Source organism: Saccopteryx bilineata, chromosome 1 (assembly GCF_036850765.1).
Source record: "Saccopteryx bilineata isolate mSacBil1 chromosome 1, mSacBil1_pri_phased_curated, whole genome shotgun sequence".
In the NCBI taxonomy this organism is placed as follows: Eukaryota; Metazoa; Chordata; class Mammalia; order Chiroptera; family Emballonuridae; genus Saccopteryx; species Saccopteryx bilineata.
In genome coordinates this window covers 95617535-95689623 of record NC_089490.1, presented here as the reverse complement: position 1 = coordinate 95689623, position 72089 = coordinate 95617535, and the positions used below count along the sequence as shown (strand labels likewise).

General features: G+C 37.3%; 1 protein-coding gene across 2 annotated transcripts; it reads left to right on the top strand.

Moving 5' to 3' along the window:
* Positions 1-38473: 38473 nt before the first annotated feature.
* On the top strand, positions 38474-71574 carry CD163 (CD163 molecule). Of its 2 annotated transcripts, none has more exons than XM_066261347.1 (17): positions 38474-38607; positions 39742-39828; positions 40835-41155; positions 44127-44441; positions 48989-49309; positions 49817-50140; positions 52491-52805; positions 52917-53231; positions 53613-53705; positions 53787-54101; positions 54663-54983; positions 62926-63234; positions 63694-63726; positions 65523-65630; positions 67189-67284; positions 68173-68225; positions 71368-71574. In XM_066261347.1, the coding sequence occupies exons 1-16, from the start codon at positions 38577-38579 to the stop codon at positions 68193-68195; spliced, it is 3327 nt and encodes a 1108-aa protein (XP_066117444.1). In that variant the 5' UTR covers positions 38474-38576; the 3' UTR covers positions 68196-68225; positions 71368-71574. The 2 variants fall into 2 exon arrangements, with proteins under 2 accessions (XP_066117444.1, XP_066117436.1); XM_066261339.1 differs by having other exon boundaries at positions 67174-67284.
* The last annotated feature ends 515 nt before the right edge of the window (positions 71575-72089 follow it).

The following is a 72089-nucleotide window of genomic DNA, read 5'->3' as shown; positions in this document are numbered from 1 at the left end:
CTACGAATCTATAGGGAAAGCACAGTACTATTATCCCTGTGCCATAAATGATAGCACACACACAGCCAGAAAAGGGGGGGATAAAAGGCCAAATTAATTCAAAAGGTCAAAGGGGGAAGTATCGTTGTACCTTTTCTCTGCTGTGACTTTGTCAACCAGCAGCCGTTGGTCTTCTCTGCTATGACTTTGTCAATCAGCAGTTTTGATCTTCTTCTGCTATGACCTTGTCAGCCAGCAGTTGTGGATCTTCTGCTGTGACCTTGTCAGCCAGCAGTTGTGGATCTTCTCCTGCTGTGACCTTGTCAGCCAGCAGTTGTGGATCTTCTCCTGCTGTGACCTTGTCAGCCAGCAGTTGTTGATCTTCTCTGCTGTGACCTTGTCAGCCAGCGGTTGTTGATTGGCTTCCAACATTATCTTATTGAGGATACTTGGGAAGCTAAAACAGGATTCTACACACGAGATGATGGTGACTCTGAGCAGGGTGATAGTAAAGGGCATAAATATACTTCCAAAGTGGTGCAAATAGGATTCCAAAAGAACTAGATATGAGATGTGGGAGACAGGGAGGAATTAAAGATGATCCAAAAATTTTGGTCGAAAGAACTAAAAATTGGCAGGGTTGCCATCAACATTCCTTTCACATGTCAGTGAAAACCTAAAGTCTATATTGGTAATCTATGGATTTTCTCTATTTACATTCTGTAATGTCTAAAAATACATCAGTTTCACTGAAAGATTTTAATACCCATTTTAGCTCGCCTTTTTTATTTTCTTTATGCAGTGGGCTGCACACAAAGAATTAGAGCTAAGTTCAAATGTGAATTAGAATCAGTCCCCAGAAATCCTACATTCAGATTTATATTGCAGTCCATCTTGGCTATTTATATTAGTTATGCAACAATTTTTTTCATAATGGATGTCATTTGTCTTACCTATCATAAAAGCTGTCAAAAATAATTACAATAATTTACTTTTGTTTAATAAAAAGTCTCTTTGACCTACCCATCACATTTTTATTTTTTATCCATTGACCTTTGGTGATTGTGATTACTTTTTGGGTACTTTTACTTGTGTATTTTTCTTTGTGTAAATTGAGTTGGTTGACAGGTCATGAACTATATGAATGATTCTTCTCTCTCTCTCTTTTTAATCAATACTTGAAGAATTTCACTTTCTTTTTCAGTATTCTCTTTACAATGCCAGACACCCGGTGACTGGCTTTCCCAGAATAATCTTTACTATAGAGCTTAAAAACATATAATAAAACTCACGTCATGTTGAAGATCTCTCAAACCTTCTTCTCCTCTAATCTAGTTGTTTGGCAAATAACCTAAGTCATTCATACTACTCCATTAGCATCCTCATCTGTTAACCAAGTCTATTTTCTTCTTTATTCTAATGTCTTGTAACTATAGCCTCCTCTCAATGTGCACCACACTTGCTTTAACTCACTGTTAGCATCACTCATAAATCACTTATATAGTAATACACCAAATTGCTGACATAAAAGCTGTCTGTAGTTACTTCAACATTCTAAGAATCTCAGAAGTTATCTTTAGGAACTCATTTGTTTGGAGAAAGAAAAAACATTACTTACTCTTTGATTGTGAAAGTTAAAGACATTCACATAAAACTAGTAAGGAAAAGCTTTGCAAATAAAGCAAAAGAATTATCTTTAATAGATGTCAAGATTATTATTTGGTTAAATGATGATGGATTATTATTATTTTATTTCTCTTACTCTTAGGAAGTCTAGGACCTAATTAGAGAAGTAATATTAAAGACAGTTCTCTGATTTGAGTAGAAACTAGTTCCAGAAACATAGCAGAATGTTGAGGAAATCCATGTGACAGGACAGGGTTACTGGGCACAAGGGCAGGCGCTGGCTAATATGCAATTTAAAATCTTGTGTTTTGTTTCCCAATAATTTCTTTAAATTTTTATTAATAACTATTAGCAGTAATATTAGGAAGAAGCATGGACAAGAGAACAGAGATAATCTTAAAGAAAGTGGGCAGGGTAATTTGAGAAGTAATCAAGACATGTAAATATCCACTGGGGAGTTTCAGAAATTTTAGGCAGAGACTGAATTCCTTACAGGACTACAGGTAAATGCATAGGTAAAGATGTTTGACCACGATTTACTTATTTCACTCAGTATAATGTTTTCAAGATCCATCCATGTTGTCGTAAATGACCCTATGTTGTCATTTCTTATGGCTGAGTAGTATTCCATTGTATATATGATATATATATATATATACACCGTATCTTCTCTATCCAATCCTCTATCGAGGGGTGCTTTGGGAGGAGGGGAAGCCTGAGGGTGTGGGGGGAATGGCATAAAGAAGGACAAATATTTATATAATATATAAGGTGACAGAAAATAATTTGACTTTGGGGAATGGGTATACAACATAATTATTCAAATGATGTAGTGATGTTTGCCTGGAATCTATGTACACTTGTTGATCAATGTCACCCTGTTGAATTTAATTTTCTAAATTAAAAAAATAAAGATGTTTGAGTAGTAAAACAAATATTGAGTTTAGATGTGTGGAGATATTTTGCCCAATTGGAAAACATGTTCTGCTCCATATTTTTCTTTATTCTGTTTCTGAGTTTTCTATCTCTCAAATAGAATCATATTTTCTGTCTGGATTCTTTCATTAATTTCACATTATCTTTTATACAAAGTCAAGACTCCTTGCCTGTCTCTTTTTAAACTTCTAAATGTAAATTCTTCTACATCTTTAGATAACTTCTATTTTATTTAAATACTTCTAAATTTCCAAGTGTGTCATATTTTCACATGCCTCCAAGCCTTTGCACCAGTTATTATCCATGACTGAAATATTTCCTCCCTTATCTGCATGACTACTATTGATACAGTTCCAGATTTAGCCCAGGACAGAGCTTTCTTGACCCCTTTTATGCTTAGTTAGGATATTATTATTTATGTTCTCAAAGTATCCACATGCACTACCATCAAAATCTATGTCACACTGTTGTAATTGTTGATTTTCCTGTTTATGGTGTCTTGTCCACCTATAAACTTATATCATCTAGCTCGGAGACTAGCATCTACTGGATGTTCAGTAAATATAGTATTAGCATAAATACTAGAGTAGTCAGAGAACCAGAGACTGTTTTAAAAAGATACTCTTTTACTTTTAATATAAAAATAAAATATATAGTATTGATCAGTCATAAAGTACAGTTAAATTTTTGGTTACTTCAGAACTTTATTGCATTCATAGATATATATAGAAATATAAATATTTGCAGATATTTATAAAATGTAATCATATTATAATATTCAGTATCCAACTTTTCTCGCTTATAAAATAGCATGGATTTTCCAAGTCAGCACATAGAAAGTGACTTTTCAGCAGCTGTATAGTATTCCATTGAGTGAATGCTCTAAATTTTATTGATAACTTTCTTCTTTTACTGGACACATTCTTGTTTTAAATTTTTCACTATACTAAATAACTGGGTATTTATATTTGTATACTTGTTTCCTTAGGATCTGTGCCTATAAGTAAATTCTTAAGTACCTTTGACTTTAAAGATTTAATTGTAAACACATGGGGGAAAGTCTGTACTGTGTACATTTTGTACTCAATTCTTACAATGGATATAAAAGGCTGAGGTTTCCAGCCAGTAACTGTTCCTGGTTTTCACAAACAGCTGCTTTCAAAAAGGGAAGAACATTGCACTCCTAAAATAATCCATTTATGAAAATATTCATCTTTATGCTGACAAAATATAAGTCAATTTTACAAGAATGAACATAGAGTTCACATACCACTTTTAGAATTCAGTAGAAAAATAAATTTGGTTGTTATCTAACATTACTTTTTCTTTCTAGAGAAAATGAGGAAAAATTCTTTTTACCATAAATAGGTGACAACATCCTTAAAACAGGAGCATTAACAATAAAAAAAAATGATACAGATACTCAAAATTATATTTGCCCATTTGTACTGATAGTTTTCTAAGAATTTAGGTCTTGCTTAGAGTTAAGATGGCCTCTTCTTTTAAATTTATTCAGCCTATATGAAAGTTTCTGTCTCTGAGGTTGTATTGGTCACAATGGAAAGTCACTGTGCAATTTGCTTTCTCTTACTTTAAGGATTTCTGGGATTTTAAAGTATTTTTATTTAGAAAATTAAATTTAGCCTGACCTGTGATGGCACTATGGATAAAGCATCAACCTGGAATGCTGAGGTCACCGGTTTGAAACCCTGGGCTTGCCTGATCAAGGCACATACGGGAGTTGATGCTTCCTGCTTCTCAATCCCTTCTCTCTCTCTTTCTTTTTCTCCCCTCTCTAAAATGAATAAATAAAATCTTTTTTTTAATTAAATTTAACAGGGTGACATTGATCAATAAGAGTACATAGGTTTCAGCTAAACATTTTTTATAGCATTTGAACTGTTGATTATATTGTATACTGATCACCCAAATTCAAATCATTTTCCGTGACTGTGTATTTGTCCCTCTTTACTCCCTTCCCCTCATACCCTTCTGCCCATCCTCTTCCCCTGGTAACCAAATCACTTTTTAAAATTAATTTTAATTTATTGTATTAACATGGATTCAAGTGTCCCACTGAATATAACATTCTCACCCCCACCCCCTGTCCCTATTTATACCCCTTTTGCCCACCACTCCCTAAACCCCTCCACCCTTATCTCTGGAATTTGCTCTCCTGTTATCTGTATCTGTGTTATGTATATATAATTTCATTACTCCCTTCACCTTCTCTAATCCCATCCCCTGTTCCCTCTGACAGCTGTCCCTCTGGTCCCTGTGACCCCACCTTGGGCTCTATTTCGTTCCTCAGTTCACTTTGTTTATTAGATTCCAATATAAGTGAGTTCATATGATATTTGTCTTTCTCTGCTTGGCTTATTTCACTTAGCATAATAATCCCAGGTCCATCCATGCTGTCACAAAAGGTAAAATTTCCTTCTTTTTTCATGGCCACATAGTATTCCATTGTGTATATGTACCACTGCTTTTAATCCACTCATCCACTGACGGACACTTGGGCTGTTTCCAGATCTTCGCTATTGTAAACAATGCTGGGATAGACATGGGGGTGCACATCTTCTTTTGAATCAGTGATTTGGTATTCTTAGGATATATTCCTAAAAGTGGGATAGCTCAGTCAAAATGCAGTTCCATTTTTATTTCTTTGAGGAAACTCCATATAGTTTTCCACAGCGGCTGCACAAGTCTGCATTCCCACCAGCAGTGCAGGAGGGTTCCCTTTTCTCCACATCCTCACCAGCATTTATTGTGTGTTGATTTGTTAATGAGCACCATTCTGACAGGTGTGCGGTGGTATCTGATTGTGGTTTTAATTTGCATTTATCCGATGTTGAACATTTTTTCATATGCCTATTGGCCATCTCTATGTCCTCTTTGAAGAAGTGTCTATTCAGTTCTTTTGCCCATTTTTTAATTGGATTGTTTACCTTCCTGGTGTTTATTTTAGAAGTTCTTTATAAATTTTGGTTATTAAACCCTTATCAGACGTACTGGCAAATATGTTCTCCCATGTGTGGGTTGTCTTTTAATTTTGTTCATAGCATCTTTTTTTGTACAAAAATTCTTTAGTCTGACACAGTGCCATTTGTTTATTTTGTCCTTTATTCCACTTGCCTGTGGAAATATATCAACAAAAATATAGCTACAAGAGTAATTGGAGAGTTTACTGCCTATGTTTTCTTCCAAGATGTTTATGGTTTCATGACTTACATTTAAGTCTTTTATCCATTTTGAGTTTATTTTTGTGAATGGTGTAAGTTGGTGGTCTAGTTTCATTTTTTCGCATGTACCTGTCCAGTTTCCCCAACACCATTTATTAAAGAGACTGTCTTTACTTCATAGTATGCTATTACCTTCTTTGTCAAGTATCAATTGACAATAAAGGCATGGGTTTATTTCTGGGTTCTCTGTTCTGTTTCATTGATCTGTATGCCTGTTCTTATGTCAGTACCAAGTTGCTTTAATTACAATAGCTTTATAGTATAACTTGATATCAGAAAGTGTGAAGTGTGATATTTTCCACTTTATTCTTCATTTTCAAGATTACTGAGGCTATATGAGTTCTTTTTGGTTCCATATAAATTTTTGGAGTATTTGTTCTATATCTTTGAAGTATGCCATGGGTATTTTGATAGAAATTGCATTGAATTTATAAATTGCTTTGGGTAATATAGACATTTCAATGATGTTTATTTTTTCTATCCATGAACACGGTATATGCTTCCACTTGTTTGTATCTTCCTTGATTTCTTTAATAATTTTCCAAGTACAAGTATTTTGCCTCCTTGGTTAAATTTACTCCTAGGTACTTTATTTTTTTTGTTGTTGCAATAGTGAAGGGGATTGCTTCCTAAATTTCTCTTTCAGACAGTTTATTGTTGGTGTATAAAAATGCCACTGATTTCTGAATATCGATTTTATATCCCGCCACCTTGCCAAATTTATTTATCAGGGCCAGTAGTATTTTGACTGAGACTTTAGTGTTTTCTACGTACAATATTATGTCAGCAATAATGATAGTTTTACTTCTTCTTTTCTAATTTGGATGTCTTTTATTTTTTCTTCTTGTCTGATTGCTGTGGCTAGGACTTCCAGACTATGTTAAATAAGAGTGGTGGAAGGGGGCACTGCTGTCTTGTTCCTGATCTTATGGGGATTGCTTTTTATTTTTGCCCATTGAGTATGATGTTGGCTCTCAGTTTGTTATAGATGGCCTTTATTATGTTGAAGTATGTTCCCTGTATTTCCACTTGCTGAGAGTTTTGATCATAAATGAGTGCTGGATATTATCAAGTGCTTTTTCAGCATCTATTGATATAATCATGTGATTTTTATCCTACCTTTTGTTTATGTGATGAATCACATTGGTTGATTTGCGAATATTGTACCAACCTTGCCTCCCCAGAATAAATTCCACTTGATCATAATGTATTTTTTTTTTCATGTATTCCTGGATCCGATTTGCTAATATTTTGTTGAGAATTTTACATCTATGTTCATTACGAATATTAGGCTATAGTTTTCTTTCTTTGTATTGTCTTTACCTGGTTTTGGAATCAGTATTATGCATGTCTCATAAAAGGAGCTTAGAAGTCTTCCCTCTTCTTGAATTTTTTGAAATAGCTTGAGAAGGATAGGTGTTAGTTCTTTTTTGAATGTCTGGTAAATTCACCTGTGAAGCCTTCCAGTTCAAGATTTCTGTTTGCCGGGAGTTTTTTGATAATTGTTTCAAGTTTATTTGTTGTAATAGGTCTGTTTAGGTTTTCTGACTCTTCCAGGTTGAGTTTTGAAAGACTCTGTTTCTATGAATTTATCCATTTCACCAAGGTTGTCCAATTTTTTGGCAAACAGATCTTCATAGTATTTTCTTATAATCCTTTGTATTTCTGTGATGTCAGTTGTTAGTTCTCTACTTTCATTTCTAATTTTATTTATTTGAGTCCTCTCTCTTTTTTTCTTAATGAATCTGGTTAAATGGTCATCAATCCTGATTACCTTTTCAAAGAACCAGCTCTTGGTTTCATTGATCTTTTGTATTTTTTTTTTTTTAGCCTCTATGTCATTTATTTCCACTCTGGTCTTTTTTATTTCCTTCCTTCTACTTCCTCTGGGTAAATTTGTTGTTCCTTTTCTAGTTCTTTTACATGCAGGGTTAAATTGTTTATTTGAGCTTTTTTTTTTTTTTTTTTTTTTTTTGCTTCTTAAAGTATGCCTGTAATGCTATGAACTTCTCTCTCAGGATTGCTTTTGCTGTGTCCTATAAATTTTGAGTTGTACTTTCATTTTCATTTGTTTCAAGGAAATTTTTTTATTTCTTTCTTGATCATGTTGTTAACTCATTCATAATTTAATAACATGCTATTTAGCCTCCAGTGTTTGAATGTTTTTCAGTTTTTCTACTGTAGTTGATTTCTAATTTCATGCCATTGTGATCAGAGAAGATGCTTGATATAATTTCAATCTTCTTAAATTTACTGAGACTCATTTTGTGTTCTAACATGTGGTCTATCCTAGAGAATGTACCATGAGCACTTGTAAAGAATGTATAGTCTGCTGCTTTGGGTTGAAAGATTCTGAAGATATCTATTAAACCCAGCTTATCTAGTGTGTCCTTTAAGTCTGCTTTTTCCTGGTTAATTTTCTGTTTGGAGGATCTATCCATTGATGTTAGTAGGGTATTAAAATCCCCTACTATTATATTATTGCTGTTGATTTTGCCCTTTATTCCATTAAAATCTGCTTATATATTTAGGTGCTCCTATATTAGGCACATAAATATTTACAATGGTTATATCCTCCTGTTGGACAGCTCCCTTTATCATTATGTAGTGATCTTCTTTATCCTTTTTTATATCTTTTTTTTAAAGGCTATTTTGTCAGATATATGTATTGCTACCCCAGCTTTTTTTTCCTTCCATTTGCATGAAATACTTTTTTCCATCCCTTCCCTTTCAGTCTATGTGTATCTTTTGTTCTGAAGTGGGTCTCTTGTAGACAACATATGTACAGGTTTTATTTTCTTATCCATGCACTTACCCTATGTCCTTTGATTGGAGGATTTAATCCATTTATATTTAAGGTTATTATTGATATGTATTTGTTTATTGCCATTCTATTTTTTAAATCTACAATCTTCTTTTCCTAGATTTTTTTCTTTCGCTCTTTTTACAGCAGACCTTTTTTTTTTAATAATTTTATTTTTTTAATGGGGTGACATCAATAAATCAGGATACATATATTCAAAGGTAACAAGTCCAGGGTATCTTGTCGTTCAATTATGTTGCATACCCATCACCCAAAGTCAGATTGTCCTCTGTCACCTTCTATCTTGTTTTCTTTGTGCCCCTCCCCCTCCCCCTTTCCCTCTCCCATTCCCCCCTCCCCCCCGTAACCACCACACTCTTATCAATGTCTCTTAGTTTCACTTTTATGTCCCATCTACGTATGGAATAATGCAGTTCCTGGTTTTTTCTGATTTACTTATTTCACTTTGTATAATGTTATCAAGATCCCACCATTTTGTACAGCAGACCTTTTAACATTTCTTGTAGTACTGGTTTGGTTGCAATGAATATCTTGAGATTTTTTTTGTTTGTTTATTTTTTTGTCTGGGAAGCTTTTTATTTCTCCTTTAATTTTAAATGATAGCCTTGCTGGATAAATAAGTCTTGGTTGTAGGTTTTTGTTTTGCATCACTTTGAATATTTCTTGCCAATCTCTTCTAGGTTCAATTGTTTCTGTTGAGAAATTGGATGTCACCCTTATGGGGGCTCCTCTGTAGTTAATTAACTGCTTTTCTCCTGCAGCTTTTAGTATTGTTTCTTTGTCTCTTAACTTTGGCACTTTAATTATGATGTCTTGGTGTAGGCCTCCTTGGGTTCCTCTTTAATGGGACTTTCTGTGCTTCTTGAACTTGTGTGACTTTTTCCTTCATCAATCTAGAGAAGTTTTCAGCTATGATTTCTTCAAACAGGTTGTCTATCCCTTGTTCTTTCTCTTCTCCTTCAGGAACATATATAATGCAAATGTTGTTTCTCTTCCTGTTGTCACAGAGCTCTCTTAGAGTTTCCTCAGTGGTTTTAAGCCTCTTTTCTTTTTGCTGCTCTGTTTCCATGCTTTCATTGATCTTGTCTTCTAAATCACTGATTCGATCCTCTGTTTCATCCAGTGTGCTTTTGATTCCTTCTAGTGCAGTCTTCATTTCTGATATTGTATTTGTCATTTATGACTGTTATTTTTATTATTATTTCTATGTCCTTTCTGATGCTTGCTATTTCTTTAATTATTTGCTTATTATGTCCATCCATTGTTGCTCTAAGATTCTTGAGCATCCTAAAAATCATTATTTTAAACTCTGCATCTGGTAGTTTGGTTACTTTCATCTCATTCAGTTCTTTTTCTGAGGATTACTCTTGTTGATTCATTTAGGTCTATTTCTCTTTCTGCTCATTTTGTTTGTGTATTAGATATTGCTGTCTGACTTTGAAATTTTGTGGTGTTTTTATTAAGATAAAGGGCTCATTGGTATTGACCTCCAGGCCACCTGTTTTTCTTGTTCTAGGAATGCTTCTTGAGGGTACTTTTTTTTCCCTCTTTTATGTGAGTATTAAATGCGGTTGGTCCTTTCATAAGTACGATTATCCCTTCAGGCTGGCTGGCTCTTGATTGTGTTTATTACACACTGTGCAATGTCTGTCCTGTTGGGCATATTTATTCTCCAGTATCTGGTGCCTATTATACTCCACCTCTGGGTGTGCTGTTAGTGTGGGTAGCTGAGTCTAGGGTTGGTGCTGTCTGCCACCCACTGCTCATTGTGTTGGCTCTAGATCTTCTTGGGTTGGTGTCAGCTATTGTTTATAACCTGCTTTGGACTACCTGTCTACAGCTACTGCACTTTTCACTGTTTGTGTCTGTGTTTTCTGTGCCTGGGTAGCATGGCAGGGGCCAACCTGTGTATAAGGATCAGTTTCCTCCTGCTTAGGGATGACAGCAGCTCTGTAAAAGTCTCAAGCTCTGTAATATTTGTCTCCACTTTTCAGCTGCTCCTCTGCCTCTTGCAGCTGCCTGGTCTTCCCACAGAGTCTTCTGTAGTAAGACTGTAGTGTTGGCTCATACTGGTCTCACCCAACCAAACCCTCTACAAGTTGCATGCTTGCTGGGTTAGGGCAGCTGAGGTTGTGAGTACAACGTTAGTGGGAGCCCCTACTTCAGGGGTCTCTTGGTCAGGAGTTGAGAACAGGGAATGTGGCCCTTACTCCAAAGCTTAATCCCTCAGCCACAGCTGGATACTCAAACTTTATTTCTCCCCAACAAGTGAGCAGCAGGTTTAGATCATGTTGCCAACAGTCCCCTTGTGGAAGTTCTTTCAGCTGGTGAGACCCTGGTCTCAGGGAGGAAGACTGAGAGAGTTTTCTCCTGGGGCTGACTGTGCCCCTCCTGAAGGTGGCTAAGCCCCTCAATCAGATCCAACAATAGACATACAGGGACCCACACATTAAATGTCCATGCTCCAAGCCTCTCTCTCCCTTCCCCTGTGGAATATAGCCCAGCAGGGCAGAATATCCAGTGGCCAGGCCAGCTGACTGTACAGCTCCACCATGTCCAATGCGCATGAGCTGCTTTGCCGGTGCTGATCACATAGAGTAGAACTCGCCTTAGCTGGGCCAGGTGTAAGGAGCCTTTCCTTAGGCTACTACTCTAGCAAGGATTGTTAGGTCCTGAACCAATGCTTTCCACAACTTGCCCCTGGATGTGCCAGCCCTAGGCCTTCCAAGCATGGACCCGGTGCAGACCAGTGGGAGACACTGCCCTTGACTGGCCCTCATCAACCTTCTTGGAGCTACAAGAAATTCAGAGTTTGTGGCTCCCTCTGCTGAGCCCAGGTGTACATGAAAAAACTAAGCTGCACACCTAGGCTGGCTTTTACCCACACTGGGACTGAGGGTAGGTCCACTTAAAAGGCCAAGTTTCCCTGAGTCCTGCCTCCTGAAGCATCTGTCTGCTGGCTACTTGTTGTGCTCTGCCATTGAATAAACCTCTGCTAGAGTCTAGAGCAGGGGTCCCCAAACTACGGCCCATGGGCCGCATGCAGCCCCCTGAGGCCATTTATCTGGCCCCCGCTGCACTTCCGGAAGAGGCACCTCTTTCATTGGTAGTCAATGAGAGGAGCACATTGACTATCTCATTAGCCAAAAGCAGGCCCATAGTTCCCATTGAAATACTGGTCAGTTTGTTGATTTAAATTTACTTGTTCTTTATTTTAAATATTGTATTTGTTCCGGTTTTGTTTTTTTTTTACTTTAAAATAAGATATGTGCAGTGTGCATAGGGATTTGTCCATAGTTTTTTTTATAGTCCAGCCCTCCAACAGTCTGAGGGACAGTGAACTGGCCCCCTGTGTAAAAAGTTTGGGGACCCCTGGTCTAGAGCCTGTAGCACTTCAGGGATTAGGAAGGGTGGTGGGTGGGGCTCTACCCCTTGGCCCCAAGTGTCAGTCTGTCCAGACATTTTTCACAGACCTCAATGAGGTATGGCCCCAGGAGCCTGGTGGGTGTGGCCTCTAGGATCCAGAGGTGTGGTCTGCCCACTCTCTGAACAGTTTCAACTGAGTCTCCCATGAGGTAGAGGCACTAGTCTTAGACTCAGGAGTGTGTGTGGAGGGGTCACTCTGGCCTCAACACCAGAAAACTGAGTCACTGATGTGCCCTTGATTCCTGGCCTCTCAAAATGACCCTTCGCCCTGACTGGAGCAGGAGAGACTCCCGAGGGTGGGGGCAGTTGCTTTTCCCCAGGCTGATGCCACTCAGAGAGAATTGCTCCACCCAAGAAAGATGGTGACTGCAGTTTTGGAGAATCACTCAGCACAGGGGTTCTGTTGGCCATCCCTCACAGTATCTCTCCCTGGGCTTCCAGCTTTACACTCTCCTCAAGCAATCTAGTCCTCTCTCTGTACAGTTTCTACTGAGTCTCCTGTGAGGTGAAAGAACCAGTCTTAGAGTCAGGAGTGAGCATGTGGGGGAAAGTTCTGGTCTTAACACCAGAAAGCTGAATCACTGATGTGACCCCTGCTTCCTGGCCTCTCAAAATGACCCATCGCCATAACTGGGGTAGGAGAGACTCTCAAGGGTGGAGCAGTTGTTTTTTCCCAGGCTGGTGCCGCACAGAGGGGACACTCCACCCAAGAAAGATGGCTACTGCAGTATTGGAGAATGACTCACACAGGGGTTCCAGTGGCCGTCTCCCACAGTGTCTGCCCCTGGGCTTCCAACTTTACACTCTCCTCGCACAACTCCAGTCCTTTCGGCTCTCCCCTGCCAGAGCCCCGGGTAAGTGGCTGTGAACAAGGTTTTCTGCACAAGCTCTTTAAACAGAGTCTGCATCTGAGAGCTCTGTCTCTTTCTCACAAACAGAAACCTGGCTCTTTTCACAGCTAAATGACGTGTGGGTGCCTCTTCTAGGTTCTGGGGCTCTGGGCCTGGGGCTGAGAACCCACACCTCTCAGGCCAACCCACCTTGATGTGAGAGTCCCTCCAGGCTGCTGCTTGCTCCTGGAGGAGCAGTGCAGACCTTTCTGCATCTCTGCCCTTCCTACCAGTCTTGGTGTGGCTTCTTTGGTGATCCTTGGTTATAGAATCTTCTTAGTTTAGTATAAAATTAGTTTTTCAAGGTGATTGTTCTTAAATTAAGTTGTAATCCAATTTAGTCTTGGAAGGTGGCAGTTGGAACATCTGCCTACTCTGTCGCCATCTTTATTCCCCCTTCTCTGTTTCTTTTAAAAACTTTTTTCCTCTTGCAACCATTCCATGTTGGAGTTCCTTAGATGTCATTATTACCCATGTTCTGTGGTGACTGATCTCTCTGATTTCTGTCTTCAACTGTCATCTTCATATTCCCAAACTTGTCTCTCCAGTCCAGATTTCTCCTCCATGATTACTAATTGCTTACTGTTTACATACTGCCTCCTCTTGCAAGTCTCAAAGAAACTTCAAATGTCATGTGTCCAGTCTTTAACTCACTGCCTTTCATTACAAATCTTACCCTCCTCCACTGTTTCTTGCCATAGTTAGTGATAACCTTATCAGTTGTTCAATCCATAATCTTGAATTCCATGACCCCTTCATCATCAATCATCAAAGTCTATCTTTTAGACTACCAGAGTATATTTTGTCCATATCTACTTGTTTTCTTCTTCCTGTATTCTTGGATCTCAAGTAGATATGACTGAACCAGTTATACTTATTGAACTATGGCATATTGTCATGATTTATGCATGTATATACCTTATTTACATCTTTAGCCAGTCATTTATCATTAGTAATAATTAAATATTGATAAACGCACCATTACATCCCTTCATCTCTATATTACATAGAATACTTTATTCACATGTTTATGTCTATTAGTCCTTCTAGACTGTATGTTTAATGAGATTAGAAGCTTTGTATAAATTAATGTCTAGTGTATTCAAAGAAACTAACAGGGTTCTTGACCTGAGTAGACATTTTAATATATTTATTTATTAAGTGCAAAAATATAAAATATAGAGTAGAAACCATATTGTATTGAGCTTCGTTGGGTGAAAAAAAAAAGAAAAATGTGGGTATAATCTGCTTTCTCAAAAGATCTCTAAAATAAAAAAACAACTAGAGTTGCAAGTCTATGCTGAAGAACCCTGGGGAACTCAAATATTAAATGCTGAGGATGTCACATACTCACATGAAATCTAAGCTACAATGGATATAATCAGAATCTAGATTTAGAGCAAAGTTTACATTACAGAAAATGTAAGGAAAGAGCAAAAGAAGATAGAAAATAGGAAGAAAGAAATATGGCATTATCCATTACAGTTATTCAATAGGTGCTGTGTAGAGTGTGATTGTGTTTGACTAGCTTAAGAGCAAATGAAAGGCTGGGAAAATAATAATTTTGGGGGAAATCATAAATGTATAAGGGAATTTATAATATTACCTGGTATAGAAAAACAACTTACACTCAGTAGAGAAATAAACAAAACCAGTTGCAAACCATAATGCTGTTATATTAGGTAATAGCCATAGCAATTGTTGGAGAAAGAAAAAGCACCCATTCTCTGCCTGGTGATAAAACAGTATAAAGAGAATATCTTGCTTCTCTCTCATAAATATCCTTTGAAAGTCAAGACCCTGGTCTTGAAGCACTCACTGATTTGGGGAGATAATTAAAATAGTAAGTGAAACATAAGTAGATATAGGAATAAATTGCTGGCACTGTTTCCTGACAAAAGCTATGTTTCACAAGATAAGAACAAACCAGAAGTCTAATTACTAGAAATGGGAAAAAAATTCAAGTATGATGAAACCCAAACCAACTATTAGTCAACAAACAGCCTACAACACACTATTTATATGAAACCAACTCTGTACTATATAATGCAAAGATCCACACTTTACACATTCAGCATAAATGAGGATTTTGCAAGTGTGTAGTTTAAATTTATACTCAAAATGCCAACATATTAAGGGAAAATAATCTAATAAAAGAGAAAATGTTGAGTTACTGAATTTGAGTCTGCTCAGCATTACAGAGACTATATTTTTGGCAAATTAGAAATAAAACACAAATATTCTCTATGGTTGGGTAGTAGAAGACTGAGTAAGAAAAAGGCATGATTTGTTCAATGATTTATAAAATAACACTGTAACCCAGCAATTAAGTAAAAACTTTTAACATAGCAATAAAGAAACTCATTTTATTTGAAAAACACTAGGTAATTCTGACAAAGTTGACAACTTCATTTAGAGAAGAGGTATATTGCAATTATGGGGATAATGACTTAACTCACAAGCCCAAAATCTGTTGCAAAATCCAACACAATTTCAAAATCTGGCACCTCCACCCCCTTTTCTATTCCTCTTCATTCTTTTTCTTGGCCATTCTCAGGCCAATGAAAAAAAGTCAGATTTCCACACAAAGTTTCTTGTCACTTACATACCCACTCAAGTTTTCCACATCTTCATTTTGTCTCAGCCCTGACCGGTTGTCTCAGTGGTAGAGCACTAACCCTGCATGTGGATGTCTTGGGTTTGATTCCCGGTCAGGGCAGACAAGAGAAGTGACCATCTGCTTCTCCACCCCTCCTGCTCTCCCTTCTCTCTTTCTCTGTCTCTTTTTCTTGTCCCACAGCTATGGCTCGGTTGAAGCAAGTTGGCCCTGGATGCTGAGGATGGCTCTAAGACCTCACCTCAGGTGCTAAAATAGCTTGGTTGCTGAGCAGCTGAACAACGGAGCAATGGCCCCACACAGGCAGAGAGAGCATTGCCCAATAGGGGGCTGGCTGGGTGGATCCTGTTTGGAGCACATGTGGGAATGTCTCTCTGCCTCCCGCTTCTTAAGAAAAAGAAAAAAAATTGTTTTTAAAAGAGATATGCTATGTTCCATTTATTCCCACTTGGCTGAGAATTTTAAATGGGTGCTGAATTTTATCAAATTTTTTTCTGCATCTATAAATACGATAATATGGTTTTTCTTTTTTTAAATTAAGATTTTATTTATTGATTTGAGAAAGGAGAAAGAGAGAAAGAGAGAAGGCAGGGAGGAGAAAGAGCATCAACTTCTAGTAGTTGCTTTTCACTTGTGCCTTAACCAGGCAAGCCCAGCATTTTGAAACAGCAATCTCAGCATTGCAAGTCGATACTTTATCCACTACACCACCACAGGTCAGGCAATAATGTGGTTTTTAGCCCTCACTTTGTTATGTGGTGTATCACATTTATTGATTTGAGGATATTGTACCAACCTTGCACCCTCAGAATAAATCCCAGTAGAACAGGTGTCTGTTCAGGTTCTCTGACCATTTTTTTAAATTTTATTTATTTATTTATTATTATTTTTTTTTAATGGGGCAACATCAATATATCAGTATACATATATTCAAAGATAACATGTCCAGGTTATCTTGTCATTCAATTATGTTGCATACCCATCACCCAAAGTCAGATTGTCCTCTGTCACCTTCTATCTAGTTTTCTTTGTGCCCCTCCCCCTCCCCCTTTTCCTCTCCCTCTCCACATTTCCCTCTCTCTCTCCCTCTCCCCCCTCCCCCCGTAACCACCACACTCTTATCAATGTCTCTTAGTCTCACTTTTATGTCCCACCTATGTATGGAATAATGCAGTTCCTGTTTTTTTCTGATTTACTTATTTCACTTCGTATCATGTTATCAAGATCCCACCATTTTGCTGTAAATGATCCGATGTCATCATTTCTTATGGCTGAGTAGTATTCCATAGTGTATATGTGCCACATCTTCTTTATCCAGTCATCTATTGACGGGCTTTTTGGTTGTTTCCATGTCCTGGCCACTGTGAACAATGCTGCAGTGAACATGGGGCTGCATGTGTCTTTACGTATCAATGTTTCTGAGTTTTGGGGATATATACCCAGTAGAGGGATTGCTGGGTCATAAGGTAGTTCTATTTTCAGTTTTTTGAGGAACCACCATACTTTCTTCCATAATGGTTGTACTACTTTACATTCCCACCAACAGTGTATGAGGGTTCCTTTTTCTCCACAGCCTCTCCAACATTTGCTATTACCTGTCTTGTTAATAATAGCTAATCTAACAGGTGTAAGGTAGTATCTCATTGCAGTCTTGATTTGCATTTCTCTAATAACTAACGAAGATGAGCATCTTTTCATATATCTGTTGGCCATTTGTATTTCTTCCTGGGAGAAGTGTCTGTTCATGTCCTCTTCCCATTTTTTTATTGGATTGTTTGTTTGTTTGTTGTTGATTTTTATGAGTTCTTTGTATATTTTGGATATTAGGCCCTTATCTGAGCTGTTGTTTGAAAATATCATTTCCCATTTAGTTGGCTGTCTGTTTATTTTGTTATCAGTTTCTCTTGCTGAGCAAAAACTTCTTATCTCTGACCATTTTTTTTTTCTGTATTTTTCTGAAGCCGAAAACAGGAAGAGACAGTCAGACTCCCGCATGCACCTGACAGAGATCCACCCGGCATGCCCACCAGGGGCGACGCTCTGCCCACCAGGGGGCGATGCTCTGCCCCTCCGGGGCATCGCTCTGTCGCGACCAGAGCCACTCTAGCGCCTGGGGCAGAGGCCGACGAGCCATCCCCAGTGCTCGGGCCATCTTTGCTCCAGTGGAGCCTTGGCTGCGGGTGGGGAAGAGAGAGACAGAGAGGAAGGAGAGGGGGAGGGGTGGAGAAGCAGATGGGCGCTTCTCCTGTGTGCCCTGGCCGGGAATCGAATCCGGGACTTCTGCACGCCAGGCCGACGCTCTACCACTGAGCCAACCGGCCAGGGCCTCTCTGACCATTTTTTTTTGTTTTTTTGTTTGTTTTGTCATGCATTTTTTTAAATTTTATTTTATTTATTCATTTTAGAGAGGAGAGAGAGAGAGGAGAGAGAGACAGAGAGGGAGAAGGGGGGAGGAGCTGGAAGCATCAACTCCCATATGTGCCTTGACTAGGCAAGCCCAGGGTTTCGAACCGGCAACCTCAGCATTTCCAGGTCGACGCTTTATTCACTGCGCCACCACAGGTCAGGCCCTCTGACCATTTTTTAATTGGATCTTTTGTTTGTTTGATGAGTTGAGTTTTTTAATATATTTAGATATTAATCTCTTGTCAGAAGCTGTTGTTTGTAAATATTATTTGCCATTCAGTTGATTGCCTTTTTGTTTTGTTGTTGTTTTCTTTTGCTATGCAGACAATTTTTAGTTTGATATAGTCCCATTTATTTATTTTTACCTTTACTTCCCTTGTCTTTGGGGTCAAATTCATGAAATGTTTTCTATGGCCAACATCCATAAGTTTAGTACCTATGTTTTTTTTCCTATGTAATTTATTGTTTCAGATCTTATATCTAGATCTTTGATCCATTTTGAATTAATTTTTATACAGGGGGACAAACTATAGTTGTTTCATTTTTTTTGTATGTGGCTGTCAAATTTTTTCATCACCATTTATTGAAGAAGCTTTTTTTTTTTTCCATTGTGTGTTTTTTACTTCTTTGTCAAAATTTATCTGCCTATATACACTTGGTTTTATTCCTGGTCTCTCAATTCTGTCCCATTGATCTGTGTGATTTTTTTTTGCCAACATCATGCTGTTTTAATTATCATAGCTCTGTAGTATAATCTGAAGTCAGGTAGTGTGATACATCCAGCTTTATTTATTTTTATTTTGGGGTTTTTTTTCCCTCAGGATGGTTTTGGCTATTTTCAAGTGGGGTTTATTCCAGGGGCAAAAGGATAGTTCAACATACCCAAACAGATCAACGTACTACACCACATTGACAAAAGAAAAGAAAAAATCATATGATACTATCAACAGATACAGAAAAGGCATTCAATCAGATTCATTATCCATTTATGATGAAAAAAACTCAATAAAATGGGTATAGAAGGGAAGTACCTCAACATAATAAAGGCCATATATATGGCAAGCTCTCAGTCAATATCATACTAAATGGTGAAAAACTGAGAGCTTTTCCTCTAAAATCAGAAATAAGACAAAGTTGCCCACTATTATCATTCTAATTCAACATAGTTCTGTAAGTCCTAACCAGAACAATCAGACAAGAGAAAGAAATAAAAGACATCCAAATTAAGAAAGAAGAGGTATAACTGTCGCTTTTGCAGATGACATGATTCTATACGTAGAAAATCCCAAAGACTCTACCAAAAAATTATCGAAAACAATAAACAAATACAATAAAGTTACAGCATACAAAATTAATATACAAAAATTTACTGCTTTTTTATAAGCAAATGAAACTTTAGAATAAGAAATAATAATAATAAAACACCAGTTCCTTTTACAATTGCAACAAAATGAATAAAACACCTAGGAATAAACTTAACAAAAAATGTGAAGGCCTATATATTGAAAACTACAAAGCAATATTAAAGAAGTTGAAAAAGACACAATGAAATGAAAAGATATTTCATGTTCATGAATTGGAAAATAAACAGTTAAAATAGCCATATTACCAAAAGCAATAAATAAATTTAATGCAATCCCCATTAAAATTCCAATGTTATTTTTTAAAGCAATAAAATAAAAAATAATCAGATTTGTATGGAACTACAAAAGACCCCAGTTTGATCTTTTTAATATATTGCTACACCTAGTTTGCTACTAATTGGCCTATAATTTTCTTTCTTTGTAGTGTCTTTATCTGGTTTTGGAATTAGGATAATGCTGATCTTGTAAAATGAGCTTGGAAGTTTTCCCAGCACTTGAATTTTTTAGAATAGTTTGAAAAGGACAGGTATTAGCTCTCTTTTAAATGTTTGGTAAAATTTGCATGTGAAGCCATCTAGTCCAGGACTTTTGTTTGTTGGAAGTTTTTTTATTACTACTCTGTTCTCATATTTTTTGGATTCTTCCTGATTCAGTTTTAAAAGATTGTATGTTTCTAGAAAATTTTTATTTCTTCCAGATTGCCCACTTTGTTGGCATATAGTTGTTTGGCAATATTTTCATACAATTTTTTGTATTTCTTTGCTGTCAGTTGTTACTTCTCTTTCATTTCAGGTTTTATTTATTTGAGTCCTCTTTCTCTCTTTTTCTTGATGAGTTTGTTTAAACATGTTTGTCAATCTTGTTTATCTTCTCAAAGAACCAGCTCTTGGTTTTATTGATCTTTTTTGTATTTTTTTAAAATTCTATTGAATATTTCATTTATTTTTGCTCTGATCTTCATTTTTTCTTTCTTCTAATCTCTTTGAACTTTGTTCTTTTTTTTCAAATTCCTTTAACTGTAAAATTAGATTGTTTATTTGAGATTTTTTTTGTTTTTTGAGATAGGCCTGTAAGTCTATGAATTTTCCTCTTAGAACTGCTTCTGCCATGTCCCAGAGATTTGAAGTTGTTGTATTCTTATTTTCATTTGTTTCAATGTATCTTTTGATTTTTTTTTGTAAATAATTTTATTTTTTTAATGGGTTGACATCAATAAATCAGGATACATATATTCAAAGATAACAAGACCAGGGTATCTTGTCGTTCAATTATGATGCATACCCGTCACCCAAAGTCAGATTGTCCTCTGTCACCTTCTATCTTGTTTTCTTTGTGCCCCTCCCCCTCCCCCTTTCCCTCTCCCATTCCCCCCTCCCCCCCATAACCACCACACTCTTATCAATGTCTTTTAGTTTCACTTTTATGTCCCACCTACGTATGGAATAATGCAGTTCCTGGTTTTTTCTGATTTACTTATTTCACTTCGTATCATGTTATCAAGATCCCACCATTTTGCTGTAAATGTTCCGATGTCATCATTTCTTATGGCTGAGTAGTATTCCATAGTGTATATGTGCCACATCTTCTTTATCCAGTCATCTATTGACGGGCTTTTTGGTTGTTTCCATATCCTGGCCACTGTGAACAATGCTACAATGAACATGGGGCTGCATGTGTCTTTACGTATCAGTGTTTCTGAGTTTTTGGGGTATATACCCAGTAGAGGGATTGCTGGGTCATAAGGTAGTTCTATTTTCAGTTTTTTGAGGAACCACCATACTTTCTTCCATAATGGTTGTACTATTTTACATTCCCACCAACAGTGTATGAGGGTTCCTTTTTTTTTTTTTTTTATTATGTAATATTTTATAATTTTATTTTTTTAAATGGGGTGACATCAATAAATCAGGATACATATATTCAAAGATAACAAGTCCAGGTTATCTTGTCTTTCAATTATGTTGCATACCCACCACCCAAAGTCAGATTGTCCTCTGTCACCTTCTATCTTGTTTTCTTTGTGCCCCTCCCACCCCCTATCCCTCTCCCATTCCCCCTTCCCCCCCGTAACCACCACACTCTTATCAATGTCTCTTAGTTTCACTATTATGTCCCACCTACGTATGGAATAATACAGTTCCTGTTTTTTTCTGATTTACTTATTTCGCTTCGTATCATGTTATCAAGATCCCACCATTTTGCTGTAAATGTTCCGATGTCATCATTTCTTATGGCTGAGTAGTATTCCATAGTGTATATGTGCCACATCTTCTTTATCCAGTCATCTATTGATGGGCTTTTTGGTTGTTTCCATGTCCTGGCCACTGTGAACAATGCTGCAATAAACATGGGGCTGCATGTGTCTTTACGTATCAATGTTTCTGAGTTTTGGGGATATATACCCAGTAGAGGGATTGCTGGGTCATAAGGTAGTTCTATTTTCAGTTTTTTGAGGAACCACCATACTTTCTTCCATAATGGTTGTACTACTTTACATTCCCACCAACAGTGTATGAGGGTTCCTTTTTCTCCACAACCTCTCCAACATTTGCTATTACCTGACTTGCTAATAACAGCTAATCGAACAGGTGTGAGGTGGTATCTCATTGCCGTTTTGATTTGCATTTCTCTAATAGCTAAAGAAGATGAGCATCTTTTCATATATCTGTTGGCCATTTGTATTTCTTCCTGGGAGAAGTGTCTATTCATATCCTCTTCCCATTTTTTTATTGGATTGTTTGTTTGTTTGTTGTTGAGTTTTATGAGTTCTTTGTATATTTTGGATATTAGGCCCTTATCTGAGCTGTTGTTTGAAAATATCATTTCCCATTTAGTTGGCTTTCTGTTTATTTTGTTATCAGTTTCTCTTGCTGAGCAAAAACTTCTTAGTCTGATGTAGTCCCATTCATTAATTTTTGCCTTCACTTCTCTTGCCATTGGAGTCAAATTCATAAAATGCTCTTTAAAACCCAGGTCCATGAGTTGAGTACCTATGTCTTCTTCTATGTACTTAATTGTTTCAGGTCTTATGTTTAGATCTTTGATCCATTTTGAGTTAATTTTTGTACAGGGAGAGAGACTGTAGTCCAGTTTCATTCTTTTGCATGTGGCTTTCCAGTTTTCCCAGCACCATTTATTGAAGAGGTTTTCTTTTCTCCATTGTGTGTTGTTGGCCCCTTTATCAAAAATTATTTGACTATATATATATGTGGTTTTATTTCTGGACTTTCTATTCTGTTCCATTGGTCTGAGTGTCTATTTTTCTGCCAATACCATGCTGTTTTGATTGTCGTGGCCCTATAATAGAGTTTGAAGTCAGGTATTGTAATGCCCCCAGCTTCATTCTTTTTCTTTAGGATTGCTTTGGCTATTCGGGGTTTTTTATAGTTCCATATAAATCTGATGATTTTTTGCTCTATTTCTTTAAAAAACGTCATTGGAAGTTTGATGGGAATTGCATTGAATTTGTATATTGCTTTGGGTAATATAGCCATCTTGATTATATTTATTCTTCCTAGCCAAGAACAAGGTATATTCTTCCATCTCATATCTTTTTCAATTTCCCTTAACAATGGTTTATAGTTTTCATTATATAAGTCCTTTACATTCTTTGTTATGTTTATTCCTAAGTATTTTATTTTTTTTGTTGCAATCGTGAAGGGGATTATTCTTTTGAGTTCCTTCTCAGTTGTTTCATTGTTGGCATATAGAAAAGCTATTGACTTCTGAATGTTAATTTTGTATCCTGCGACCTTACTGTATTGGCTTATTGTTTCTAGTAGTCTTTTTGTGGATTCTTTGGGGTTTTCGATGTATAGGATCATATCATCTGCAAAAAGTGATACCTTTACTTCTTCTTTTCCGATATGGATGCCTTTTATTTCTTTGTCTTGTCTGATTGCTCTGGCTAGAACCTCTAGTACCACATTAAATAAGAGTGGAGAGAGTGGACAACCCTGTCTTGTTCCTGATTTAAGGGGGAAAGCCTTCAGTTTAGTGCCATTTAATATGATGTTAGCTGATGGTTTATCATATATGGCCTTTATCATGTTGAGATATTTTCCTTCTATACCCATTTTGTTGAGAGTCTTAAACATAAAATTGTGTTGTATTTTATCGAAAGCCTTTTCTGCATCTATTGATAAGATCATGTGGTTTTTGTTCTTTGTTTTGTTGATATGGTGTATTACGTTAACCGTTTTACGTATGTTGAACCATCCTTGAGATTCTGGGATGAATCCCACTTGATCATGATGTATTATTTTTTTAATATGTTGTTGTATTCGATTTGCTAGTATTTTGTTTAGTATTTTAGCATCTGTATTCATTAGAGATATTGGTCTGTAGTTTTCTTTTTTTGTGCCATCCTTGCCTGGTTTTGGTATGAGGGTTATGTTGGCCTCATAAAATGTGTTTGGAAGTATTGCTTCTTCTTCAATTTTTTGGAAGACTTTGAGTAGAATAGGAACCAAGTCTTCTTTGAATGTTTGATAAAATTCGCTGGTATAGCCGTCAAGGCCTGGACTTTTATTTTTGGGGAGGTTTTTAATGGTTTTTTCTATTTCTTCTCTACTGATAGGTCTGCTTAGGCTTTCTGCTTCTTCTTGACTCAGTCTAGGAAGGTTGTATTTTTCTAGGAATTTATCCATTTCTTCTAGATTGTTGAATTTAGTGGCATAAAGTTTTTCATAGTATTCTACAATAATTCTTTGTATATCTACGGTGTCCGTGGTGATTTCTCCTCTTTCATTTTGGATTTTGTTTATATGAGTTCTTTCTCTTTTTTCCTTGGTAAGTCTTGCCAAGGGTTTGTCAATTTTATTGATCTTTTCAAAGAACCAGCTCCTTGTTCTATTAATTTTTTCTATAGTTTTTCTGTTCTCTAATTCATTTATTTCTGCTCTGATTTTTATTATCTCCTTTCTTCGGCTGCTTTTGGGTTGTCTTTGTTCTTCTTTTTCTAGTTCCTTAAGGTGGGAAGTTAAATGGTTCACTTGGGCTCTCTCTTGTTTGTTCATATATGCCTGAAGTGATATGAACTTCCCTCTTATCACTGCTTTTGCTGCATCCCATAGATTCTGATATGTCGTATTGTCATTTTCATTAGTCTGTATAAATCTTTTGATCTCTGCACTTATTTCTTCTTTGACCCATTCATTTTTTAAAAGTATGTTGTTTAGTTTCCACATTTTTGTGGGATTTTTTTCCTCTTTTTTGCAGTTGAATTCTACTTTCAAGGCTTTATGATCAGAAAATATGCTTGGTACAACTTCAATTTTTCTGAATTTGCTGATGTTGTTTTTGTGGCCCAACATATGGTCAATTCTTGAGAATGATCCATGTACACTGGAGAAAAATGTATACTCAGTCACTTTGGGATGTAATGTCCTGTAGATGTCTATCATATCCAGGTGCTCTAGTGTTTTGTTTAAGGCCACTATGTCTTTGTTGATTCTCTGTTTGGATGACCGATCTAGAGCCATCAGCGGTGTATTGAGGTCTCCAAGTATGATTGTATTTTTGTCAGTTTTTGTTTTAAGGTCAATAAGTAGCTGTCTTATATATTTTGGTGCGCCTTGGTTTGGTGCATATATATTAAGAATTGTTATGTCTTCTTGATTCAATGTCCCCTTAGCCATTATGAAATGGCCATTTTTATCTCTGAGTACTTTTCCTGTCTTGTAGTCAGCATTATCCGATATGAGTATTGCTACACCTGCTTTTTTTTGGATGTTATTTGCTTGGAGTATTGTTTTCCAGCCTTTCACTTTGAATTTGTTTTTATCCTTGTTACTTAGATGAGTTTCCTGTAGGCAGCATACAGTTGGATTTTCTTTTTTAATCCATTCTGCTACTCTGTGCCTTTTTATTGGTGAGTTTAATCCGTTTACATTTAGTGTAATTATTGATACTTGTGAGTTCCCTATTGCCATTTTATATCTTGCTTTCTGTTAGTTTTGTGTCTTGTTTGATCCTTCTCTTTCGTTTTTCTATCTTTTGTTTTTATTTGGTTGTATTCCATACATCTTTCCTCTGTTGCTATCTTTTTTATCTCATGTGCTTCTGTGGTGGTTTTTTCAATGGTGGTTACCTTTGAGTAATGAAAAGGGTCCCTACCCTGTTCATTGTAGCAAACTATTTTGTGAGTACTTTTGCACTCCATCGTCCTTTGCTACTGTTAATCTCCATCTTCTCCCCCTCTTTCTTTTTGTTGTTGTCATAGTTTAAATTTGGTTTTATTGTGTTCTTCTTGGAGCTTTTACTTGTGGCTCTGTTTTTTTTTGTTCTTTGTATCTGATTGGAGAACCCCCTTTAGTAATTCCTGAGTGGGGGTTTTCTGATGATAAATTCCCTCATCTTTTCTGTATCTGTGAATGTTTTTATTTCTCCTTCATATTTGAAGGATAGCTTTGATGGGTATAGTATTCGTGGCTGAAAGTTTCTCTCTTTCAGGACTTTAAATATTGGGGTCCACTCTCTTCTAGCTTGTAGAGTTTCTGCTGAGAAATCTGATGATAATCTAATGGGCCTTCCTTTATATGTTGTATTCTTCTTTTCCCTGGCTGCCTTGAAAATTTTTTTTTTGCTGTTGGTTTGTGTCAATTTCATTATGATATGCCTTGGAGTAGGTTTGTTGGGGTTAAGAAAACTCAGTGTTCTGTTTGCTTCTTGAATTTGAGGCTTTAGTTCTTTCCACAGGCTTGGGAAGTTCTCATCTATTATTTGTTTGAGTATGTTCTCCATTCCATTTTCTCTCTCTTCTCCCTCTGATATACCTATTATTCTTATGTTATTCTTTTTGATGGAGTCAGATAATTCTTGTAGGGCTATCTCATTTTTTTAAATTTTTGAGTCTCTTTCTTCTTCTCTCTGTTGTGCCTCAAGTTGCTTGTCTTCTATTTCACTAATCCTCTCTTCTATCTGACCTGTTCTATTAGCTAAGCTTGTTACTTCGTTTTTCAGCTCGTGAATTGACTTTTTCATCTCTGTTTGATTTGTTTTTATAGTTTCAATTTCTTTGGACATATATTCTTTGTGTTCATTGAGTTGTTTTCTGAGCTCCCTAGATTGCCTTTCTGTGTTTTCTTGTATATCTCGGAGGATTTTTAGGATTTCTATCTTGAATTCTCTGTCATTTAGCTCCAAGGTTTCCAATATATTAAATTTTTTCTCCATAGATTTTTCCTCATCTAGCTGTGTTACCTCTCTTTCTTTTGTATCCATGATATTCGATTTTCTCTTCCTTAATGGCATCTGAGGGTGGTTTTGTTGATAGTATTAATGAGATTTAATAAAGAATAAAAAGTTAAAAAAAATAAAAAATCAAAAAGAGTTGTTTTTTTTAAAAAAAATTAATAATGAAATAAAGAAAAATAAAATAATAATTTTTTAAAAAAGGAAATTATTCCCCCCCTCCTTTTTTCCTCTCCTCTCCCCTTTTTCTTGAGAAAATCTTGTGGTGATCTGTGAATTATAACAAATAATGCCTGTGATGGATGTCCTGAATTGGGGAAAAGTAATAAAGGGGCAAAAAAAAAAAAAATAAAATAAAAGGAAAAAAAAAAGGAGGGGGGGTATGGACCCACAAAAAGCAAATAAGGAAAAAATTTGGGTCAAGAATAAAATGATTTGCTTTTAGGTGTTGGTGTTGTCTAAGAGTTATGATGAGAGGAATAAGAGAACAGAAAAATGGGGGGACAAATTAAAAAAATACTATTGTATTTAGTGGAACAAGAAGTAGATAAAATGGAGAGCCAGTGATGGGAGCACTGCTAGTGAGTTAAAAAGGTGAAGTAAAAAAACCCCAAAATGCCACAAACATAAGTTTGAGTCCCAGATAAGATAATTTGTTTGTTATTGAGGTTTGAATGAGAGGAGATGTAAAGGAGAAAGGAAGAAACTAATATAGAGGGAGAAAAGAAAGAGAGAGAGAGAGAAAGAGAGGGAACCAGTAAAAGAAGAAAAAAGAAAGGAGAGAGAGAGAGTTAAGGGTTTTGGAGTGCAACCCTCATAGAGAGAAAGGAAGAGGAGAAAAAAGATAATGGGAGATGTAACACTTATGGGTAGTGTAGTTCAAGGAGAGGAGAGAGTAAGACCGGCAGAGAGTTAATCGGCCAAATTGGAGGAGGAAAAAAAGTATCAAGAATGAAGATAAGAGAAACAAACGAACAAATATAATAAAATGGGATAGGTTATAAAGTCTGCAGATTATTCTTGATTTTGAGAGGTTATCTTCTTGTTTTTTCTTTTCTCTCCCTCTTCCTGATCGGTGACTCTGTACCCCAGGTTCTGCCCCTTTGGCACGCTCAGGTAGAGGTTTGCAGTTGATAAGTCTCTATGGCAATGTCATGTATTGTGCTTTAGTCTCGTTGAGAGTCAAGGCTCATTAGCTTTCATAGGCTCCGACAGTGAGAGAGCCCGTGTTCCTGGAGCCTTTCTCCTAGTCTTTCCTTCCTCAATTAGTAGCCTGAGAATCCAGGTATGGGGTTGTTGCTGCCTCTGCCTGGATAGTAAGAGGTTCAAAGAGCTGGCAACTCCCCACTCTATTTCCACTCAGCACAGGGCTCTGGGTAAGGCTCAGTCAGTCAGAGCTGCTAGCATAATCAGGCGGGCTTTCCGCCCACTCAAAGACCTCTGGCTCTGCCACTCTGTCCGGTAACACAGGCAGGCACCCACTTCCGGGGTGCTTGGAGGAAACTCTCATTCACTATCTGCGCGCGCAGACCAGGATATCCGGCCAGTAGTCTCACGCTCTGAGTGAAACCCCCAACCGCATGGAAATTTGCAGCGCTGGAATTCACTCTCGCTCCGTCCCCGTGCGCGGCTTTTGCAAGGCGCTGGGCCGATAACACGGGCGCGCCCTGCCGAGGCACTCGGAGGAATCGCTCACTACCTATCTGCGCGCGCACACCAGGATATGAGGCCGGCCACGTTTCCCTGAGTGAAACCCTCACCAGCACGGAAAATTTCCACCGTTGGAATTAGTTCTCGCTCCCTCCCGTGCGCTGCTTTCCCAGGGCGCTGGGGCTGCCCAGAGATTCTGCTTTCGGCCCACAGAAAGGCCTCTGACCCTGCCTCTCTGTGGGGCAACACGGACACCCACTTCTGGGGCTTAGGAAGAGATCTCTCGCCCACTAACTGCGCACCAACCAGGAGAACGGGTAAAATGGCTGCCCCGCTTGTCTTTCTTTGTTTGGGTTTGGCGCGAGTGTTAGCTTGTATTGCCCGGCTTGCCACAGGAACAGTTTTTCCTCCGCTAGGATCTCCGTGCCACAGCCTGGTTCGGCCTTTTGTGTGCGGCCTGGATGTATTCACCCCCTTTGCCCGCCTCAGTTTCTATATTCACAGTTACCAGAGAAAGCCGCCCTGTTTAGGTTAGTGAGGAAGGCGGAGCATTTCTTACTCCCTATTTCCTTCAGGATTTGGTTATATGTTTAGCCAATTTTTCACTCGACCATACCTTCGGGTGTATTGTGAAGCATCTGGAGGCTCCAAGTATAGGTTTTTCTGTTTCTGATTGAAGATCTTGTTGAGTTTTGGGGGAGATTTATCGGTATCGCTTCCTACTCCGCCATTACTCTGACGTCATCCTTGATTTTTTTCTTAATCTCTTGTTAACCCATTCATTGTTTAGTAACATGTTTTCTAGCTTTCGTGTCTTTGTGTGTTTTTCAATTTTTTCTTGGATTAATTTCTAGTTTCATAACATTAAAGTCAGTGAAGATACTTTCTATAATTTTAATCTTTTAAAATATATTGAGATTTGTTTTGTGTCTTAACAAGTGATCTATTCTATAAAATGTTTCATGTACACCTGAAAAGAATGTATATTCTGCTGCTTTGCAGTAAAATACTCTGAAGATTATCAATTAAATCTGCATGATCTAGTATGTCATTTAAGGCTGCTGTTTTCTTATTTATTTCTGTCTGGAAGATCTTTACATTGATCTCAAAGGGATGTTAAAATTTCTTATTATTACTTTATTACTCTTAATCTCCCCCTTTACATTCATCAGTATTTGCTTTATATAGTTAGGTGCTGCTATGTTGGGTTCATAAATATTTACAAGGGTACATCCTGTTGTTAGATTGCTCCCTTTATCATTATGTAGTGTCCTTCTTTGTCTCTTACTATAGTTTTTATTTAAAGTCTATTTTGTCAGATATAAGTTTTGCTACCCCAGCTTTTTTTTTTTCATTTCCATTGGCATGAAGTATTATATCTTTTTCCATTCCTTTCCTTCCAATCTGTGTGTAGCTTTTGTTCTGAGGTAGGTCTCTTGTAGACAGCATATATATAAGTGTTGTTTTCTTACCCATTTAGCTATACTCTATCTTTTGATTGAAGCATTTAAGCCATTTACATTTAAAGTGATTATTGACATGTATGTATTTATTGCCATTTCATTCTTTTAACTATGTTCCTCTGTTCTTTTCCTTTTCCTCTTTTTCCTCCTCCTTCTTTAAGCAGACCTCTTAACATTTCTTATAATACTGGTTTTGTGGTAACAGACTTCTTTAGCTTTTTCTTGTCTGGGAAGCTCTTTATATCTCCTTCAATTTTTTTAAAATTTTATTTCATTTATTCATTTTAGAGAGGAGAGAGAGAGGGAGAGAGAAAGTGAGAGAGAGAGAGAGAGAGGAGAGAGAGAGACAGGGGGGAGGAGCTGGAAGCATCAACTCCCATATGTGCCTTGACCAGGCAAACCCAGGGTTTCGAACCAGCGACCTCAGCATTTCCAGGTTGATGCTTTATCCACTGCGCCACCACAGGTCAGGCTCTCCTTCAATTTTTAATAATAACCTTGCTGTGTAAAGCAGTCTTCATTACAAGTCCTTGCTTTTCATCACTTTGAATATTTCTTGCCAATCACTTCTGGCCTGAAATGTTTCTGTTGAGAAATCATCTGACAGTCTTGTGGGAGCTTCCTTGTAGTTAACTAATTGTCTTTCACTTGCAGCTTTTAAAATTCTCTTTTTATCTTTAACATTTGCCATTTTAATTATGATGTGTCTTGGCATGGACCTCTTTGGGTGCATCTTCTTTGGGACTTTCTGCCCTTCTTGGACTGTTTTCTTTTTTCTTCACCAGGTTAGGGAAGTTTTGGTCATGGTCATTATTTCTTCAAATAGGTTCTCAATCCCTTGCTCTCACTCTTCTCCTTATGGTACCCCTACAATTCAGATGTTACTATGTTTTATGTTGTCCCAAAGGTCCTTTAAATTATCCTCATTTTTTTTTAAAGTATTTTTTCTTGTTGTTTCTCGGATTGGGCGTTTTCTTCTATCTTGTCCTCCAAATCACTGATTCAGCCCTCTGCTTCATCCAACCTCTTGTTTATTCTTTTCAGTGTGTTCTTCATTTCAGATATTGTATTCTTCATTTCTGACTGGTCTATTTTTATGGTTTCTATGTCCTTTCTGATGCTGTTGGGCATCCTTATAATCATTATTTAAACTCTAAATCTGACAAATTGCTTGCCTCCATTTTATTTATCTCTTTTTCTAAAAATTTTCCTCTTCTGTCATTTGGGGCCTGTTTCTTTTTTTTTTTTAATAATTTTATTTTTAAATGGGGTGACATCAATAAATCAGGATACATATATTCAAAGATAACATGTCCAGGTTATCTTGTCATTCAATTATGTTGTATACCCATCACCCAAAGTCAGATTGTCCTCTGTCACCTTCTATCTAGTTTTCTTTGTGCCCCTCCCCCTCCCCCTTTCCCTCTCCCTCTCCCCCCTCCCCTCGTAACCACCACACTCTTATCAATGTCTCTTAGTCTCAGTTTTATGTCCCACCTACGTATAGAATAATGCAGTTCCTGGTTTTTTCTGATTTACTTATTTCGCTTTGTATCATGTTATCAAGATCCCACCATTTTGCTGTAAATGATCTGATGTCATCATTTCTTATGGCTGAGTAGTATTCCATAGTGTATATGTACCACACCTTCCTTTTTCAGTCATCCATTGATGGGCTTTTTGGTTGTTTCCATGTCCTGGCCACTGTGAACAATGCTGCAGGGAACATGGGGCTGCATGTGTCTTTACGTATCAATGTTTCTGAGTTTTGGGGGTATATACCCCATAGAGGGATTGCTGGGTCATAAGGTAGTTCTATTTTCAGTTTTTTGAGGAACCACCATACTTTCTTCCATAATGGTTGTACTACTTTACATTCCCACCAACAGTGTATGAGGGTTCCTTTTTCTCCACAGCCTCTCCAACAGTTGCTATTACCTGTCTTGTTAATAATAGCTAATCTAACAGGTGTAAGGTAGTATCTCATTGCAGTTTTGATTTGCATTTCTCTAATAACTAATGAAGATGAGCATCTTTTTATATATCTTTTGGCCATTTGTATTTCTTCCTGGGAGAAGTGTCTGTTCATGTCCTCTTCCCATTTTTTTATGGGATTGTTTGTTTGTTTGTTGTTGAGTTTTATGAGTTATTTGTATATTTTGGATATTAGGCCCTTATCTGAGCTGTTGTTTGAAAATATCATTTCCCATTTAGTTGGCTGTCTTTTTATTTTGTTATCAGTTTCTTTTGCTGAGCAAAAACTTCTTAGTCTGATGTAGTCCCATTCATTAATTTTTGCCTTCACTTCTCTTGCCTTTGGAGTCAAATTCATAAAATGCTCTTTAAAACCCAGGTCCATGAGTTTAGTACCTATGTTTTCTTCTATGTACTTTATTGTTTCAGGTCTTATGTTTAGATCTTTGATCCATTTTGAGTTAATTTTAGTACAGGGGGACAGGCTGTAGTCCAGTTTCATTCTTTTGCATGTGGCTTTCCAGTTTTCCCAGCACCATTTATTGAAGAGGCTTTCTTTTCGCCATTGTGTGTTGTTGGGGGCCTGTTTCTTTTTCTCACAATTTTAGATGCCTCTTTTTGTTTGTTCCTATGTATTAGATAGGTCTGCTATGAGTCACAGTCTTCATGAGGTAACATTATGTAGTAGGTGTCCTTGGGGTCTAGTGGTGCAGTCTATTTGATCACCTGGGTGTTTGAGGAATCTATTTTATGTGTCATGTGGGCCATCCTGTTGTAATTGAGTCTTGATTGCTATCGGTGCATTTGTGCATGGAAGCAACCTGCAAGCTGACTGACTGTAAGGCTTAACTTCAACCATGGTGAGTAAGCTGCTGTGTCAGTTCTTACCACACAAAGCAGAATTCATCTCAGCAGGATGTGGTGCCTGTCAAGATCTCCATTTGGATATGCTGCTTGTGAAGCTTATTGGATCTTGTTCTGATGTTGTCTTAAGCTAGCTACTGGGTGTCTTGATTCTGGGCCTCTTGGGAGAGACTCAGGTGCAGGCCAATTTCAGACTCTGCTCATGACTGGCCCTTGGCAACCTATTTGGAGCTACTAGCAAGCCACAGTTTGTGGCTACCTCTACTGGGCCTGAGTGCATGCTGGAAGGACCAAGCTAAACACCAAAGCCAGCATTTGCAGCACAAGGCCAGGGGCAGGTCAGCTAAAGAGGCACCCATAATCCACCTCTACTTGCCTCCACCTGGCCAGCTCCCTGTTAGGCTCAGTCACTGGAAGAGCCTTTGCCTATACTCCTCAGCAGCACATGTGCTTTGCAATGTGGGGAAAGAGGAAGTCCTGAGGGTGTAGCTATAGCTTTCCCCCAAACTGATGTCACAGGACAGGGAGTTCTCTACCTAAGAAAGATGATGTCTCCAGTATAGTACAGTGACTCAGCACAGGGATTCTGGTAATTGTCCTTTCAGCTTTATTCTCAGAGTCACAAACCCCAGACTTTCCCCAATGAACTCTAGTGTGCTCTGCTTTCCCTCCAACAGAGTCCAGGGTTAGTGGCTGTGAAAAAAAAATTTTTTTGGCCCTGGCCAGTTGGCTCAGTGGTGGAGCGTCGGCCTGGCGTGCAGAAGTTCCGGGTTCGATTCCCGGCCAGGGCACACAGGAGAAGCACCCATCTGCTTCTCCACCCCTCCCCCTCTCCTTCCTCTGTCTCTCTCTTCCCCTCCCGCAGCCGAGGCTCCACTGGAGCAAAGATGGCCCGGGCGCTGGGGATGGCTCGTCGGCCTCTGCCCCAGGCGCTAGAGTGGCTCTGGTTGCAACAGAGCGAAGCCCCGGAGGAGCAGAGCGTCGCCCCCTGGTGGGCGTGCCGGGTGGATCCCGGTTAGGTGCATGTGGGAGTCTGTCTGACTGTCTCTCCCGTTTCTGGCTTCAGAAAAATACAGAAAAAAAAAATTTTTTTTTTGTTAGCTCTTTAAGAGGGTGCTTGTTTCTCTAATGGGTTTCATCTCTCCCTGGTGGACAGAAACCCCACTGCTTTTCACAACCAGATGTTATGTGCACAATTCTTCCCAGCTCTGGTGCTCTGTCTGATATAGGGAGCCACCTTAGGGTTTAGTCCCCTTGTTTCTCAGGGGGAACCCCCAGCAGCTAAGATATCCCTGCAGAACCTCAACTACCACCTGTCTGTGGCAGCCTGGCCAGCCCTTTTCACATCTCTGCCCTTAATACCTGTCTCGATGTGGCTTCTTATGTAAATCCTTGATTATAAGACTTCTCTTCATCTAGTCTTTAGTTGATTATTCAGGATGATTGTTCTATAGTTTAGTTAAAATTACAGTCTGGTCCTGGAAGGAGGTGAGTGTAGGCCCCACCCACTCCCCTGCCATCTTGGATCTCCCATTTTAAGTAATTTTTGCATCTGATGTAAAGATTGAAATTCAACTTACTGCATGTAAATAACCAATGTTTTAGTGCCATTTATCAAAAATATTTTATCTTTTATCAAAACTTAGTCATCCATATATGTGTTGATTATGCTAATACAACAGCATCTTTATTATGGTAGCTTTATTTTAGAAATCTTGAAATAAATTAGTGTTACTATTTCAAATTGTTCATTGTTTCAAATTGTTTTGGTTTCTACATTTATTTGCATTTCCAAATAAATTTTAAAACCAATTTGCCAATTTTTACAAAACTGTCTACTGAGATACTAATTTTGGTTTCATTGAATTTATATGTCAATTTAGGTAACATTGGCATATTAAAAATAGTATCTTCTAACCCAAGAACACAGTATAGCTCTCCAATTTTTAAGTCCTCTTTAATTTACCTTAGCAATATTAAGTAGTTTAGAGTATGTAGAATGTTCATATTTTTATCAGATTTATCACTAAGTGTTTTGTATAGTTGTGATATTACAAATAGAATTTATATTTTCAATTTAAATTTATAATTTGTTGTTGATTGTAAGTTTTCTGTGTTGAATGAAGGGAAAAGTTATTCTTGCTGGCCCTGCTTAGACCAGCCCTGTTTGAGTACTGGACAGTGTTGACTCTAATCTTTTCATCGTTCTTTCCCCAGACTCAATACTCAACTGAATACTCAAAAGGGACCTCTACAGAGTTCTAGTGCACTGCTTTCTCTCTCTTACTTCATCTTTCTTACCCTCTCAAATCCCATTTTTCATCTTTCTCTCCCAGCTCTCTCTTTTTTATTTTATTTTATTTTATTTTTTTCCAGCTCTCTCTCTAGTGAACACATTTCTGGGCTCTTTCTTGCCACCTCCATCTCTTAAATCAGTGGTTCTCAAAGTGTGTGCCAGGGCGCACTGGTGCACCCTAGATTTCCAGGTGCACCCTATGGTATTCCAGAGAAATATGTGCCTGTTGGGGACCAAAAAACCAACAGGGCTTTGGAGTTTAGATTTTTGGGGGACAGAGATTTGGGGAATTGGCTGTAAGCTGACAGTCTGCCCAACCCCCCACCTCACTTGCCTGATTAAGTTGCAAAAGGCTGTTAAGCTGTGGTGCTGGATTGTTTACACTACCCCCCATGTTCCCCAGAAAGACTGGAGGCAAGTTTCTTCTTTCTTGGTGTAAAGTTGAGATGATATGTATGCTGGGGGTTTTCTGTACTCAATACAATTAAGAGTAAAAAGACAGGAATTCTTCAATGTATTGATGAGGAAATGAGAGTTTCCCTTTCAAATATATGCCCAAACATTGAAGAAATAGCTAGGACACATCAGGCTCATGTTTCTCATAAACACAAAAATGAAATTACTTAATACATTTGCTCCAGGACCTGCCGAATTTACTAAATCTTACTAAGAATGTATCTATATATGTAAAAAGATAACTTTTTTGTCATTTTTTTATTTTTTAACACCTCTTTTTTATGAATTCTAAAAAGCATAACTCAAAAAATGTAACATAAAAATGTTTTGTTTTGTTTTGTTTTTTGTATTTTTCTGAAGCTGGAAATGGGAAGAGACAGTCAGACTCCTACATGCGCCCGACCGGGATCCACCCGGCACGCCCACCAGGGGGTGACGCTCTGCCCCTCCTGGGCATCGCTCTGTTGCGACCAGAGCCACTCTAGCGCCTGGGGCAGTGGCCAAGGAGCCATCCCCAGCGCCCGGGCCATCTTTGCTCCAATGGAGCCTTGGCTGTGGGAGGGGAAGAGAGAGACAGAGAGGAAGGAGAGAGGGAGTGGTAGAGAAGCAGATGGGCGCTTCTCCTGTGTGCCCTGGCCGGGAATCGAACCTGGGACCTCTGCACGCCAGGCCAACGCTCTACCACTGAGCCAACCGGCCAGGGCTAAATATGTTTTTTAATGTCAGAATAAATTTAATTTTGTCATATTTATTTCATTTAATTATCATAAAAGCATGCTTGGACTTTATATTTTTTCTTTAATATTTGGCTTAATTATTATAACATATTTCTCAGAAATTTGTATATAGTGTGCCTACAATTATTTGTAGGATTTTAAATGCGCCCTGGCTTCAAAAAGTTTGAGAACTACTGTCTTAAATTCTCAGCTTTTTGTTCCCAACTCAAGGACTCTTCAAATTACTGTCGGGGTTCCATATTCCAAGTCCTGTGAAGGCAGTAAACTAAAGCAGTCATGGGACTCAACTTCTTAGTTTCTCATCTTTCATAGATAAATACGCTTTGTTGTCTGATAGTCAGTGTCTTAAAATCGTTGTTTTACATATTTTGTCTGTTTTTCAGTCGTTTCAGGTGGGAGAGTAAATACATTACCTTTTTCTTCATCTTTAATGGAAGTAGAAATTTTTTGCTAGGATTTTTATTTTGTATCTCCTACTATTTTTTTTTTTACAGGAACAGAGAGAGAGTCAGAAAGAGGGATAGATAGGGACAGACAGACAGAAACGGAGAGAAATGAGAAGCATCAATCATCAGTTTTTCATTGTGGCACTTTAGTTGTTCATTGATTGCTTTCTCATATGTGCCTTACAGCAGAACGAGTCACCCCTTGCTCAAACCAGCGACCTTGGGTCCAAGTTGGTGAGCTTTTCTCAAACCAGATGAGGCCACACTCAAGCTGGAGACCTGGGGGTCTTGAACCTGGGTCCTCCACATCCCAGTCTGATGCTCTATCCATTGTGCCACTGCCTGGTCAGGCCCTCCTACTATTTTTTTAATTAAGTTGTTCTTATACTTTTAGTAGATTTTTGAGATAGCATTCTAGTTTCATTGCATTTACTCATGCTTTCATTTTTATTTTCACCCCTGCCTACAATCATCCTCAATATTGCCACCAAGGTAAGACAGGTAAAACACAAACCATATTGATACTCTTTTTTTTTTTTTTTTTTTTTTTTGTATTTTTCTGAAGCTGGAAACGGGGAGGCAGTCAGACAGACTCCCGCATGCGCCCGACTGGGATCCACCCGGCACGCCCACCAGGGGGCGATGCTCTGCCCATCTAGGGTGTTGCTCGGTAGCGACCAGAGCCACTCTAGCGCCTGGGACAGAGGCCAAGGAGCCATCCCCAGCACCCGGGCCATCTTTGCTCCAATGGAGCCTTGGCTGCGGGAGGGGAAGAGAGAGACAGAGAGGAAGGAGAGGGAGAGGGGTGGAGAAGCAGATGGGCGCTTCTCCTGTGTGCCCTGGCCGGGAATCGAACCCGGGAATCGAACCCGGGAATCCTGCACTCCAGGCCGACACTCTACCACTGAGCCAACCGGCCAGGGCGATACTCTTATTTTTAAAACCACTTAATACAACGACAAAAAAATTGTCTATTATTTGGCAGGAAATGGTGGATGTTTTGTTGAAAAAGAAGACACAGTTCTTATCCTTGGATTATTAAGACTAGAAAGTAAGATGAACAATCAATAATTATTAAAAGAATGAGGTACAATCTTCAAAGTACAGATTACCATAACACATATTTTCTGAAATAATTAAAAGTTATTTTTCCTAGTGAAGTGGTGTTTAACAGAGACATATATATGTGAGTGTGTGTGTGAATATATATATGAGTTAGCTCAGTGAAAAATAGTGATGAGGATGCAGTACACACAAAAGGAACAATGTGCATAAGGGATTTAGCATAGCCAAGAAATGCAAGGAAGTTATTGTGCCCTTGTTGAATGAATCATAATGAATGTCTCCTTGGAAGATTAGAAAAGCTTCTTTAATTCCCCAGTTCTGGCCCACCACTAACACCTGATAATATTTATCTGAGACTGAAACAACTATACTAAACTTCAAGTTTATGCCTACCACTTCCATAGTGATAGAATTAAAAGAAGTCTACATCAAAACCTGGGACTCATGGGGGTTCACAGCCTTTCTCCCATGGTTCTGGACATGTCACAACACCCTTAGGAAGAGGCAGCTGGTTCTCTTTTCCCCCTTGTCTCACTTCTCCTCTCTGAAGGTGCCTATCCCCACACCCCTAGGGTCAGGAACACTGATCTCTTTTCCCTTAGATTGTCAATTTTTTTAAAATGACAACAGCCAACACAATAGCAGTCCAGTATGAATGAAACATAATTATACCTATGTTTTTGTCAGACTGGCAAAAAATACCATATTTTTTGGTGTGCTGCAGAATTTTGGTAATTATTTTATGTGTGCCATGAGATAAAAAAGGTTGGAAATTGCTGGTCTAAAGCAGAGTGCAGAAATTTAAAATATTCAGTTCAACAGCAATACATGAGTTAATATTTTCCCTTAATTTTATAAATCTAAAGTGAACTTTTCTCAATTTCCTTTGGTTATTTTATGCCCTACAGTAAAGAAAACAAGAGTATAAAAGGGAACCTTACTCTTTTAATGACTTCCCTTTTTTGGTTGACTCCTCCTCTATTATGTAGCCTTCTGTTTTTTTGTGCATAAGTAAGATGATTTTTAGAATTTTTAGTGGCGCTCTTCATTAGGAGAACATTTCTAGGGAACAATACAAGAAGATTTAGAAATCACAAGATTTTGGAAGGGACAAACTCAGAATGATGCCACATGAAAACTCTGGATCTCCTGGTAAAAGTTTCTTGTTTATTCTACATTTATTCTTTAATGAAGCATAACATTATTCTGATAGTCAATGGATGTGATTTAATAGTGATTGGCATCCGGGCAGTAAGGAATAGGAAAAGGGCATTAAGGTGATATGGCAGTACCTCTTATCTGCCATAGACTTTAAATAAAGATGTGAAATAAGGATTAAATTTGCCATCAGTTTTGTAATATTGCTGAAGTGAAATTAAGTAAAGAACTGAAATTAATTGAACTGTACTGGGTATAAAAACAATTATTGTTAGAAATGATAGAACATGTAAGATTGAACATTAATTAAGAGTTGATTACCTAGTAGAATAATCCTCCTAAATGTTAAAAATCTACTTTATGATTTAAATGAATGTGTTAAACTCATTTTGGATTTTTACTTTTTTAAGTCTTTTTTTTTAATTGAAGTATAACATTACATGAAAGCACAAATCGTAAGCATAAAGTTCAGTGACTTATCTTATAGTAAGTGCTCCTATGTGGTCACCACAGCATTGTTACTTTTAAATTAGTGTTAGGTTATAAAGAAAAAAGAATTGAGGATGCCACCAGCTTTAAAGAACATTGTATGCTATATCTGGAGATAAGCTTCAATATTTGGGATTTTCAAGTATAACCATTCTTGGTTTATTCCATTAATGTAGTATTCAGTTAGTATTTAGCAGACTCTGTGCCAGGTACCAGTGAAATTATGGTGAACCTGATAGAAATAATCTATTCCCTCATGGAAGTTGCCATCTAACAATGTGGATCCAGTAGACTTGGAGAGGGGAACATTAGTTGAATATTATTCTGTGCCTTTAGGTAGAACTATCCACTTCTAAATTTTGTTAATGCCTTTTCAATTTTCCAGGTTTTAAGGCTGTTCTTGCAATTCTTTTCCACCCCCAATTTTCTTATAATAACTTACCTGAGGTTGCCTATAAACATGAACATTTTAAAAGCTATTTGATATTATTTTTTTCTGTTTGCCTTGCCATTTAGAAGAAAGGGTTTTCTGTCTTGGTATGACCCTTTTTGTAAATCTCGAATCTCTGAAAGCATCTGCCTTCTCCAAAGTCTCTTTAGGGGAAGACTACACTTTTTCCCTCTTTCTTTTTTTCTCAGACTTTAGAAGATGCTTTGTCCACTTGAGTCCCTTCACTATTGCTGTGGTCTCAGTTCTTAGTACCTGTTTGATCACTGGTTCTCTTGGTGAGTACTTTGCCAAATCTACTTGCAGCCTTAGCTCACTCTGACAAGAATCACTGAAAAGCAAATAATTCTCCTGAAGGTCAGATAGCATCTAAAAACATACAACATGGTTTCAAAGGATCAGATATGAAACACGCAAAATAAGAAATGAGCCATGCAATACACACACAAAAATGAACAAAACAGTAGCATAGTTCCTTTCAAATTAAAATAAACTCTCATTAAAAAATGCATTTTCTTAAAATTTTTAAATGTTTAACTAAAATATAGGAAATAATACAGAGGAGCAGAAACCTCAAAATTATTGGGATAAAGAAAATTTTAGGAACACTATAATAACTTCAAATGCCAAAACTTATCTAAAATTTGGAGGTAAGATGTATATAGAACACAGATTTCTCTGTTAGCTAAAATAATTGTGAGATGGTGGCTGAAACATTTGGAAGGAGTGTAGGGGAGAAGGGATTTATTTTATAGTAGAAGATAACTGGAAAGTATCTTCATCTAAACTTTTATTTAAGTAAATATATTTCTGTTAGACTTCAACTAGTATTTTAAAAAAATATATCATGGTATTTTACATATCTATGAAATAGGTGTAAAATTCCTTGTAATTATTTCTTTCATTCTCACTATCATCCTTCTTTCTTGGGATTTTGGAGAAACTTATGTAGCTTATCCCTTTAAATAAATAGTTTTAAAGAGTAAATTCTCCATGAAGATGATATAACTTGACATTATAAAAAATATCAGCCCTAAAATAAAGATATTATATAGTATTGTATTACTTAGCTTTACTGATTTATGCCATTGTTCAATTTGAAGCCTGTGATACCGATATTTGTATTTGAATTCTTATGAAATAACATTCTCCTATTGTACTATGGATGGGTCAGGACTGTTTCTCAAACCTGGGTTTTGGAAATAAACAGAAAGTTTAAAGAATAGTAATTTTCTCCTTGCTCTTTGGATCTTGACCAACTGCTGCCTTGGCCCATTGTTGCAGGAGGAACAAACAAGGACCTGAGACTCGTGGCTGGTGTAAACAACTGTTCTGGGAGAGTGGAGGTGAAATATCAAGAGGAGTGGGGAACTGTGTGTAGTAATGGCTGGGACGAGAATGCAGTCTCTGTGATTTGTAGGCAACTAGGATGTCCAACTGTTATCAAAACCTCTAGATGGACTAATTTCAGTGCAGGCTCTGGACGCATTTGGATGGATCACATTTCTTGTCAAGGAAATGAATCAGCCATCTGGGACTGCAAACATAATGGATGGGGAAAACAAAACTGCACTCACCAACAAGATGCTGGCGTAACCTGCTCAGGTAAAACCTACATAAGTTAAACCTTTGACATGAAAATGCTTTGTGGGAAGAAATAAGTAGATGGGTTCAAAACAAAAAAGGAACCAAGTTTTCATAGATAATCAAGTTCATCTATAAAATTACCCAATCCATGGCTAAAAGACCAGAAAACACATGGGAAAGCCTACATTAAAAAATAAATCAAAAGAGATTCTGAACACATCTATCCATGAGGAATAACTAGCTTCAATTTTATATTCAGTAATCTTACCACAACCTCCTACTTCTACATAAAAAAATCATTATATCTAAGTTAATTAATTGTCCCCTTTCCTAGTGACATGCTGCTTTCATGCATTGACCTATAACATATACATTTTGTCCACTAACTGTTAATCAACTCACTGAATCAAGAAATCTTCTTCATTTTTTTTTCATAAGTGAAAAGCAGGGAGACAGAGAGACAGAATCCTGCATGCGCCCTGACCAGGATCCATCCAGCAAACCCACTATGAGGCAATGCTCTGCCCATTAGGGGCTTTGCTCTGTTGCTCGGCAACCCAGCTATTTTAGCCTGAGGCAGCCAGGGAGCCATCCTCAGTGCCCGAGGCCAACTTGCTCCAACAGAGCCATAGCCACAGGAGGAAAAGAAAGAAATAGAGAGAGAGAAGGGAGAGGGGAAGGGGAAGAGATACAGATGTTCGCTTCTCCTGTGTGCCCTGACCAGGAATCGAACCCAAGACATCCACACGCCAGCTGATGCTTTACCACTGAGCCAACCAGCCAGGGCCTTAAGAAATAAATATTCTTAGTACTAATTCTTCTTTATGGAGGAAGGGTGTATCACGAAGTATAATTATGTTTTCCAATGTACAATGCTATGTATTTTATTTATGAGTTGTTTTAATTTATAAAACATTTTGTAAATTTTATCTCAGTTGACCTTTTTACAATAACTCAGAAAATCATATGTCAGACCTTTTTGCTGACAAATCGTAAGGTCAAATTTCTGACCCAGTTCAGATTCTTGGGCTTCTCATTTCTCCTTGCTCACTTTATTGACCTCTTATGCAGCCTTCTCACCTCCCAGCCTCCCAGCCTATCTCTTAGAGACAGTAGGACTGATTGTAGAAAGAACTTATCTCCACCCCGGCTTTGTAGTGTAAGGGGGGCAACACAAGCTAGTATCCAGGAAAATGCTGGACTATATTCTAGCTCAGTCTCTCATTAATACTATTATTTTGTGCAATTTGTTAAATCTTTGTAAACTTCAGTTCCTGAGAACTCGATGATAGAATACATATAACCCTACTGATACACTGTCTGGTATGTAATAGGTGTTAAAAGTTAAAATTAATTTCCTCGTGGCTCACTGCTTTTCATTACCATGACAACTCAGTCCTCTTCTCTCTCTCTTTTCCCCTCTTCCCCCCTTACTCCCTCCTCCCTCTTCCCAAACCTCCCTTTCCTCCTCTTTCTTCTTGTCTTTTATGTTGATCATTATTCAGGGAAAAGCAATAGTATCATGTTTATCAAACATCTACAGAAAAGTTAAAAGTCATAATAAATCTTGCCAGGCCCTCACCATATTTATTGCTATCTCTAGAGTTCATTTTTTTAAGCTAAGAAATGGCTCGTAGTACTTTTAACTCTTGTTTTGTATTTTTTTATGTCTCAATATGGAGTTAATCAAACTTGCTTTTACAACTTACACAGCTAAAGCTCCAACAGATACACAATAAAAAGAATGCATAGCCACTTAATTTACTAATTTCATGGGGTTTCAGAGACTGAATTTCTGAGCTTCTCCACCCTGATTAATGTTCAGTCCTCAGAGCCTCTGGCTCTTAGGAGATTTTATTATTATCACATGCAGCAATATAGCATAACAGTACAGAGAATAGACTGGTGTTACACTGCATTCCCCCCCCCACATATCCTAGGTATTTGGTCCTGTGCCAATTATTTAACCTCCATTTGCTTAACTGTCAAGAAGGAATCATGGTAATAACACATAATGCTTAAAGTTGTGAAGACTAAAGAAGAGAATATATCTGATGCTTGGACCAGCATATGCATATTTTAACTGTGAACTATTACTAATTATTTATAATAAAAAAAATCTTGTTAAATAGAGGTCTTTGCCTGGAGTTTAGAGCTTTTAAGATTGAATGATTTTTTTTCAAAAAGTGGCTTCTAAACATTTTGTTCAAAAACCAACAGTTCTTGTTTATCAAATATCCCAAAATTTCATCTCAAATCTTTTCTCTGGTATTTTAACCCTAATGGAAAATCTAACAGAAAGTATACAGAGAAAATTTTCTTAATAAAAAAGTTGTTCTTTGCTAGAAATGGTACCAGATGCTTTGGGTATGGAGAAAAAAACCTTTAATTTAAACAGGAAATTTTTAAGAAACAAATTAACTTTAATTTTTGTCCTTAATTTTTAATAATTTGGCATACCACAGGGTGTTCTTGTAAAATATTATGCATTCTTATGCATTTTATTTTTACTTTTTTCTGTTTTCTGATTTCAAGTTCAACTTCAATTATTCATGCTCTGGATTGTTTGTAATAGAGATTAAAATAAAGACTTTAAATGTTCAACAAATTACCAGTTTGTCATTTTTACTATTTTGTGTTGTGGACCAATTTTTTTCTAGTTTTTTAAAATAATTACTTTGAGTCAATTTTATCTATTTTACATAAAAATATTTACTCTGTCTTAATAAAACAAAAAAACAAACAAAAATAAAACCCATAAAGTAAATTTAATCTGTAAAACATTTCCATTGGTAAGTAGATGTATATCAAAATCCTCATTGTTAGTTTTTAAAAGATTAAAAGTGTCCAATATGCAAAGATGGGCAATATCCAAAATGAGTCACTACCTTAAGGAAAGCATAAAATCCTTAAGTGTCCTGAGAAATCTTATTTTCTAAAATTACTTCTGAGTTAATATCACTTTGAATTTGGTCTTTCTCTGCTCTAGATGGATCGGATTTGGAGATGAGGCTGGTGAATGGACAAAACCGGTGTTCAGGAAGAGTAGAGATCAAATTCCAAGGACAGTGGGGAACAGTGTGTGATGATAACTTCAACATAGAACATGCTACGGTGGTTTGTGAACAACTGAATTGTGGAAGTGCTGTCAGTTTCACTAACAATTTCCTAGACGGTTCTGGACCAATCTGGTTTGATGATCTTGCATGCCATGGAAATGAGTCAGCTCTCTGGAACTGCAAACACCAAGGATGGGGAAAGCATAATTGTGATCATTCTGAAGATGCCGGAGTGTTTTGCTTAGGTAAGGACTAATCTAGATTTCTTCTATTCTCCAAAAGAGGACAAAAAAGAAGAAAAGGATGGTACGGGTAAAAGTTTTAAAAATTCCAACTCTTAAATTCACCATGACATTTGCTTCCTTTGTCACTTTATTGTTACCTAATTTCAGGTTCCAGTTCTGATACCTGTAACATTTGACCTGTGCAAAAACTTTTTTTAGTGTGAGACAGACTGACAGACAAGAAGAGAAAGAGATGAGAAGCATCAACTTGTAGTTGCAGCACTTTAGTTATTCATTGCTTTTGCATATGTGCCCGGGGGGCTCTAGCCAGCCACTGATTCCTTGCTCAAACCAGTGACCTTGGGCTCAAGCCAGTGACCTTGGGCTTCAAGCCAGCAACTGTGGGGTCATGTCTATGATCCCACACTCAAGCCAGGATTCTGGCGCTCAAGCTCATGGGCTTGCACTCAAGCCAGAAACCTCAGGGTTTTGAACGTGAGTCCTTAGCATCCCAGATTGATGCTCTATACACTGCACTACCTGTGGAAATTAAGATAGATTAGGGAGGAAGGATGAACAGTGCAATTGAGATTCAAATAATGAGGATTGAAGGAGGTGTTTAAAGAATAGTTTAATACCAAAAAAAAAAAAAAAAAGCAAGAAAGAAAAGAAAAATAGAAATGGCTTAACTTAGCAACTTTTGCTTTCTGGATGAGTTTAAAAGCAAATCACATACCCTCTCTTGCCCTTCTGATCACCCTCTATTTACAGAAGTTCCTTCCCTCTTTAGCTGCACTAACCCACCCCTTCCCAAACTATTAGTCCAAATTTACAGAATCAAATGATTAAACAAATTGTTGGTTTCCTATTAAATTCTCATTATGCTACTACTATGGTACTTTTTGAGAAAATATTTGAAATATTTTTAATAAAGCACTTGCATCCAAAATATATAAAGCACTCCTATGACTCAATAACTACATTTAAAAATGAGCAAAACATCTAAACAGACATTTTGCAAAAGAAGATATACAAATGACCAAAAAACAAATTTTAAAAATGATCAACATCACGAGGCATAAGGAAATGTAAATAAAAATCACAGTGAGATGCCACTATATAGGTACTGAATGGCTGAAATTAATATTGACAATAGAAAGTACTGGTGAAAATGTGGCACTGTATCTGTCTATAAACTTTTATGTTCTATACTTCTATACTTGATTAGGGGACAGGGGACAGAGATTTGTATGTACCAGGATGACGTTTACTTTTTTGCACTTGAGTTATTATTTTTTCTTTTTTAACTTTGGGCAAAAATATCATTTTATTTTGCATTTATAACAATAGTAAGGATGAACTTTTTGTCATGTTTATTTGTTTCTTTATATTTCCTTTTTAAAAATATTTATTTTAATTTATTGTGTTTACATAGATTCAAGTGTCCCACCAATATATCTCCCCCCCTACTCCCTTGTTGCCCTCAACCCCCTTTAAACCTCCCCCAACACTTTCACCCCTTCCTCCAGGATTTGCAGTCCTGCTCTCTGTAATGCTGTTATGTATATATAATTTCACTAATCTCTTTCCCTTCTTTGATCTAATCCTCTCATCCTCTTTCACTCTGACCACTTCCCCTATGGTCCCTTTGATCCTGCCTCTGCCTCTATTCTGTTCCTCAGTTTATACTGTTCATTAGATTCTTCAATGAGTGAGGTCATATGAAATTTTTTCGTCTCTACCTGGCTTATTTCACTTAGCATAATAGTCTCCAGGTCCATCCATGTTGTCGCAAAAGGTCAGATTTTCTTCATTTTCATGGCTGTGTAGTATTCCATTGTGTATATATACCACTGCTTTTTAATCAACTCATCCACGGGAAACTTGGGCTGTTTCCAGATCATGGCTATTGTAAACAATGCTGCAATAAACATGGGGTACATTTTTTCTTTTGAATCAGTGATTTGGTATTCTTAGGATATATTCCTAAGAGTAGAATAGCTGGGTCAAAGGCAGTTTGATTTTTAATTTTTTGAGGAATCTCCATTCTGTTTTCCACAGTGGCTGCACCAGTCTGCATCCCCACCAGCAGTCCAGGAGGATTCCCTTTTCTCCACATCCTCACTAGCACTTATTATGTATTGTTTTGTTAATGAGTGCCATTCTGACAGGTGTGAGGAGGTATCTCATTGTGGTTTTAATTTGCATTGCTGTAATGATTAGTGATATTGAACATTTTTTCATATGCCTATTGGCCATCTGTATGTCCTCTTTGGAGAAGTGTCTGTTCATTTCTTTTGCCCATTTCTCAATTGGATTGTTTATCTTCCTGGTGTTGAGTTTTACAAGTTCTTTATAAATTTTGGTTATTAACCCCTTATCAGACATATTGTCGAATATGTTCTTCCATTGTGTGGTTTGTCTTTTTATTCTTTCATATTGTCTTTAACTCTGCAAAAGCTTTTCAGTTTGATATAGTCTCATGTGTTCATTCTGTCCATTATTTCACTTGCCCATGGAAATAAATCAGCAAAAACATTGCTGCGAGAGATGTTGGAGAACTTACTGCCTATGTTTTCTTCCAAGATGATTATGCTTTCATGACTTACATTTAAGGCTTTTATCCATTTTGAGTTTATTTTTGTAAATGGTGTAAGTTGGTGTTCTAGTTTCATTTTTTTGCAAGTACCTGTCCAATTTTCCCAACACCATTTGTTAAAGAGACTGTCTTTACTCCATTGTACGCTCTTACTTTCTTTGTCAAATATCAATTATCCATAACAGTATGGGTTTATTTCTGGGTTCTCTGTTCTGTTCCATTGATCTGTATGCCTGTTCTTATGCCAGTACAAGCTGTATTGCATACAATGACCTTGTAGTATAACTTGATATTAGGAAGTGTGATACCATCCACTTTATTCTTCTTTTTCAAGATTGCTGAGGTTATTCGTGTTCTTTCTTGGTTCCATATAAATATTTGGAATAGTTTTTCTATGTGTTTGAAGTATGCCATTGGTATTTTAATAAGAATTGCATTGAATTTATAGATTGCTTTGGGTAATATATACATTTTAAGGATGTTTATTCTTCCTATCCATGAACACGGTATATGCTTCCACTTGTTTGTATCTTCCTTAATATCTTTTATCAATGTTTTATAATTTTTCAAATACAAGTCTTTAACCTCCTTGGTTAAATTCACTCCTAGGTACTTTACTTTTTTTGTTGCAGGAGTGAAAAGGATTGTTTTCATAATTTCTCTTTCAGACAGTTCATTGTCAGTGTATAAAAATGCCCTTGATTTCTGAGTATTAATTTTATATCCTGTCACCTTGCTGAATTCATTTATCAGGTCTAGTAGTTTTTTTACTGAGACTTTAGGGTTTTCTATGTACAGTATTATGTCATCAGCAAATAATGATAATTTTACTTCTTCTTTTCCAATTTGGATGCCTCTCTTGAGACCTCTTGATAGAACCTACAAAGTGATCTGTTACTTGATTGCAACTTGTGCTGGGCTCAGAGGTTTGGGAGGGTCTACACTGCAAATTGAGACCAACTGCCACTTGTGCCAGGCTTGTGGCCACTTAGTTGAAGCAACATTATAGGCCACAACGGGCTATCACCATTACCAGGCTTGGGGTCACCTGATGAGAGTTACAATGCAAGTTGAGATCAGTCGCCACTTCCTGAGCTTGGGAACACTTAGCAAACTGAGGCTAGCTGCTGCTTCTTTGGGGTGTGTGGACCTTTAAGAGATTTGGAGAAAATCTGCAGTGCAAGACAATGGAAGGCCACTTGTGTGGAAGAGCCATTGGAAGAGTTTCAGGTCAGAGGAGTGAATTGAGCAGGGCAGGGTCTCAGGGAATTACCAGGGTACAGAATGTTGTTAGCCAGATAAACAGAGAGCACGGATTTCCTGTCTGTATGGCTGGCAGGGTGGGAAGAGTTCAGCAAAGGAACGTCCATTTCCAGAGAGTTGCCCCAACCCCTGCCCCTCCACCTTTCACTCTGAAGTTATTCAATTTAGTTTCTCCTCAAATGTCCCTGGAGCTTTTCAAGATGCTTCCTCTGCACTGGAGCTTAGATCAAGGGAGACTGTGAGTGAATGAGTCTCAGTCTCACAGTCCCTTTATGACCTGTAGTGCCTCAAGCTCTAGAAGTTCTTTGTCTTTCTTGAACACAATTCCCACTGGTTTTCATAGCCAAAGGTTGTGAGGACTCCTCTTCCCAGCACTGATGCTCTGGGTTGGGGAGCACAGAGTGGGGCTGGGAACTTTTGCTCCTCAGGGGTACCTCTGCAGCCAGAATTCTCTTCTGGATTCTTAACTGCCCCACTGTGAGGGTGGGACTTGCCATTCTGTGTCTCCACCCCTCCTACCAATCTTCACAGAAATTCTGTTCAGCTAGTCTTCAGGTGTTTTTCAATGAGGGTTGTTCTTTAATTTATTTATTATTTTGATGTGGTTGTGGGAGGAGGTGAGCACAGAGTTTATCTACTCTACAACCTTGACCAGAAGTCTCTTATTGTTTCTTTATCACTGATTTATTTTGTGTCCTTCTTACAGATGGATCAGACCTGGGCCTGAGAGTGGCAGATGGAGTCAATAATTGTTCAGGAAGACTAGAAGCGAAATTCCAAGGAGAATGGGGAACCGTGTGTGATGATGGCTGGAATAGTGAGGATGCCGCTGTGGCGTGTAAACAACTGGGATGCCCCACTAACATCACTGGTATTGGTCGAGTTAATGCCAGTGAGGGAACTGGACCTATTTGGTTTGACCAAGTTGGCTGCCAAGGACATGAATCTGCCATCTGGCAATGTAGACACAATGGTTGGGGAAAGCATTATTGCGATCATGCTGAAGATACTGGCGTTACATGTTCTGGTAAGTTAAAAACAGAGAACGTAGGATTTGTGTTCTTTAGAAGTAAGAATAGGTATGAGGTCTCAGAGACAGAAATATCTAATTATTTCTATGTTGGGAATTCTTCTACAGTTGTGATGAATCTTTTTGTGTGTGTGATGAATTTTTAACATGTTCTTTATTTGACTAATTTGGAGAGTTGTCTGACTCAATTTTCTGTAATAATTATTCTGATGGCTATTAGGTTCTAAATATTCCTGGAGCTCTGAAATATAAAATGATATATTTCTTTTTTTTAATACCTATCTTGTTCACTTTTTCTGCCATTGACAATTTTTATTAACCTTTGAAACTATAACCTCAATTTTAATCAAATGTATTATCTATACTGGCTGCAAGAAAAGACATGAGATGGGAAAGCCATAATTTCCTGTTTCTCAGTATCTTGGGAGGAGCAAGATTTAAAAAAATTCTTTGTAAGTTAACCTCCACATGTATCTATAGCCTAAGTTTATGTTTGCTTTGCAGATGGATCAGATTTGAAACTGAGACTCGTAGGAGCAGACAGCCGCTGTGCTGGGACAGTAGAGGTAGAAATTCAGAATCTAGTAGGAAGAGTGTGTGAGAGAAGATGGGAACTGACAGCTGCTGATGTGGCATGCAGGCAGCTGGGATGTGGATCTGCACTCGACACATCCTATCACGCTTATTCCAAAATTAAGCCAACAAACATATGGCTGACTTTATCAAAAAGCTGTAATGGAAATGAGACTTCTATTTGGCACTGCAAGGATTGGCAATGGGGTGGATCTGACTGTGTTATGTCTAAAGAAGCAAGAGTTACCTGCTCAGGTAAGACTTTCAATCAATGTATTAAGAAGTTTGATTTAAGGTTGGGAAATACATTATAAGTAGAGAGAAAAGTTTTTGCAAATGCACAGGATCAACAGAATCATGGAAATGCACAGTATCCCCAGACAACTTCAGGCTGGAGAATCAGGTATGATTGATAAGAGTAATAGGTATTAAGGCCTTTAAGGTACCATGATAGAATATTTTAAAGTATGCTAACTTAATGTTTATCATTGGTTCTTATTTTTAGTAGATAGGTGATATTGAGGAATCTACCAAAGCTCTCTGTGCTGCAATTTCCTCAAAAAAAAAAGTGGTGGTAACAAAAACAATTACCTCACAGGAATTACACATCAAGTGATCAATAATTTGTTATGATTATTAATAGTAGCATTAGTATTACCTATCTTCACTGATTAATCTTTGTGATAGACCTATTTATTTATTTATTTATTTAAGAGGTAGGGAGAGAGAGAGGCAGGCACATTGAAGTGCTCCTATATGTGCCCTGACTGGGAAATTGAACCACTGACCTTCATAGTCTGGGATAGTGCTCCAACCAACCAAGCTATCTGGCCAGGGCTTTATTTTTATTGATTTTTAAAGAAAGAGAGAGAAAGGGAGAGAGAGCAGAAAGGGAAGCATTTGTTGTTCCACTCAGTCATGCATTTTTTGGTTGCTTTCCATGTGTGCTCTGACCAGGATCAAACCTGCAACCTTGGGGGCAGGGAGGGTGTAAAGAGGGATAAAAATGAGGTGATGGAAAATGATTTGACTTTAGGTGATGGGTACACAACATAATCAACAATTCAAATGCTATAGAAATGTTTACCTGAACCCTATGTACTCTTACTGACCAATGTCACCCTGTTAAATTTATTTACTTTCTAAATAAAGTTTTAAAAAACAAACAAACCCCCCCCCTGCAACCTTGTTGTTTTGGGATGATGTTCTTAACCAACTGACAGGCCAGGGCTCTGATAGACTTTTAAACCCATCCATTGTAAGTGCTTAATAATATTTGTTGAAAGGATGAATTATTATATAAATAATATAGAAACATTGAATTATCTTGAAGACAAAATTAATGTAAAAATATTTGAAATACAGTTGTTGTTTGTGACCATGTCATTGATTTGTTAGAAAAATAACTTAGAAGCAAGGACACCACTTAGGAAAATATTGCAAAGGACTATATGACATATGATAAATTACATTAAAGCAATAGCAAAAAATATGCAAAAGAAATACGTTGGAAGACTGACAGAGATTGGTGACTTTCCACATGTGCAGTGTATTGTGAGGGGCAAGATTCTAGGCTCTGGAATATGCTGCCTAGCTTTAAATCCCAGCCCTTCACTATTTGCTATATAACCTTAGCAAGTTACTACACCTCTCTGTTTCAGTTTTCTTACTTGTAAATGAGTATAATATTAATAATTATTCCCTAAGGCAATTTCAAAGACAAAATAATGTTTGTTAAATACTTAATAAAGTGCCATTATAGAAGAGGTGTTCATTCACTTAATGTTCACTACTATCATTATTACATTTATAGTGGATAAAGAAGGGGCTCAATTCCAGGTCATTCTAATTTTGTCTAGTTATCATAAATTGGGTAAGATTACAGTGGGCTTGTCAATATAAAATTCATTCAATTTTGAACACTTTCAGTTCCAGATGTCCAAGTAAATATGTTTATAAATATAAATTTAAAGAGAAAAATATAGATGAATACATTTATTGGCAGATAAGAGATGCCCACTGATAAGATAGGTAAGTTGAGGATAGAACCTTCAGCCAGGAAATTCATGAAAAGTTCTGCCAGGCAGGAAAAAGGAGAAAACCAGAGAAAGTCTTATGTAACAACTGCTACAGATATCAAAGAGAAAAAGAGGTCTGATGTTCATTTTGAAAACAGAAGGTGCACTGAAAACCTTTACATAAAACCATTTCAAAAGGTTGAGGCAAACCCCAAAGTTCAGTAGGTAGAGAATTGAGTATAGGGCTAAAAGACAGAGGGCTAAAATACACATTATCTGTGGTCTCCAATGTTATGAACAACATAAGAAAATAAAGGAAGGAAAAAGTTGTCATGCCTCCGGGAGTGGCTTCCTCCAGGATGCAAAGTTTCAGAATTTAGATTTTCAGAATTCGGATGAAATTGTCTAATGAGACATGGGCAGATCTAGAATTTGCTATGCCCACTTCTAGGCAGAAAGACCAAGAGGAATGAGTGTGAAAAAAAATCATTAAACACCCTTTCTCACTTTTCACTCCTTTCCTTACTTCCATCTGAAGGAAAAATCTTGCAATTATGTTATCTCTTACTGAAATATTATTTTTTCAGACCACAGGAAACCCAGACTGGTTGGAGGGGACATTCCTTGCTCTGGTCGTGTTGAAATAAAACATGGCGATACATGGGGCACTGTCTGTGACTCTGACTTCTCTCTGGAAGCTGCCAGTGTGCTGTGCAGGGAATTACAATGTGGCACAGTCATCTCCCTGCTGGGGGGAGCTTACTTTGGAAAAGGAAGTGGACAGATCTGGACTGATGAAATCCAGTGTGAAGGGCACGAGTCCCATCTTGCCCTTTGCCCTGTAGCACCCCGTCAAGAAGGGACTTGCAGCCACAGCAGAGACGTTGGAGTAGTCTGCTCAAGTAAGATGCAAAGAACACGTTCAATTTGTTTTTTGGGTTGTTTTTTTTTACAGTAAAGAAAGTAGGGGTAGGTAATCATAGACATCTTTTTAAATCCCCTTTTCCTTCCAGGATATACAGACATCCGCTTGGTGAATGGCAAGTCCAGATGTGAAGGAAGAGTGGAGCTCAAAGTTCTAGGGACCTGGGGATCTCTCTGCAGCTCTCACTGGGACATAAAAGATGCCCATGTCTTGTGCCAGCAACTCAAATGTGGAGTTGCTCTTTCCATCCCTGAAGGAGCACATTTTGGGAAAGGAAATGGTCAGGTCTGGAGGCACATGTTTCACTGCACTGGAACTGAGCAGCACGTGGGAGACTGCCCTGTAACTGCTCTGGGTGCACCGCTATGTTCTGCAGAGCAAGTGGCCTCTGTAATCTGCTCAGGTAAGAGGATCAAGAGCAGTCAATGAGCAGCCTCCCCCTTGATGGTGTGCCTGAAGAGCAGGTGTACCTGTAGGGAAGAACAGAAGTAAAAGGGGAAGATCTATTTTGAGGGGTCATGAGAAAAGTACCAGAATGGTAACTTCATTTGTCTTTTTTTAGAGAAAGTGTAAACTTAATTTTCATGGAGCTCATAGTTATTTCATGCTTACCATGTACCAGGCTTTCTCCAAGCACCTGAATAATTTTCTGCCTGGTTGACCCATCCCCCTTTCTCTCTAAACCTTTGTTTGTCCTCAGCCCATCTGTCTAATACTTCATCTGGCCTCCCTTCCTCACCTTCCTGTTTGAATCTTGTATGACTGAGCAGTTTGCTGTTTGCAGGAAACCAGAGTCAGACACTATCCCCGTGCAACTCATCATCTTTGAACCCAACAAGCTCTACCATTTCAGAAGAAAGTTCTGTTCCTTGCATAGGTGAGAATCAGTGACCAATCTATAAAAATGACTTCAGTCCTTTGGAGTGTGTTTTATTAATATTTTACTTTCTATTTACAGAGAGTGATCAACTTCGCCTGGTAAATGGAGGTGGTCGTTGTGCTGGAAGAATAGAGGTCTATCACGAGGGCTCCTGGGGGACCATCTGTGACGACAGCTGGGACCTGAATGATGCCCATGTGTTGTGCAGGCAGCTGAACTGCGGAGTGGCCATTAATGCCACTAGTTCTGCTTATTTTGGGGAAGGAACAGGGCCCATCTTTCTGGATGAGATAAACTGTATGGGAAACGAAGCTCATATCTGGCAATGCCATTCACATGGCTGGGGACGGCACAATTGCAGGCATAAGGAGGATGCAGGAGTAATCTGCTCAGGTAAGTTATGCACATAACCTCTGGTCGTAATTCCATAAGAAAGGACTGAAGTAAGGCAAAGGATAGTGGGGGTATTAATCTGAGAGATTCCCTGAAAAGCAGGTATGGAGGGAACTATTGCAAGAGTCAGGATCCCAGAAGTATAGGTTTGATGAATTAGTGCTACTTCCTGTGCAAGGTAGTATAAAGTCAAAAGGAGAAATAGTCATAAATGAGCTTGCATATCATGAAAATGATGACAAAACCAACAATGAGAAGTTTTTTTTATAAATATATGTGGAGCTGGATATTGGGTAAGGATTCAATGCACCACTTAATAATCACTGTATCGATAAAGAAGTAGATTGAAAGGGACAAGATGAAAGACCTCAGAGCTATATTCTACAGAGAAAAAGATACTTACTATGTCCAAACAACTTTTCATAACAGACAAATTAGATGTATTTGTCATAGCAGCAAAAATTAGCATAAAGGCCACTGATCTTTTTTTGTATTAAAAGAAGGGAGTCCTGTGAATTTTCAGAGAAGACATGAAACTACTAACTTTGTATTTCATCCCAGAGTTCATGTCTCTTAGGCTGAGCGGTGAAACCAGCACAAAGACCTGTGCAGGACGTCTGGAACTTTTTTACAATGGAGCTTGGGGCAGCATTGGCAAGACTAACATGTCTGCAACTACTGTGGGAGTGGTATGCAGGCAGCTGGGCTGTGCAGATGAAGGGACTATCAGCCCTGTATCTGTAGCCAAGACAATGCCCAAGTACATGTGGGTGGACAACATTCAGTGTCCTAAAGGACCTGACACATTATGGAAGTGTCCATCATCTCCATGGGAGCAGAGACTGGCAAGCCCCTCAGAGGAGACCTGGATCACATGTGCTAGTGAGTATTTGTTGGCTTATATGAATATTCCATTCTGTGACTCCACTACCATCTGATCTCATTAAGTAGCAATAAGTAAACTCTAGTTAATACCTATATTACTTGTGTGGCATAATTGGTTTTTTTAATTTAAACAACATGTTTTCAGGTTCAGAGATTATTTTTCCAAAGAATATTATACTTTCCATGGTCTTCATGAAAGTTTTATTCAATTGCTTTATTTGTGAACAAATTAGGAACAGAGAATGTGATTCAGTATTTGACTACTGAATAATAGTCTACTTTATCTTTCCAATTTTTCTTTCAAATATTATCTTCCTGTACTAATATAAAGAAGAGTCATAAACATCAATCTTAATGTATTACTCCCTTCTCTATCTTCTTAAACTTGCAGATTTCTATGTACCTGATAATCTCTCAAGATTATCAGCTTTTTTTTTAATTTAGAAAATTAAATTTAACAAAGTGAAATTAATCAATAAGAGTACATAGATTTCAGATAAACGTTTCAATAGCATTTGAACTGTTGATTATGTTGTATACTCATCACCCAAAGTCAAATCATTTTCCGTCACCCTATAATTGTCTCTCTTTACTCCTTTGCCAACCCCTCCCCTATATCCCCCTATTAACCACTTCACTTTTATCTATGTCCATGAGTCTCAGTTTTATATCCCACCTATGTGTGAAATCATACAGCTCTTAGCTTTTTCTGATTGACTTCTTTCACTCAGTACAATGTTCTCAAGGTCCATCCATGTTGTCATAAATGTCACTATGTCATCATTTCTTAGGGCTGAGTAGTATTCCATTGTATATCTATAACACATCTTCTTTATCCAATCCTCTATCAAAGAACATGGTGGTGGTTTCTATGTCTTAGCCACTGTGAATAATGTTGTGATGAACATGGGGATGCATGTATCTTTACATACCAATGTTTTCAAGTTTTAGAGATAGATACCCAGCAGAGGGATTGCTGAGTCACATGGTAATTCTATTCCTAATTTTTTGAGGAACTACCATACTTTCTTCCTTAATGGTTGTACTAGTTTACATTACCACCAGCAGTGAGTAAAGGTTCCATTTTCTCCACAGCCTCTTCGAACTTATTACCTGTCTTGTTGATAATAGCCAATCTAACAGGTGTTATCTCAATGAGATAACAGGTAGCATCTCATTGTAGTTTTGATTTGCATTTCTTGAATAGCTAATAAAGATGAGCATTTTTTCATATATCTGTTGGCCATTTGTATGTCTTTGGGAGAAGTGTCTGTTCAGGTCTTCTTCCCATTTTCTAATTGGCTTGTTTGCTTGCTTATTGCTGAGCTTTGTGAGTTCTTTATCTATTTTGGATATTAACCCCTTATCAGAGCTGTTGTTTGCAAAGATCATCTCCCATTTGATTGGCTGCCTATTTGTTTTGTTGTCAGTTTCTTTTGTTGTGCAGAAGCTTTTTAGTTTGAAATAGTACCATTCATTTACTTTTGCCTTTACCTCCCTTGCCTTAGGAGTCAAATTCATAAATTGTTCTCTACTGTCAAGATCCATGAGTTTAGTACCTATGTTTTCTTCTATATAATTTATGTTTAAGTCTTTGATCCATTTTATATGTGTGTGTGACAGAAACAAAGAGAGTCAGAGAGAGGGACAGATAGGGACAGACAGACAGAATGGGTGAGAGATGAGAAGCATCAATTCTTCATTGCAGCACCTTAGTTGTTCATTGATTGCTTTTTTATATGTGCCTTGACCTGGGGGCTACAGCAGGGTGAGTGACCCCTTGCTAAAGCCAGTGACCTTGAGCTCATGCCAGTAACCTTGGCTTCAAGCCAGTGACCTTTGGGCTCAAGCCAGGGACCACGAGGTAATGTCTATGATCCCACACTCAAGCCAGCAACCCGCGCTCAATCTGGTGAACCTGCACTCAAGCCAGATGAGCCCAAGCTCAAGCCGGCTACTTCAGGGTTTCAAACCTGCGTCCTCTGATCCTAGTCCAATGCTCTATCCACTGTGTCACTGCGTAGTCAGGATTTTGGTCCATTTTGAATTAATTTTTATGCAGGAAGACAAACTATAGTCAAGTTTCATTTTTTTGCATGTGGCTTTCCAATTTTACCAGCACCATTTATTGAAGAGGCTTTCTTTTTTTCATTGTGTGTTTTTGGCTCTTTTGTCAAATATTATTTGTCTCTATATGTGTGGTTGTTCTGTTGGTCAGTATTTCTGTTTTTCTGCTAATACCATGCTGTTCTGATTATCGTGGCTCTAAAGTATAATTTGAAGTCAGGTAGTGTGATACCACTGGTTTTGTTCTTTTTTCTCATGACTGCTGACTGCTTTGGCTATTAAGGGTTTTTTATGTTTCCATACAAACCTGGTAATTTTTTGTTGTTGTTCTGTTTCTTTAAAAAATAACATTGGGATTTTAATGAATATGCATTAAATTTATATATTGCTTTGGGTAATATGGCCATTTTAACTATGTTGGTTCTTCCAATTTATGAACATGGAATATTTTTCCATTTCATTATGTCTTTTTCAATTTTAGTAATGCTTTGTAGTTTTCAGTATATAAGTCCATCACATTCTTTGTTAAGTTTATTTCTAGGTATTTTTGTTGTTGTTATTGCAATTGTAAAAGGAATTGGGGTTTTTTTAGTTCATTTTCCAAAGTTTCATATTTACATATTGCAAAACAATAGACTTTTAAATATTGTTTTTATATACTGCAATTTTACGGGATTGGTATATTGTTTCTAATAGTTTTTCAATGGAGTCTTTGGGCTTTTCTATATATAGGATCATGTCATCTGCAAAAAGTGATACCTTTACTTCTTCTTTCCTGAAATAGATGCCTTTTATTTCTTTCTCTTGCCTGATTGTTCTGGTTAAAACTTTCACAACTATGTTGAATAAGAATAGAGAGAGTGGACATCCTTGTCTTGTTCCTGATTTTAGAGGAAAAACCTTCGTTATTTCACCATTTAGTATAATATTAACTGATGGTTTGTCATATATAGTCTTCATTATTTTGAGGTACTTTTCTTCTATACCCATTTTTTTGTGTGTGTATTTTTCTGAAGTTGGAAACGGGGAGGCAGTCAGACAGACTCCCGCATGCACCCGACTGGGATCTACCCAGCACGCCCACCAGGGGGCGATGCTCTGCCCATGTGGGGCGTCGCTCCACCACAATCAGAGCCATTCTAGTGCCTGAGACAGAGGCCACAGAGCCATCCTCAGTGCCCGGGCAAACTTTGCTCCAGTGGAGCCTGGCTGTGGGAGGGGAAGAGAGAGACAGAGAGGAAGGAGAGGGGGAGGGGTGGAGAAGCAGATGGGCGCTTCTCCTGTGTGCCCTGGCCGGGAATCGAATCCGGGAATCCTGCACTCCAGGCCGACACTCTACCACTGAGCCAACCGGCCAGGGCCTCTATACCCATTTTATTGAGTGTTTTAAACATAAAAAGATATTGTATCTTATCAAATGCCTTTTCTGCATGTATTGATAGGGTCATATGATTTTTGTTCTTTGTTTTGTCGATGATGGTGTATTACATTGATTGATTTACTTATGTTGAACCATCATTGTGCTCCTGGAATGAAGCCCACTTGATCATGATGTATTAATTTTTTAATGTGTTGATGCATTCGATTTGCTAGTATTTTTGTTTAGAATTTTTGCATCTGTATCTATTAAAGATATTGGTCTGTAGTTTTATTTTTTGAGTTGTCCTTGCCAGGTTTTGAGATGAGGATTATGTTGGCCTCATAAAATGTGTTCAGAAGTATTGCTTCTTCTTCTATTTTTTGGAAGATTTTGAAAAGGATAGGTACCAATTCTTCTTTGAATGTTTGATAGAATTAACTAGTGTTGCCATCTGGTCCTGCACATTTTGGAATGATGGTTTTTGATAGTTATTTCTATTTCTTCCTTGTTTATCAGTTTATTTAGGTTTTCAACTTCTTCATGACTCAGTCTAGAAAGATTATATAGTTTTAGGAATTTATCCATTTCTTCTAGATTGTTGAATTTGGTGGCATATAATCTTTCATAGTATTTTACTATGATCCTTTGTATATCTATGATGTTAATTTCTCCTCTTTCGTTTCTGATTTTATTTGTATGAGTCCTTTCTCTTTTTTTCTTAGTGAATTTAGCCAGAGGTTTGCCAATTTTATTTATCTTTTCAAAGAACCAGCTTTTTCTTGTATTAAATTTTTTCATAGTTTTTTTATTGTTGTACTCTATTTCATTAGGTCTGCTCTAATTTTTACTATTCCCTTTATTTTTCTTACTTTGGGTTGCCTTTATTCTTCTTTTGCTAGTTCTTTAAGATGTGATATTAGGTTGTTTACTTGGGATCTCTCTTGTTTCTTGATATAAGTCTGTAATGATATAAAATTTTTCTCTTATTACTGCTTTCACTGCATACTAGAAATTTTGATATGTTGTGTTGTCATTTTCATTTGTCTGTATATATCTTTTGATCTCTACTTTTATATCTTCATTGACCCAGTTATTTTTTAGAAGTATGTTGTTTAATTTTCACATTTTTCTGGGTTTCTTTACTTTCTTTTTGCAGTTGAATTATAATTTCAAAGCCTTTTGGTCAGAAAATGTGCTTGGTATAATTTCAATCATCCTGGATTAGTTGATGTTAGTTTTGTGGCCCAACATATGGTCTGTCTTTAAGAATGTTCTATGCACACTGGAAAAGAATTTATAATCTGATGTTCTGGGATAAAATGTCCTGAAAATGTTTATTTGTTCCAATGTATTGCTTAAGATCAGTATTTCTTTATTAATTTTCTATTTGGATGATCTATCTAAAGCCATCAATGGTGTGTTGAGATCTCCAAATATGATTATGTTTTTGTCTGTTTCTATTTTTAGATCAGTTAGTAAGATGTCTTATATATTTTGGTACTCCCTGGTTCAGTGAATATATATTAAGAAGTGTTATGTCTTCTTGATACAGTGTCCCTTTTATCATTATGAAATGTCCATATTTGTCTTTTTTTATTTTTGTTGTCTTAAAGTTAGCATTGTCAGATATGAGCACGGCCATACTGCTTTTCTTTGGATATTATTTTCTTTTTTTTTTTTTCAGAGACAGAAAGTGAGTCAGAGATAGGGATAGACAGGGACAGACAGACAGGAATGGAGAGAGATGAGAAGCATCAATCATTAGTTTTTCATTGCGCATTGCAACACCTTAGTTGTTCATTGATTGCTCTCTTATATATGCCTTGACCGCAGGCCTTCAGCAGACCGAGTAGCCCCTTGTTGGAGCCAGCGACCTTGGGTCCAAGCTGGTGGGCTTTTGCTCAAACCAGATGAGCCCGCGCTCAAGTTGGTGACCTTGGGGTCTCAAACCTGGGTCCTCTGCATCCCAGTCCGACGCTCTTTCCACTGCGCCACGGCCTGGTCAGGCTGGATATTATTTTCTTGGATAATTATTTTCCAGTCTTTCATTTTGAGTCTACTTTTGTCCTTGCAGCTTAAATGTGTCTCTCAAGGACAGCATACAAGTTGGGTATGGTTCTTGATCCAATCTACTTCTTTGTGTCTTTATTGGTGAGTTCAGTCCACTTACATTTAGGGTAATTACTGATGCTTGTGGATTTCCTATAACCATTTCATGTTTTGTTTTCTGGTAGTTCTGTGTCTCTTTTGGTTCTTTTTTGTTTGTTTGTTTCTGTCAGTTGTTTTTGTTTGGTGGTATTTCATACTTCTTTCCCTTGTTTCTTCTTTTTAAAGTTATGTGTTTCAGTAATGGTTTTTTTGTGGGTGGCTACCATTAGGTTATTAAGAAAAAATTTTTCATATGTATGAGTCCTTTGTCATATTAGTGCTTCTACACTCCATCCTCATTTGTTATTGCAGATCTTTATTTTCTTCAATTTTATGTTGTTGTTGTCACTGATTTTCCTTGTTGTTATTGTAACCCTGTTGACATTTTTACTTATAGTTTTGATTTGTTTTGTTCTTTGTATGTGGTCAAATAACCCCCTTGAGTATTCGCTGCAATAGCTTTTTCTGGTAATAAATTCCTTCAGCTTCTGTTGGTTTTCAAAAGTTTTTATTTCTCCTTCATATTTAAAGGATAACTTTGATGGATATAGTATTCTTGGCTGGTAGTTCCTCTCTCTCAGTGCTTTAAATGTTTGGGTCCACTCTCTTCTGGCTTGTAGAGTTTCTACTGAGAAGTCCAATGATAACTAACTGAATGGGCCTTCCTTTATATGTTATATTCTTCTTTTCCCTAGCTGCCTTGAGGATTCTTTCTTTGTCATTGATTTTTGACAATTTTATTATGATATGTCTTGGAGAAGCTCTGTTTGGGTTGAGGTAACTTGGCATTCTGTTTGCTTCTTTGATTCAAGGATCTAACTCTTTCTATAGGCTTGGGAAGTTCTCATCAATTATTTGTTTGAATAGGATCTCCATTCTCTTCTCCCTCTCTTCTTCTTCTGATATACCCATTGTTCTTATATTTCTCTTTCTGATAGAGTCAGACAATTCTCAGAGAGCTATCTCACTTCTTTTAATTCTTCCCTCTATATCATCTCTAGTTGTCTGTCTTCATTGTCACTAATTCTCTCCTCTATCTGGCCTTCTCTCCTCTATTAGCTAAACTTGCTACCTCATTTTTCAGTTTACGTACTGAGTTCTTCATCTCTGTTTGGTTCTTTTGTAAAGTTTCAGTCTCCTTAATGAAGTACTCATTTTGTTCATTAGTTTGTTTTTTGAGTTCATTAAATTATCTACCAGCATTTTCTTGCATTTCATTGAGTATTTTCAGAACTTCAATTTTAAATTCTCTATCATTAACTCCAAGACTTCCGTGTGATTGAGATTTCTTTCTGGAGATTTTTCATTTTCTTTCTGAACTATCTCTCTGTCTTGTGTAGCCATGGTATTTGACTTCTTCTTCCTTGATGGAATTTGAGAGTGATATTGTTAAAAAACTCTAACCCAAAACAACTAAAAAAATGAAAACTAAAACTTGAAAAATATAAAAATTTAAGAAATAATGACAAGTAGAAAGGAAAAACCACAAAAAACAAAGAGTAAAAACCAAAAAAATAAAAAACAAACAAAATACCCACAAAAATAAGACTAGAATGTATAAAATTAAAGAAAATGAAATTCAAAAGAAAAAAAGGGAAAAAAGGAAAAAAATTTTCAGTTTTGAGAGGTTGCTGATTTCTTCCAGTAGGTGAAGCTGTATTACAAGTTTTAGCTCTGTGATATTTCTGGGCTAACCTCCCCTGAGATGTTGCTGTCACAATGATGTAGGCAGGACTGCAGTCATATTGACTGCATCATTCTTCAGGGGAGGGAGTGGCTCTGGAGAATTAGCCATGGAGTCTGTCTCTGAGACTCTCTGTACCCACCAAGGAAGGGAGGCAGTATCTGGGAAACTGAAGGGCTACACTGTAGTTTTCTCTGACTCTATGCCAAGTACAGGCTGTGAGCAGACCACAGGAACACTGGCCATGACCCCTCATTCTGCCACTGCTTGGGTTTAGTAGTGCCCCCTCTACCCCTCAGTCTCTCTGCTGCTCCCAGCAGAAGGAGACCCAGTCACTCCAGGCTTTTCTCCTTTCCAGAGCCAACCGCAAGTGCATTTTATCTTCCAGCCTCCTTTACAACCCTTCATACTTTTAGTACATTTGATGCCCACCTTTAGTCCATTTGGTGGGAGGATCTTTCAGGAAAGCCTACAAGCCCAGCTAAGGTTGTTTTGCTATGTTATACCTGTTCAATTTGTTGAAATTTCAAATAGAGAGATAACAAGTATCTCTCACACTGTCATTACTCTGATATCATCTAAAATAGAGTTTTAAAAAGTTTCAAATCTCTCTTTTGCCCTGTGACCTCTTGTGAGTTTTTATCTTCTCAGAAATGACCTAGGGATCTCTGATTTTTCAGACAAAATAAGACTTCAAGAAGGAAACACTACTTGCTCTGGGCGTGTGGAGATCTGGCACGAAGGTTCCTGGGGGACAGTGTGTGATGACTCCTGGGACCTTGATGATGCACAGGTGGTGTGTCAACAGCTGGGCTGTGGCTCAGCTTTGAAGGCACTAAAAGAAGCTGCATTTGGTCAGGGGACTGGACCCATATGGTCCAATAAAGTGGACTGCAAGGGGAATGAGTCTTCCTTGTGGGATTGTCCTGCCAATCCCTGGGGACAAAGTGAATGTGGCCACAAGGAAGATGCTGCTGTGATATGCTCAGGTGAGTGCCAAGACACTGGATTAATCTTGGAATCCCTGGCAGCAAGAAAGGGGTGAGCACTCAAGTGCATTGTATAAAGATTGGGTATGTCAACATAGGGATCTAGTGGAATGAGAATCATGATGTTTCAGTCTAAAGAAACAGTGAAAATACTTGTTATACATTGGCCATCACCAAGAAAAAGCATATTACTTATCTGTATCCTTATGCGGAGAGAAAAAAAAGGAGACCATAATTTTAGGTAATTACTTAAATTAACTAAATAAAATCTATATTCCTTAATCCAGGAAGTGGTACCACCACCCATCCAAATATTCAGTTTGAATTTCTTCTTGTTTTTAAATTAAACTTATTGGGTTAACATTGGTTAATAACATTATACAAGTTCCAAGTGTGTAGAAGAAGAAATATTTGTCTATATGTTATTCTTAGAATTGAGTCTTCTCTTTTCTCCTACAGGCAATGCAATCAAAGAGGCATCAAGTTCTACAGGTATATCATGGGGTTTATGAGCAGGAGACCAATTGTCTGTGTTATTTAAAATCCCTCCTGTTAAGAGACTTTAAATAGAAGAAGTTCTGAGGATATAAAATTTACCTCAGCAATCCTATAAATGCCCTAACAGAGGGATAGTAACTAGGGGCCCAGTTATTTATTTATTTTTTTTAATAAATTTTTATTAATGGTAATGGGATGACATTAATAAATCAGGGTACATATATTCAAAGAAAACATGTCTAGGTTATTTTGTCATCAAATTATGTTGCAAACCCCTCGCCCAAAGTCAGATTGTCCTCCGTCACCCTCTATCTAGTTCTCTGTGCCCCTCCCCCTCCCCCTAACTCTCTCCCTCCCTCCCTCCCATGTCCTCCCTCCCCCCCCACCCTTGGTAACCACCACACTCTTGTCCATGTCTCTTAGTCTCATTTTTATGTTCCACCAATGTATGGAATCATGTAGTTCTTGTTTTTTTCTGATTTGCTTATTTCACTCCTTATAATGTTATCAAGATCCCACCATTTTGCTGTAAATGATCTGATGTCATCATTTCTTATGGCTGAGTAGTATTCCATAGTGTATATGTGCCACATCTTCTTTATCCAGTCTTCTATTGAAGGGCTTTTTGGTTGTTTCCATGTCTTGGCCACTGTGAACAGTGCTGCAATGAACATGGGGCTACATGTGTCTTCACATATCAATGTTTCTGAGGTTTTGGGGTATATACCCAGTAGAGGGATTGCTGGGTCATAAGGTAGTTCTATTTGCAGTTTTTTGAGGAACCACCATACTTTCCTCCATAATGGTTGTACTACTTTACATTCCCACCAACAGTGAATGAGGGTTCCTTTTTCTCCACAGCCTCTCCAACATTTGCTATTACCCATCTTGTTGATAATAGCTAATCTAACAGGAATGAGGTGGTATCTCATTGTAGTTTTGATTTGCATTTCTCTAATAACTAATGAAGCTGAGCATCTTTTCATATATCTGTTGGCCATTTGTATCTCTTCCTGGGAGAAGTGTCTGTTCATGTCCTCTTCCCATTTTTTTATTGGATTGTTTGTTTGTTTGTTGTTGAGTTTTATGAGTTCTTTGTAAATTTTGGATATTAGGCCCTTATCTGAGCTGTCGTTTGAAAATATCAGTTCCCATATAGTTGGCTGTCTGTTTATTTTGATATCAGTTTCTTTTGCTGAGCAAAAACTTTTAATTCTGATGTAGTCCCATTCATTTATCTTTGCCTTCACTTCTCTTGCCATTGGAGTCAAGTTCATAAAATGTTCTTTAAAACCCAGGTCCATGATTTTAGTACCTATGTCTTCTTCTATGTACTTTATTGTTTCAGGTCTTATATTTAGGTCTTTGATCCATTTTGAATTAATTTTAGTACACGGGGACAGGCTGTAGTCGAGTTTCATTCTTTTGCATGTGGCTTTCCAGTTTTCCCAACACCAATTGTTGAAGAGGCTTTCTTTTCTCCATTGTGTGTTGTTGGCCCCTTTATCAAAGATTATTTGACCATATATATGTGGTTTTATTTCTGGGCTTTCTATTCTGTTCCATTGGTCTGAGTGTCTATTTTTTTGCCAATACCATGCTGTTTTGATTATCGTGGCCCTATAATATAGTTTAAAGTCAGGTATTGTAATGCCCCCAGCTTCATTCTTTTTCCTTAGGATTGTTTTGGCTATTCGGGGTTTTTTATAGTTCCATATAAATCTGATGATTTGGGCCCAGTTATTTTAGCTAAGACATTATCATTGCTTGTAATATTTACTTGTGCTTAGGTCACAGATTATTTGTCGCGTTTGGAATCCTTGTGGTTATTGTGTTGGTCATTCTCCTTGCATACTTCTTGTGGACCCGGAAAAGAAGACAGCTACAGCAACTTACAGGTCTGAGCCAAATAATGGTCTCTCCAATGTTTTATGGGATAAGAAGGTTCTTGGAGTAAAAAAAAAATTAAAGCATAGCTTGACTAGTGGAGGCACAGTGGATAGAACATTAACCTGGGATGCTGAGGACACAGGTTTGAAACCCCGAGGTTGCCAGCTTGAGCACAGATTTACCAGCTAGAATGCAGGGTCACTGGCTTGAGCATGGGATCATAGACATGATCCCATGGTCACTGGCTTGAGCCCAGTGTTGCTGGCTTGAGCAAGGGGTCACTGGCTCAGCTGAAGCCCCTTCTACCCAGTCAAGCCACATATGAGAAGCAATCAATGAACAGCTAAAGTGCCTCAACTATGGGTTGATGCTTCTCATCTTTCTCCCTCCCTGTGTATGTGTGTGTGCATCTGTCTCATTCTTTCTTGCATGAGAGGGCACAAAATAAAAAAAAAATATATATATATATATATGTTAGATTTAAGTATCAAATGGCTAGAAATATGGAGCCTACAAGAGGGTTAAACAGTTTCTCAAAAAGAGAGAACAAGATTTCGGAAAAGAAAAGGAGCTTTGGCTGTACTGATGATTCCTGTACTCCATCTATATGTTTAATTGAGACATTATAGAATTGATCATTTAAAATAAATAAGTTTATATGGTTTAAGGTGAATCTTTTATTGCTGGAACATTTATTTCCTTTTACTCTATACTTATTACTGATTTTACTCTTCTGTCAAACAATGTGCCTAGGATCTGATGATACAGACGTGGATAATTAAGTGTTTTTGTCTTCATGGAATTTCAGGTTTAGTGGAAGAGATATAGATGTAACCAAATAAATGCCATGTAGTATTATCCATTCATATGAATATGGAGAAAAGTGGCACAGAGAAAAAATTGACTAAGTGAAAGGGAAAGAGGTTTCTAGGAGGCATTTGAGACAAATTTTGAAGATAAGAGTTCAAAGAACTGGGTAAAGTGCATTATAGGGAAAGATAAAAGCATGTACAAGTGTAGTGAAGCTTAAAAGATGCAACATTTGTTGTTTTGAGGGGAAAGTAAAAGCTGAGCTTACGGAGAGAAGCTATTGATAAGGCTGAAGAAGAGGGAAGAAATTATGACATTCTGTACTCCATGGTAAAAAGATGAATAATCATTAAAAAATATTATGCAGAAAAGTGAAATAGGCAGTCTTTTAGAAAGCTCTGTTTGGAAACAGGATGTATGAGGGCTTAAAGAAGAACCACGTTATTGACAATGATATAGCATTTTGAAATAGTTGTGATGAAAAGTGAAAAGAACTTTATATTGAGAATGGAAGGAAGATAGATTCTAGTGAGATTTTTTAAAAAGCTCTAATAAATTTGAAAACCTGCTGGTTGATTTGGGGGAAGAAACTGGTTTGTTCTAAAATGGCAAAAGTTTTAGCTTAGTAAAAGAATGGGATGGAAAGAAGACAAGGATGTGAATGAAAATTGCGTATGTGAGTTACTAAAAAGCACACAAAGGAAGAGGTAGTTTATTATTCTCTGCTGATTTCTGACCTAGGACATCTGTGGTCAGTTTCTTTAGGAGGAATGAATTTTATCCACAAAGTTCAATACCGGGACATGAATTCTTGCCAGAAAGCTGATGATCTGGACCTGCTGAACTCTTCAGGTGTGTGGGCTCTTTAAGGGTCTCTAGCCCTAGGGTTCAGAGCAGTAGCTGCAATTGAGGCTGAAGCATTCTACTTGCATGGCAGTGGAAAAAAAATCTCAAACATGTAGTAATTAGAAGCTTCTGATGAATATAAGGAATAAGACAGGAATGAACTGAAAATTATTCTCAGAGAACATAAAAATTGCAATATTGGGGAGACCTTTGGTGAAGAGATATGTATTTTTGACAGAGATACAAAGATCTATGTCATTATGACCTGGACCTCATTTTGTTAAAACATAAATTAATCTTCTAAAAAGTACTTTCACATATTTTTTGTAGTTTCTTCCATTCCCACTCTAGCTATTTTCCTTTTCCTAATTTGATATTTATCATATTTTTCCTAAAAACTGAAAAGCTTGAACTTTCTATATCTTTATCCCATCAGAGACCATTACTATTCATAGGACTAGCCTTATTTTCCATCACATAATGCTTCTTTCTTTGTCCTCTGACTTTTATTTAGCACCAGTGCACTAATTCTGCCTCTGGGAAGCATATCTCTGCCTGTTTGAAAAAAATATACCAATACCTTCTTACTCTGTGAAGGCTCAAGACCTTCTCAATAGTCCTTACCTCTGACAGGGCCTGCCTCACTTCTTCAGTCCAAGGAATTTGGTATTTGCTACACCTATGTCAGGAACATATTTAAGGCATAGGAAAGACTTTCTGTGCCCCCTAAATCACACCTGTTTACCTTCCTGATTGTAGATAGTGTTTTTAAATGTTCAGAAAGCTTCTAGGGCATTTTAGGGGATTATTTTCTTCCTTTCAGAAAACCCCAGTGAATCAGATGGGTTTAATGCTGCTGGACTAATGTTCATGTCCTAATCTCTTCCTATTTAGGGGCTCATTCTGAAATACACTGAATAGGAAAATGAGAATTATAACCCAGTGAGGTGAGTAAGGAAAATTTCTTCATCATCATTCTAAACAAGTACATTCCTTTGGAAAATTGAGAAGTCCTCTGGTATTAGAAAGAATGTATAAACACATATTTCCATATACATGCATATGTGTTTATGTATGCATATTCACATACAGAATATATAACATATTTTTTTACTATGACTTGTTCCCTTTTCAGTTATATATATATATTCTAGCCCCATGATCTATAACAGTGATAGATCATGGTGCTAAGGACAAACTGGGTAAATAAATATAAATAAATCTTTTTAATGATATTACAGGGATCATTTTAGGAAAGAAATGAGACATATTTATGGTTATATAATGCATGCTCTAAGTATAAAATACTATAGGAATATAGAAAGTTTGGAGAGATTTTAAAGAAGATATAATGTTCAAGTTAAACATGAAGTGACTAAAGGATCATTTTAAGAAAAGGATATAACACATACAAAATATGGAGGCACAGAAGAGAAGCATACCTTTGGGAAACATACTTTTTAAATTAAAAACGTATATTGAACATATTTATGCTAACAAGTGGTATTCTGAGCACTGAAGATACAAAAATTAAAAATACTACTGACAAAGACAAGATGTTTTAATGAAATAGACAGGAATATGGAAAGGTTATGTAAAAAGAGGGGAAGTGATATGAACCTAAGGTGAAAAGTCTGCATAGAGCCCTATCATGAATGTCTTACCTGCTGCATTTCATATTTATGTTTATTTTAGGGACTCTTGGGGAGGTGGTAGGCTTAGGAAGATTTTTCTTTTTTTAGATTTTATTTATCCATTTTTAGAGAAAGAGAGAGAAGGGGGGAGGAACAGGAAACATCAGCTCCCAAATGTACTTTGACCAGGCAAACCGGGGTTAGAACATGCAACCTCAGCGAGAAGATTAAGCTGGGGCAAGACACGATCAGATTTGTATTTTATAATTTGCTTTCATGAAGAAAGTATAACAACCAAAAATAATTAACATGGCAAGAAGTTTGCTAAGTTAACATAAAAAAAAGATGAAATGAGTGGGTATATTTTATTCTTTTAAAAAAATATTTTGGGAGAACTATATATTCAGAAATAATATATAACAAAAGTAACGTTTTTATAGAAATTTTATATATGACAGAAGAAATACAGGTTGAGGATAAAAGTTGGAAATCTTAGAAGTATATGAATGCAAAGTGTTAATATCATATGTAGACACATAAAGCACCTATAACATATATTTTATGAAAAAGGTAAATATACATATATAAATTTTACATACACACACATATATATCTCATCAATTGTTAAGACAAGAACAATATCTAATAGAAAATTGGGAAAGCTATGAAAAGACAACTCATAAAAAATACATTTCACCCGGCTAGGTAGCTCTGTTGGTTAGAGGGTGATCATGATATACCATGGTTGCAGGTTCAATCTCCAGCCAGAGAACATGCAAGAATCAACCAATAAATGCATTAAATTTTGGAATAGCAAATCAGTGTGTTTCTCTCTCTCTCTCTCTCTCTTTCTCTCTCTCTGTCCCTTTCCTTCTCTCTAAAATCAATAAATTTAAAATTTTCAAATGGCAAATCGACATTTTAAAATGCTCAAATTCACCAGTATGTCTGGGCAATTCAAATTATGACTAATGATGACATGTCACTTTGTATAAATCAGACCAAAAGAAATTTAAAAGCACCAATGTTTATTGTTGGTGGGGATATAGAGGAAAATGTAATTTTGGACACTGTTACTGGAAATTAAAAATGTGGCAGCCTTTGGAGAAAGCAACCTGGAACCTTCTATTTAAAAAAAAAAATGTAATGCTTTCCTGACCAGGCGGTGGCGCAGTGGATAGAGCATTGGACTGGGACGAGGAGGACCTAGGTTTGAAACTCCAAGGTTGCCAGCTTACACAGGCTTATCTGGTTTGAGCAAGGCTCACCAGCTTGAACCCAAGGTTGCTGGCTTGAGCAAGGAGTCACTCAGTCTGCTGTAGCCCCCGGTCAAGACACATATGAGAAAGTAATCACTGAACAACTAAGGTGCCACAATGAAGAATTGATGCTTCTCATCTCTTTCCCTTCCTATCTGTCCCTTTCTGACCCTCTCTCTGTCTCTGTCACACACACACACACACACACACACACACACACACACACACACACACAATGTAATGCTTCACAGATCATTTAACCCAAGAATTCTACCACTGAGATTTTTTTCCTTGTAGATAAAGACACTAACTAGTATGTAAGGGTTCTTTTTTTTTTTTTTTTTTTTTTAAAGACTTGATTCATTTTAGAGAGGAGAGAGAAAGAGAACAGGCGGAAGAGCAGGAAGCATCAACTCCCATATGTGCCTTGACCAGGCAAGCCCAGGGTTTTGAACAGCAACCTCAGAATTCCAGGTCAACGCTTTATCCACTGCGCCACCACAGGTCAGGCCAGGATTCTTTTTCACAGTGTTGTCAGTAGAGGCAAAAATTGGAAAGAAAGTGAATGACAACCAGTGAGGTGGGGGCAAGAGAATCACAGTGTGGACAACTGAAAAAGGAAAAATCATCCATAAATATGCAATATCATTTCATCTATATGCTCATGTTATTGAATATAATAAAATGCAGTGTTTACATTTATAAAATTATATGTGTATATGTATTAAGAAACATTTAAAATTTCTAACACTATTGCAAACTGCAAAGGACTATAAATAACTTTTATTTTATTTTACTTGAGATATGAATAACTTTTGATGTATAATTTCATACAAATGAATATTATTTCAGTATATTAAATAATGTTTAGACTACTTTTTCCTTAAAGAGTAATCACTGCTGAATAACTGCTTCAGAATCATGTGAGGGTGTTTTTAAAAATACCATTTCTGGGCACCACTGTAGTTCTTTGGAATAAAAGTAATTCTTATGTGCACTGAGTTTGAAAACTGTAGCATTTAAGTTTTCTGTTCAGAAAAGTAGTGTGCTTTTTAATATATGTGAGTGAGTGAGTATGTGTATATATGTGCATGTATGTGAGTGTGGGGTAATGTAATACATTATAATGTAATTTTTCTAAGCATGTGTATGCGAAGAGGAATATAACAGTTTTTCTATTTATGGCTTTAATTCAGCCTTTAAGATATCTGATGAAGACCTAAACTATTGAATGGAGCGAGAATTCACCTGATTCACTGAAGATCATAATACAGTCCATTTTTTTCCTAATATTCCGAAGACTGCTGCTGAATTTATAAAAATTTAATTAATAAATGTGACTACTAAAAGTTGTATATAAGATTTTCAGGGGCATTAAATAAAATAGATATTGCTGAATTAAACTTGTCTTACCTTATTCTTGACTTTATGAATTAGTGTGCTTCCTGACTTTTTTTGAGTTTCATAAATAGAATATGATGGGTTTTTTCATTTTCATGACGTTTTCATTTTCATTTAATACATATTTTTATAGTTTAGTTTAAATAATAATTTTTATTTATTTATTTGTTTGTTTATTTATTTAATTGTGTTTACATAGATTCTAGGGTTACCCTGAATGCACCCCCCTTCCCCCATATTCCCCTCAACAACTCCCTTGGCCCCCTCCCTACAGCACCATACCCCCTTCCCTTCAGGTTTATCCCATCCTATCATCCCCTTTCCCTCTGTCCTCTTTTCCTCTGGTCCCTTTGATCCCTTCTCTGTCTCCATTTCGTTCCTCAGTTCTCATTGTTCCTTGGATTCCTCAAATGAGTGAGGTCATATGATATTTTTCTTTTTCTACCTGGCTTATTTCACTCAACATAATAGTTTCCAGGTCCATCCATGTTGTCAGAAAAGGTAATATTTCCTACTT

Excerpts from the sequence above, each read along its gene's own strand:
- CD163 (XM_066261339.1), top strand. The coding sequence starts at position 38,577 with ATGATGCCACATGAAAACTCTGGATCTCCTG. Across the intron at positions 44,442-48,988 it reads TGCCGGAGTGTTTTGCTTAG|ATGGATCAGACCTGGGCCTG; the intron begins GTAAGGACTAAT and ends TCCTTCTTACAG. Across the intron at positions 53,706-53,786 it reads AAGTTCTGTTCCTTGCATAG|AGAGTGATCAACTTCGCCTG; the intron begins GTGAGAATCAGT and ends TTCTATTTACAG.